This window comes from Bombina bombina, chromosome 5 (assembly GCF_027579735.1).
Source record: "Bombina bombina isolate aBomBom1 chromosome 5, aBomBom1.pri, whole genome shotgun sequence".
In the NCBI taxonomy this organism is placed as follows: domain Eukaryota; kingdom Metazoa; phylum Chordata; class Amphibia; order Anura; family Bombinatoridae; genus Bombina; species Bombina bombina.
Window position 1 is genome coordinate 151,706,923 of NC_069503.1, and position 72,089 is coordinate 151,779,011.

At 40.0% G+C, this 72,089-nt stretch overlaps 2 protein-coding genes across 3 annotated transcripts in view; both read right to left on the minus strand.

The window, feature by feature from the left end:
• Positions 1-15,299: 15,299 nt before the first annotated feature.
• Positions 15,300-58,694, minus strand: C5H1orf35 (chromosome 5 C1orf35 homolog). Its single transcript, XM_053712936.1, has 9 exons — positions 58,569-58,694; positions 55,089-55,199; positions 52,662-52,812; positions 49,884-49,929; positions 45,091-45,173; positions 44,683-44,752; positions 34,305-34,384; positions 34,042-34,167; positions 15,300-15,956 (listed from the first exon to the last, which is right to left on the minus strand). The coding sequence occupies exons 2-9, from the start codon at positions 55,180-55,182 to the stop codon at positions 15,665-15,667; spliced, it is 942 nt and encodes a 313-aa protein (XP_053568911.1). The 5' UTR covers positions 55,183-55,199; positions 58,569-58,694; the 3' UTR covers positions 15,300-15,664.
• A 9,233-nt stretch (positions 58,695-67,927) lies between these two features.
• Positions 67,928-72,089, minus strand: part of MRPL55 (mitochondrial ribosomal protein L55) — an 8,540-nt gene continuing 4,378 nt past the window's right edge. For both annotated transcript variants that reach the window (XM_053713740.1, XM_053713741.1), the window contains exon 4: positions 67,928-68,186. In XM_053713740.1, coding sequence (XP_053569715.1) covers positions 68,031-68,186 — 156 coding nt within the window. In that variant the 3' untranslated portion in view covers positions 67,928-68,030. The remainder of the gene's footprint in view (positions 68,187-72,089) is intronic.

Here is a 72,089-nt window from a genome sequence, read left to right on the forward strand (position 1 = left end):
AATTTTGGTTTGGGCGGAATCCAGCTCCTGTCTAATCTCTGCGGTTCATATCCCAGGTATGGACAATTGGAAAGCGGATTATCTCAGTCGTCAAACGTTGCATCCGGGCGAATGGTCTCTTCACCCAGAGGTATTTCTTCAGATTGTTCAAATGTGGGAACTTCCAGAAATAGATCTGATGGCTTCTCATCTAAACAAGAAACTTCCCAGGTATCTGTCCAGATCCCGGGATCCTCAGGCGGAGGCAGTGGATGCATTATCACTTCCTTGGAAGTATCATCCTCCCTATATCTTTCCGCCTCTAGTTCTTCTTCCAAGAGTAACCTCCAAGATTCTGAAGGAATGCTCGTTTGTTCTGCTGGTAGCTCCGGCATGGCCTCACAGGTTTTGGTATGCGGATCTTGTCCGGATGGCCTCTTGCCAACCGTGGACTCTTCCGTTAAGACCAGACCTTTTTGTCTCAAGGTCCTTTTTTCCATCAGGATCTGAAATCCTTAAATTTAAAGGTATGGAGATTGAACGCTTGATTCTTGGTCAAAGAGGTTTCTCTGACTCTGTGATTAATACTATGTTACAGGCTCTTAAATCTGTATCCAGAGAGATATATTATAGAGTCTGGAAGACTTATATTTCTTGGTGTCTTTCTCATCATTTTTCTTGGCATTCTTTTAGAATACCGAGAATGTTACAGTTTCTTCAGGATGGTTTAGATAAGGGTTTGTCCGCAAGTTCCTTGAAAGGTCAAATCTCTGCTCTTTCTGTTCTTTTTCACAGAAAGATTGCTATTCTTCCTGATATTCATTGTTTTGTACAAGCTTTGGTTCGTATAAAGCCTGTCATTAAGTAAATTTCTCCTCCTTGGAGTTTGAATTTGGTTCTGGGGGCTCTTCAAGCTCCTCCATTTGAACCTATGCATTCATTGGATATTAAATTACTTTCTTGGAAAGTTTTTTGTTCCTTTTGACCATCTCTTCTGCCAGAAGAGTTTCTGAATTATCTGCTCTTTCTTGTGAGTCTCCTTTTCTGATTTTTCATCAGGATAAGGCGGTGTTGCGAACTTCTTTTGAATTTTTACCTAAAGTTGTGAATTCCAACAACATTAGTAGAGAAATTGTGGTTCCTTCATTATGTCCTAATCCTAAGAATTCTAAGGAGAAATCGTTGCATTCTTTGGATGTTGTTAGAGCTTTGAAATATTATGTTGAAGCTACGAAATCTTTTCGTAAGACTTCTAGTCTATTTGTTATCTTTTCCGGTTCTAGAAAAGGCCAGAAAGCTTCTGCCATTTCTTTGGCATCTTGGTTGAAATCTTTTATTCATCTTGCCTATGTTGAGTCGGGTAAAACTCCGCCTCAGAGAATTACAGCTCATTCTACTAGGTCAGTTTCTACTTCCTGGGCGTTTAGGAATGAAGCTTCGGTTGACCAGATCTGCAAAGCAGCGACTTGGTCCTCTTTGCATACTTTTACTAAATTCTACCATTTTTGATGTATTTTCTTCTTCTGAAGCAGTTTTTGGTAGAAAAGTACTTCAGGCAGCGGTTTCAGTTTGAATCTTCTGCTTATGTTTTTCGTTAAACTTTATTTTGGGTGTGGATTATTTTCAGCAGGAATTGGCTGTCTTTATTTTATCCCTCCCTCTCTAGTGACTCTTGTGTGGAAAGATCCACTTCTTGGGTAGTCATTATCCCATACGTCACTAGCTCATGGACTCTTGCTAATTACATGAAAGAAAACATAATTTATGTAAGAACTTACCTGATAAATTCATTTCTTTCATATTAGCAAGAGTCCATGAGGCCCGCCCTTTTTTTGTGGTGGTTATGATTTTGTATAAAGCACAATTATTCCAATTCCTTATTTTATATGCTTTCGCACTTTTTTCTTATCACCCCACTTCTTGGCTATTCGTTAAACTGAATTGTGGGTGTGGTGAGGGGTGTATTTATAGGCATTTTAAGGTTTGGGAAACTTTGCCCCTCCTGGTAGGAATGTATATCCCATACGTCACTAGCTCATGGACTCTTGCTAATATGAAAGAAATGAATTTATCAGGTAAGTTCTTACATAAATTATGTTTTTCTGGAATTTATTATAAAATGCAGATTTACTGAATGCAATGGCAGCGAATCTTTGGAAAGATTATCCTGACAAATACCACACATGTAGTTCTTTAATATTATGTTGTCAAATTACAATAGGTCAGCCTATTTGGGTATGTTTATGAGAGCAATGGGTTGTGGTTTTTAATGAACAAAAACTAGCTATTTAAAGAGACATGCACTCTTCGCACCACAACCCTTTGCAGGAGTAAAATACGACTGCTGAGCCACTTAGCAGTGGAAGTCATATGATGCAGCCATGCGACTGCCACAACTAATTGACTCACCATTTGTCTTCTCGAGACCAGCAGTTCTATGTGGCTCCTGAGAGGTAGTTTAATTATGTATTTAACACCTTTGCAGGAGTTAAACACAGGGGGCTTGATTACAAGTGGTGCGCTAAACTTTTTTCACTCTCACGCTATCTGTGCTCAAAGAAAAAAAAATATCACACCCACATAAGCACACATATTACAAGTTAAAAGTTAACATGAGAGTGAAAGACTGATGAGCGCCAACTTCAGGACTTCAGATATCACGAATGCGCTAACTTCTCATAGACTTCTATAGGGTGCGCTGAAAATAAAAACGGTTATCACTCACACACTAACTCAACACTACGCTAAACCCCAAGGTGCCAGGAAACCTTTACACTCCTATGTTCTTCACATAGAAGAAAGAGTTATTTTTATTTTTAAATATATATTTAAATATAAATATAATTGTATTTATTTTTTTGTAATATATATAATTATATTGTCCCCGGAAAGTCACAGAGAAAATTAAATAAAATAAGGAGTGATTCACAAGGGAGCAATACAAAACTGAAGGATAATCAATTTATAGAATCAAATATAGAACCTATTGGTAATATCTAAAAAATACTGGACATTAATTACTTCAACTCAAATGTACTTGAACACAAATATTAATGAATATTTAATAAGACAAATGAATATATAAAAATACAATCTATACAATTTAGTCAGGTGTATTTACCCTTAAAAAACTGGGACGTCTGCCAACTACTTAATTAAAACAAGAGATACTGAGCTTTTACGGATAACAATGTGTAATAAAGTGATAATGTGCTAGTTAAATAATTAGTTATAATTATTAATCAGTGTTTATATCAAATGTGTTATGTGCCATTATGTAGGCCGTGTTATATATAAGAGGCATAAAATTCTAAAGTCTAGTATGTTAAGTGTATAGTGATATCTAAACACGTATAAAAATCAGCTAAAACCGCAATTAAAACATAGTTCTAATAACGTATTCTATACATAATAAACATAGTGACCAAAAGAACGTATATAACAAAATCTTAACTGTTACAGAGTTGGTTGTAACCGATAAATCTCCAATATGTTGTGAAGTTGGTTGTGACCACTCTATTACAAAGAAAATTGTTACCAATCTAATCTAAAAGCCAATGCAACACTAGCTAATTTATACCTAGTAACAATGCTAAGGATCCTCTAAATGCGTGTATTGATAGAATATATATTAGTCAATAAAGTACTTATAGATTCATCCGTAATGTATAGTGTATGACGACATTTGAGCAAACAGTAAAAGTGGAAGCAATTAGTATCTCAGAGGCCCCTCGCAACCTTCACAGGTTTACCCGGGTGCTCTCTGTCTGCTGTTATACGTGTAAGCGGATATAGGAAAAATCACAGCTAGCAAATCAGGGATAAATTTGGATGTACTTGGTTACTCACGGATACGCCACCTCAGTTGCTTTATCTGTTATGCACAAATTTGCCATCACAGTTGCTCTTTGTTAGGCATCCTTACTTCGCCCTAATGCAGAGCTTTGCATGAGGGTGAAACGCGTTAATAACTATATTGAAGCAACATCACTCTACTGTCCCATCTAAGACGTTTGCTTTTGGAACGTGGGTACAGATATTCAGCAAAACACTTTAATTTGAACAGCCTTTCATCACCTGTAATCCCGCTGCAAACTGAGAGCGTGCTCTAAAGATTCACACAGAGGAGAACTCCAGACGTCAGAGACATATCCACAACGCTAACATAGCTGGAATTAGATCCAAAGGTTCAAGTAAGGACACCTAACAAAGAGCAACTGTGGTGGCGAATTTGTGCCCAACAGATAAAGCAACTGAGGTGGCGTGTCCGTGAGTAACCGAGTACATCCAAGTTTATCCCCGATTTGCTAGCTGTGATTTTTCCTATATCCGCTTACACGTGTAACAGCAGACAGAGAGCACCCGGGTAAAGCTGCGAAGGTAACGAGGGGCCTCTGAGATACTAATATTAAGATTGTGCTTCCACTTTTACTGTTTGCTCAGATGTCATCATGCACTTAAGGATGAAGCTATAAGTACTTTATTGACTAATATATATTCTATTAATACACGCATTTAGAGGATCCTTAGCATTGTTACTAGGTATAAATTAGCTAGTGTTGCATTGGCTTTTAGATTAGATTGGTAACAATTTTCTTTGTAATAGAGTGGTCACAACCGACTTCGCAACATATTGGAGATTTATCGGTTACAACCAACTCTGTAACAGAGTTAAGATTTTGTTATATATGTTCTTTTGGTCACTATGTTTATTATGTATAGAATACGTTATTAGAACTATGTTTTAATTGCGGTTTTAGCTGATTTTTACATGTGTTTAATAATCACTATACACTTAACATACTAGGCTTTAGAATTTTATGACTCCTATATATATCACGGCCTAAATAACGGCACATAACACATTTTATATAAACACTGATTTATATTATAATTATATCAACTAGCACATTGTTATTCGTAAAAGCTCAATATCTCTTGTTTTAATTTAGTAGTTAGGAGACGTCCCAGTTCTTTAAGGGTATATACACCTGATTAAATTGTATATATTGTATTTTTATATATTCATTTGTCTTATTAAATATTCATTAATATTTGTGTTGAGGTATTTTATATCCAGCATTTTTTAGATAGTTTTGTATTGCTCCCTTGTGAAGCGCTCCTTATTTTATTTAATCACTTAGGGATGGTGGGTTCTAAATAGAAGCTTGTACAAGACAAGTCTTAGCGCCCAAATTTTCGTTATTTTTCACCCGAATAGCCACAGCCCATTAATAGGCACAAAACTGCTGGCGTTATCTCTGCCGGTCACTACACACATCTATACAGTGCAACGGAGCCTGATACCGGCTTCTGCATTCAGCTACCTCTGGTAATAGCCGCTACTGCCGTATTTACAGTGTTCAGGCTTGCTACGTTACCAAGCATCTCACCACCAGACCAGCTTCCAAGTATAAAGACGCCAAGCTTGGTAAAATCAAAGCAGACTTAAAAGTCTCATTAAACTAAGTAATGTTTATCTTGTCTTTATATTAAATCATTATATGTAAAAACACTAAATAAGTCCATATTAACATATTTTTAAAGAACTGAATGGAGGTACAAATGTCATACAGCATATCCAAACTAGAGTGTGAACAAATTTGAGCATGGAATGCAAAAGGTTGTCCACCGCTGAATATATAATATTATAATATAAGAGATAGAGATTAGAGAGAGAATAACTTATTGTGTAGTTCATTAACAAATCTAGACAGGCCAGAAGGCTTGTTTTCCCCACAGAAAACCTCTGGAATACATTGTTTAGAATGCAGCAAAGGATTCTGGGTAAGATATGCAAATTAGGTTCACGACACACCTTTTTACTTAAAGTCTGCTTTAGCGCAGTTATCCATAACCATCCCAGGACTGTTTAATAGTTATTGCTACTCATCAGCTGGGAGAAGGTTTGAATCACTGCTGGGTAAAGTTGATTTCGGGCAAAATACAACAACATTTAAAATTAGGGAATCTGCTGAAAAGCAGACGAAGTAAAAAGGTGTGTCATTGTGAACCTAATTTGAATATCTTACCCAGAATCCTTTGCTGCATTGGAAACAATGTATTCCAGAGGTTTTCTGTGGGAAAAAACAGAATTTATGCTTACCTGATAAATTACTTTCTCTTACGGTGTATCCAGTCCACGGATTCATCCTTACTTGTGGGATATTCTCATTCCCTACAGGAAGTGGCAAAGAGGGCACACAGCAGAGCTGTCCATATAGCTCCCCCTCAGGCTCCGCCTCCCCAGTCATTCGACCGACGGTTAGGAGAAAAAGGAGAAACCATAGGGTGCAGTGGTGACTGTAGTTTTACAAAAATAAATTTGAACCTGACTTAAAGGGCCACTGTAAGTAAATATTTTCTATGCCTGTTACTAACTACCCCAAATACGCTTTTTATCAATAGCATTTCACTAACATATCTCTACCGTATATCAGAAATCTTGTCTGCAAATTTAATTGTTTTCCAAACCCACTCCGTGAGTATCCTTTGCTCTGTACCAATCCGTTTACAATACCTAGGTTTCAAAATGGCGCTTTAAACACAAAGTTATTGGTTTAAGTATTTTGAACACTCAGTGCTGAAAATAGTGGGCAGAATAACGTGACATCATCAGCGAATAAAAGATATAACTTTTAGAACGTTATGAAACTTCGTTTTGGAGAAAATATAGGTCAGTAGGTTTTAATTAATGTTTATTAACTTTAATATGTTAGTTGTTTAGCTTAAAAATTATAACAGAAAGTAATCCTTTAATTGCCAGGGTGGGCCGTGGACTGGATACACCGTAAGAGAAAGTAATTTATCAGGTAAGCATAAATTCTGTTTTCTCTTACATGGTGTATCGAGTCCACGGATTCATCCTTACTTGTGGGATACCAATACCAAAGCTTTAGGACACGGATGAAGGGAGGGAACAAGTCAGGTAACCTAAACGGAAGGCACCACTGCTTGCAAAACCTTTCCCCCAAAAATAGCCTCCGAAAAGCAAAAGTATCGAATTTGTAAAATTTGGCAAAAGTATGCAGTGAAGACCAAGTCGCTGCCTTACAAATCTGTTCAACAGAAGCCTCATTCTTGAAAGCCCATGTGGAAGCCACAGCTCTGGTGGAATGAGCGGTAATTCGTTCAGGAGGCTGCTGTCCAGCAGTCTCATATGCCAATCGGATGATGCTTTTCAGCCAGAAGGAAAGGGAGGTAGTAGTCACTTTTTGATGTTTGTCTGAAATCTTTAGTTGCTTTTAAATAGAATTTTAAAGCACGAACCACATCAAGATTGTGTAACAGTCGTTCCATCTTAGAAACTGGATTAGGGCACAGAGAAGGAACAATGATTTATTTCATGTAATTGGCAAGAGCTAGTGCTAGTGACATATGGGATATACAATCCTACCAGGAGGGGCAAAGTTTCCCAAACCTCAAAATGCCTATAAATACACCCCTCACCACACCCACAATTAAGTTTTACAAACTTTGCCTCCTATGGAGGTGGTGAAGTAAGTTTGTGCTAAGATTTATTATAGAGTTTGGAAGACTTACATTTCATGGTGTTCTTCTCATAAATTCTCCTGGCATTCTTTTAGAATTCCTAGAATTTTACAGTTTCTTCAGGATGGTTTGGATAAGGGTTTGTCTGCAAGTTCCTTGAAAGGACAAATCTCCGCTCTTTCTGTTTTATTTCACAGAAAGATTGCTATTCTTCCTGATATTCACTGTTTTGTACAGGCTTTAGTTCGTATTAAGCCTGTCATTAAATCAATTTCTCCTCCTTGGAGTGTTAATTTGGTTCTGAAGGCTTTACAAGCTCCTCCATTTGAGCCTATGCATTCTTTGGACATTAAACTACTTTCCTGGAAAGTGTTGTTCCTTTTGGCTATTTTTTCTGCTAGAAAAGTTTCTGAGCTATCTGCTCTTTCTTGTGAGTCTCCTTTTTTCATCAGGATAAGGCAGTTTTGCGGACTTCTTTTCAATTTTTACCTAAGGTTGTGAATTCTAACAACATTAATAGAGAAATTGTTGTTCCTTCCTTGTGTCCTAATCCTAAGAATTCTTTGGAGAGATCCTTACATTCTTTGGATGTGGTAAGAGCTTTGAAATATTATGTGGAAGCTACTAAAAATTTCAGGAAGACTTCCAGTCTATTTGTTTTATTTTCTGGTCCTAGGAAAGGTCAGAAAGCTTCTGCTATTTCCTTGGCTTCTTGGTTGAAACTTTTGATTCATCAAGCTTATTTGGAGTCGGGTCAAACCCCGCCTCAGAGAATTACAGCTCATTCTACTAGATCAGTCTCCACTTCGTGGGCTTTTAAGAATGAAGATTCAGTTGATCAGATTTGCAGAGCAGCAACTTGGTCCTCTTTGCATACATTTACTAAATTCTACCATTTTGATGTATTTGCTTCTTCGGAAGCAGTTTTTGGTAGAAAAGTTCTTCAGGCAGCTGTTTCAGTTTGATTCTTCTGCTTTTTGATTTAAGTTTTTTTCTTTCAAAAGTGAAAATAACTTATTTTTTGGATTGTGGATTATTTTTTCAGCGGAATATGGCTGTTTTTATTTTATTCCCTCCCTCTCTAGTGACTCTTGAGTGGAAGACTCCACATCTTGGGTATTGATATCCTATATGTCACTAGCTCATGGACTCTTGCCAATTACATGAAAGAAAACATAATTTATGTAAGAACTTACCTGATAAATTAATTTCTTTCATATTGGCAAGAGTCCATGAGGCCCAACCTTTTTATGGTGGTTATGATTTTTTGTATAAAGCACAATTATTTCCAAATTTCCTTTGTTGATGCTTTCTACTTCTTTCTTTATCACCCCACTGCTCGGCTATTCGTTAAACTGAATTGTGGGTGTGGTGAGGGGTGTATTTATAGGCATTTTGAGGTTTGGGAAACTTTGCCCCTCCTGGTAGGATTGTATATCCCATATGTCACTAGCTCATGGACTCTTGCCAATATGAAAGAAATGAATTTATCAGGTAAGTTCTTACATAAATTATGTTTTCCTGGTTAATATTCTTATTAGAAACCACTTTTGGAAGGAAACCAGGTTTGGTACGCAAAACAACCTTATCTGCATGGAACACCAGATAGGGTGAATTACACTGCAAAGCAGACAATTCTGAAACTCTTCGAGCAGAAGAAATAGCTACCAAAAACAAAACTTTCCAAGATAATAACTTAATATCTATGGAATGTAAAGGTTCAAACGGAACCCCTTGAAGAACTGAAAGAACTAAATTTAGACTCCATGGAGGAGCCACAGGTTTATAGACAGGCTTGATTCTAACTAGAGCCTGTGCAAACGCCTGAACGTCTGGTACTTCTGCCAGACGCTTGTGTAACAGGATAGACAGAGCAGATATCTGTCCCTTTAAGGAACTAGCTGACAATCCCTTCTCCAATCCTTCTTGGAGAAAAGACAATATCCTTGGAATCCTAGTCTTACTCCACGAGTAACCCTTGGATTCACACCAACAAAGATATTTCCGCCATATCTTATGGTAAATTTTCCTGGTGACAGGCTTTCTGGCCTGGATCAGAGTATCTATAACTGATTCAGAGAACCCACGCTTAGCTAGAATTAAGCGTTCAATTTCCAAGCAAGCAGTTGCAGAGAAACTAGATTTGGATGCTTGAATGGACCCTGTATTAGAAGATCCTGCCTCGATGGCAGCTTCCATGGTGGAACCGATGACATGTCCACTAGGTCTGCATACCAAGTCCTACGTGGCCAGGCAGGCGCTATCAGAATTACCGAAGCCTTCTCCTGTTTGATTCTGGCTACTAGCCGAGGGAGAAGAGGAAACGGAAAGACATAAGCTAGACTGAAGGACCAAGGCGCTACTAGAGCATCTATCAATGCCGCCTTGGGGTCCTTGGACCTGGATCCGTAAAGGGGAAGTTTGGTGTTCTGACGGGACGCCATCAGATCCAATTCTGGAATGCCCCATAGCTGGGTCAGCTGAGCAAAAACCTCCGGGTGGAGTTCGCACTCCCCCAGGTGAAAAGTCTGATGACTCAGAAAATCCGCCTCCCAGTTGTCTACTCCTGGGATGTGAATTGCAGATAGGTGGCAGGAGTGATCCTCCGCCCATTTGATTGCACAGTAAATTTCAAGTCAATTAACCCCTTACTGCCCAAACCGGAGCAAATTAAAGCTGGCAATCGGTTAGCAAACTAGAGCACCATGCCACAGCCTCTCTGAAGTCCTCAAGTAATCTTTGGACTCTTCACATGGAGCTGCATGAAGCTGTCTGTAAAATCAACTGTGCAACTGAGGCGTGAATTTCAGGCCCCCTCCCTCTTCACTCTGGAGTTGTGGGGCCTTCCCAAGCCAAAATAGGTGTCTAAATATATGCCAAGCTTTCTGGCCTGTCTAGATTTGTTAATGAACTACACAATGAGTTATTTTCTCTATATTTTGTGTGTAGTGGAGGATTTTAAACTCACATTTTACCTCCCCCTAATTTTAAATGTTGTATGTATATATATATATATATATATATATATATATATATATATATATATATATATATATATATATATATATATATATATATATATATATATATATATATATATAAAAAGGCAATAAGAGATATGAGCCGAGGACAAAGGTCCCCAATTCACCCTATGGCACACTATACAGAGATGGAACCGCCCTGAAGATACTACAGGATCCCTATATACTTCACACTAGCTGAGGGTACCTAGCAGCCTGGTCCCAGAGAAAAAGACTCTGATGAAGAAGGGAAATATATTTTTAACCCCTTTGAAAACGCGTAAGGTGTATATTTTAAGATAAACTGTATCCTCCTGTGTGTATACTGGATCGAGTGGTGATTCTAGTTCCCTGGATTGAACTGGATATACTTGGATTCAGTTGTCTAATTACATTGGACACTGTGGATTATTTTTACATGCTGTATTCATACCTCATGTGTTGAGGACTCTAAATGTGAGTGGAAACTTGTATGTTGTGCTTTTAAATACTATTATTAAACAGTATTACACTATGCTCTGTTTTTCTGGCTTTTTCCATCTATATGGTTACCGGAGTTGAAAGTCTCCTTCCTATAAAAGAGCACTGGACCCTGGAGTATCCATACGGAGTCTGGTTGTAATACCTGTGACAAGATTCTGCATATTTCCAGAAATCAACTACACACCTGATCCATACTACAGGAGGCGCCTAGCCCATTTGTGAATTCTGCTACATCCTTACCTCATCTGATTGAGGGTCTTAGAAGTAAGTGCACATCCATTAGGGGAGACGGCGACGAAGAGCTGCTGATTTCTTACTTCATTTATATATATATATATATATATATATATATATATATATATATATATATATACACACACATATATACGTTTATTTTGACTTTATATCCTCTGAAACTGTGACACTTACTTGTCATTTGATCTGTTTTACCTTCTTTTATATTGTACTATTATCCTTTTTATTGTAGTGCTTATAGTTATATTGTTGGGGTATATATATATATATATATATATATATATATATATATATATATATATATATATATATATATACACACACAACTTCCCTTTAAAGACAATTGTTACTAAATTGGGAAAATAACAGTTTTAGTCTCCACAACTCTCATTACATTAGCAAATCAGAAATTTATTATTTACCTTGTAATATAGGTTAGTGGTCAGCCCGTTATGTGCAGGCTGGGCCATATTGCACAGCATCTTTAAATTGTAATATAGGTTAGCGCACAGCTCGTTATGTGCAGGCTGTGCCATATTGCTCAGCATCTATACCTTGTAATATAGGTTAGCGGTCAGCCCGTTATGTGCAGGCTGTGCCATATTGCACAGCATCTTTACCTTATATATAGGTTAGCTGTCAGTTTGTTATGTGCAGGCTGTGCCATATTCTGCAGCATTTATACATTGTAATATAGGTTAGCTGTCAGTTTGTTATGTGCAGGTTGTGCCATATTGTGCAGCATCTATACCTTGTAATATAGGTTAGCAGTCAGCTCGTTATGTGCAGGCTGTGCAATATTGTGCAGCATCTATACCTTGTAATATAGGTTAGCAGTCAGCTCGTTATGTGCAGGCTGTGCCATATTGTGCAGCATCTATACCTTGTAATATAGGTTAGCAGTCAGCTCGTTATGTGCAGGCTGTGCCATATTGTGCAGCATCTATACCTTGTAATATAGGTTAGCTGTCAGTTTGTTATGTGCAGGCTGTGCAATTTTGCGCAGCATCTATACCTTGTAATATAGTTTAGCAGTCAGCCCGTTATGTGCAGGCTGTGCCATGTTGCTCAGCATCTATACCTTGTAATATAGGTTAGCAGTCAGCTTGTTATGTGCAGGCTGTGCCATATTGCGCAGCATCTATACCTTGTCATATAGGTTAGCAGTCAGCTTGTTATGTGCAGGCTGTGCCATATTGCGCAGCATCTATACCTTGTCATATAGGTTAGCAGTCAGCTCGTTATGTGCAGGCTGTGCCATATTGTGCAGCATCTATACCTTGTAATATAGGTTAGCTGTCAGTTTGTTATGTGCAGGCTGTGCAATTTTGCGCAGCATCTATACCTTGTAATATAGTTTAGCAGTCAGCCCGTTATGTGCAGGCTGTGCCATGTTGCTCAGCATCTATACCTTGTAATATAGGTTAGCAGTCAGCTTGTTATGTGCAGGCTGTGCCATATTGCGCAGCATCTATACCTTGTAATATAGGTTAGCAGTCAGCTTGTTATGTGCAGGCTGTGCCATATTGCGCAGCATCTATACCTTGTCATATAGGTTAGCAGTCAGCTCGTTATGTGCAGGCTGTGCCGTATTGTGCAGCATCTATACCTTGTCATATAGGTTAGCAGTCAGCTCGTTATGTGCAGGCTGTGCCATATTGCGCAGCATCTATACCTTGTAATATAGGTTAGCAGTCAGCCCGTTATGTGCAGGCTGTGCCCTATAGTGCAGCATATATACTTGTAATATAGGTTAGCAGTCAGCTCGTTATGTGCAGGCTGTGCCATATTGCGCAGCATCTATACCTTGTAATATAGGTTAGCGGTCAGCCCATTATGTGCAGGCTGTGCCCTATAGTGCAGCATCTATACCTTGTAATATAGGTTAGCGGTCAGCCCATTATGTGCAGGCTTTGCCATATTGTGCAGCATCTATACCTTATAATATAGGTTAGCGGTCAGCCCATTATGTGCAGGCTGTGCAGCATCTATACCTTGTAATATAGGTTAGCAGTCAGCTTGTTATGTGCAGGCTGTGCCATATTGTGCAGCATCTATACCTTGTAATATAGGTTAGCAGTCAGCTTGTTATGTGCAGGCTGTGCCATATTGTGCAGCATCTATACCTTGTAATATAGGTTAGCAGTCAGCTCGTTATGTGCAGGCTGTGCCATATTGTGCAGCATCTATACCTTGTAATATAGGTTAGCAGTCAGCTCGTTATGTGCAGGCTGTGCCATATTGTGCAGCATCTATACCTTGTAATATAGGTTAGCAGTCAGCTTGTTATGTGCCATATAGTGCAGCATCTACACCTTGTAATATAGGTTAGCAGTCAGCTCGTTATGTGCAGGCTGTGCCATATTGTGCAGCATCTATACCTTGTAATATAGGTTAGCAGTCAGCTTGTTATGTGCCATATAGTGCAGCATCTACACCTTGTAATATAGGTTAGCAGTCAGCTCGTTATGTGCAGGCTGTGCCATGTTGCTCAGCATCTATACCTTGTAATATAGGTTAGCAGTCAGCTCGTTATGTGCAGGCTGTGCCATATAGTGCAGCATCTATACCTTGTAATATAGGTTAGCAGTCAGCTCGTTATGTGCAGGCTGTGCCGTATTGTGCAGCATCTATACCTTGTAATATAGGTTAGCAGTCAGCTCGTTATGTGCAGGCTGTGCCATATTGTGCAGCATCTATACCTTGTAATATAGGTTAGCAGTCAGCTCGTTATGTGCAGGCTGTGCCGTATTGTGCAGCATCTATACCTTGTAATATAGGTTAGCAGTCAGCTCGTTATGTGCAGGCTGTGCCATATAGTGCAGCATCTATACCTTGTAATATAGGTTAGCAGTCAGCTCGTTATGTGCAGGCTGTGCCATATTGTGCAGCATCTATACCTTATAATATAGGTTAGCGGTCAGCCTATTATGTGCAGGCTGTGCAGCATCTATACCTTGTAATATAGGTTAGCAGTCAGCTTGTTATGTGCAGGCTGTGCCATATTGTGCAGCATCTATACCTTGTAATATAGGTTAGCAGTCAGCTCGTTATGTGCAGGCTGTGCAGCATCTATACCTTGTAATATAGGTTAGCAGTCAGCTCGTTATGTGCAGGCTGTGCCATATTGTGCAGCATCTATACCTTGTAATATAGGTTAGCAGTCAGCTCGTTATGTGCAGGATGTGCCATATTGCGCAACATCTTAAGCGATGGAACACAGGTTGGGATGAGTTTACTCTTTAATATATTCTCGGCTCTGACATAAATGTTGTGGCTAATAAATTATTATAGAGGTGATTTTGCTGCAATTAGAAATACTGCCTGTTACAGGTGAATTAGCAGTTTGCGGGACAGAATGTTAAAAAGTCTAATAAAAGAGACCTTAAAGTATTTTTTCTGCATACGCCATACGTTATTCACTGCATAAAAAAAAATATGTTAAAAATCATCCGAATCAGTTATTTTGCCAGCAAACAAGTCCATGAAAACAAACATTTAAAAGCATCTAGTCTGTTATTCATCTGGTCTCCTTTCCTGTGTCCAATTAGGGACAGATATAAATAAGTTCCTGCGCTAATCAAGCAATCACTGCGTAGCATGTAAGAAGGTCAGGGCTCTGAATTCCACACAATGCAATCCAGCCTCTCTGGGGAAATGGGAAGAACTTCAAAAATTCAAATTTAAATTTTAGGAAAAACAGCAAAATAAATTATTAAAGAGCATTGCAAAACATGTTCTCTACACACAATGCTTTTATGAAAAATTAAATCTTGAGTTTTAATCTTAGAAATTCTGCCTCAATATTCTTGCACCAGCATGTCACATGCGGAACGATCTCTGTCTTCAATAATGCAGCCTCAACAATGTGGTTAGCGGTTTTATAGCTGAAGTATTGTGCCCATACAAGATCAGTACCCACAACACACTGAACAGCAGAATCTTCTGTCTGTTACATTAATAGCACCAAGAATTATTCAAAGCGATACATTAGCACAGTTTGTGCACCAAAAATAAAGACAGTACCCCAAATATCACAAAATAACAGTACAACAAATGAATATACAAGAGTTTGCATACCAAAGAATGGACAAATGTATAGTTTACTGAGCTGAGACCCAAACTCTCGTTGGTGAGATTGTTACAAAAGTAATTCAAAAAAAGAAAAAGGCAATAAAAATACTTTAAAAAAATCCCTAAATCAATTTTCATATAACCTTGCTTGTGTAAAGTCTTGAGCACATCTGTTTATAATAGTAACAGTATGGCAAATCCTTTCATCGCAGGAAGACTGTAGATACAATATTTTGTGGTAGCCATTCAAGGGATTTTGCTGTCCCTATAATACATTACCCAGGTCACAGACCTACAGCAGAATGGGATAACCAGCCAGACCCCACTATCTCCCCCGACACCCTGCAGTGCGTCCGCCTCAATCAATCGCCTGAGTCCGTGTCGTGTCGTCGCTTGGCCCCACACGAAGGGCCTGACCTTCCACTTCTGTGAGGGGATGTGTGTCCCCTGTTACGGCTTCGGCTTCTTGCCCTGGCAGGGGGTCGTGCCAGCCGGCGAGGGGAGTCCTCACTGGAAGAATGAGAGTCATGGCGGTGTATGCTCCGAGTCCTCTGTGTGTCCCTCTCCTCTGATGAATAGCTGTCACGCCTGCGGGCTCCAATCTGCCGAGATGATGATGATGAATTACATCTGGGGGAGACGGCTTTTCTCCACCTTTCAATATAGGAACAAAAAGCACACACAAGAAGAGCACAGGTCAGACTGTCACTTTAAACAACAAGGCTTTTGTAATGCTCAGGAAGGAGAGAAAATAAACAAAAAAACATTACAAAAGCTTTTGAGATGAGAGGGTAAAAGTGCACAGTAAATATATAGTGATACTCTACCAGCCACAGGACAGACGTTACACACAGAAGTTGCATAGGTCTTTAAAGGGACAGTAAATATATAATGATACTCTACCAGCCACAGGACAGACGTTACAAACAGAACTTGCATAGGTCTTTAAAGGGACAGTAAATATATAGTGATACTCTACCAGTCAAAGGACAGACGTTACAAACAGAACTTGCATAGGTCTTTAAAGGGACAGTAAATATATAGTGATACTCTACCAGCCACAGGACAGACGTTACAAACAGAACTTGCATAGGTCTTTAAAGGGACAGTAAATATATAGTGATACTCTACCAGCCACAGGACAGACGTTACAAACAGAACTTGCATAGGTCTTTAAAGGGACAGTAAATATATAGTGATACTCTACCAGCCAAAGGACAGACGTTACACACAGAACTTGCATAGGTCTTTAAAGGGACAGTAAATATATAGTGATACTCTACCAGCCACAGGACAGACGTTACAAACAGAACTTGCATAGGTCTTTAAAGGGACAGTAAATATATAGTGATACTCTACCAGCCAAAGGACAGACGTTACAAACAGAAGTTGCATAGGTCTTTAAAGGGACAGTAAATATATAGTGATACTCTACCAGCCAAAGGACAGACGTTACAAACAGAACTTGCATAGGTCTTTAAAGGGACAGTAAACATATGAACTATTTTAGAATATGGAATAATAGGACTCATATTAAACTCTTCCCCATCACCATAACAAAAATGGTAAATGAAGTAATAAATTGTGATGCAGATGCAAAAAAAATACACAAACTTATTTTAAAGCAACAGTAAAGTCAAAATTACACTAAAATGGATTGGACAGACTCCGGATAACATGCCCAAAGAAATTCCAATTTACTCCTGTAATTAATTTTGCTTTGTTTCTTTGGTATCATTTGTTAATGAATAGCCCTAGGTGACCTCAGGAGCATACACATGTCCTTAGCTATTTGTAAAGTCTATGACATGCAGCTAGTTCACGGTAGTGCATTGCTTTTGAGCCTACCTATGTATGCTTTTCAATAATGGGTACCAAGAGAGCAAAGGAAATTAGATTAGAGAAGTAAATTGCAAAATTGCATGTCTTTCTGAATAATGAGTTTCATTTTACTGTCCCTTTAATGCCATTGCACCCCTGCAAATCTGTGCACACAGAATCAACCCTTTACTAAGTTTCAAGAAAATTGTTTGGAAAGGAATAGATCTGCACAAGGATCTAAGTATGAGGAGGGAGGGGCAAACATTAAAACATGATTTATAATGTAACTGTTTAGTTAAACTATTTAAATTGTTATTATTAAAAGGGACAGTAAAGTAAAAATAAAACTAATGATTCAGACAGAGCAGCAATCCTAAACAACTTTACAATTTACTTCGATTAACAAAATGTGCACAGTCTTTATATATTTACACTTTTTTGTGTCACCAGCTCCTACTGAGCATGTGCAAGAATTAACAGAATATACGTATATGCATTTGTGATTGGCTGATGGCTGTCACATGATAAAGTAGGAGGAAATAGACATAACTTTGAAATTTGTCAGAAAAAAACTACTACTACGCATTTGAAGTTCAGACTAAGTGCTATTGCATTGTATTTTTATCATGCATTTGTTTATTATTACAATCTACTGTATTTACTGGTCATTTAAGGTAATGTTTATTTGTCTTCAGTTAAATCAAACTTTAAATTGTTGTTATTAAAGTGATGGTAAATCCTAGCGTTTGTGAAAAAAAATGATTTACCATTGGAACAAAAAATACTAAAAGCTCCTTTATTTGCTTGTCTCTAGCGTTTGCCGTGCTAAGCGCCTTCACTTTAAGGTAATCATTTTTCTCCTTTAAATAAAGGACAGGTAAAATTGCTGATCAAATATGAATTCACCAACAAATAATTTAATGTATTTCAATGATCTATCTATGCATATATAATGATACATAACCAAATCAGCGATGGTCTAATTTAACTGGAAAAATAATAAAACCATGATTTAAATTATTACTGACTAGCGATTTAAAATTGTGATTTAAATCAAATCCACCCTGTGGAAAGATAAGAATTAACACCATCTATTTTATTAATCCTCAGGATAGCGCTCTGTGTATCTCAGGCGGGATTAATCCTCAGGATAGCGCTCTGTGTATCTCAGGTGGGATTAATCCTCAGGATAGCGCTCTGTATCTCAGACGGGATTAATCCTCAGGATAGCGCTCTGTGTATCTCAGGTGGGATTAATCCTCAGGATAGCGCTCTGTGTATCTCAGGTGGGATTAATCCTCAGGATAGCGCTCTGTGTATCTCAGGCGGGATTAATCCTCAGGATAGCGCTCTGTGTATCTCAGGCGGGATTAATCCTCAGGATAGCGCTCTGTGTATCTCAGGCGGGATTAATCCTCAGGATAGCGCTCTGTATCTCAGACGGGATTAATCCTCAGGATAGCGCTCTGTGTATCTCAGGTGGGATTAATCCTCAGGATAGCGCTCTGTGTATCTCAGGCGGGATTAATCCTCAGGATAGCGCTCTGTGTATCTCAGGCGGGATTAATCCTCAGGATAGCGCTCTGTGTATCTCAGGTGGGATTAATTCTCAGGATAGCGCTCTGTATCTCAGGCGGGATTAATCCTCAGGATAGCGCTCTGTATCTCAGACGGGATTAATCCTCAGGATAGCGCTCTGTGTATCTCAGGTGGGATTAATCCTCAGGATAGCGCTCTGTGTATCTCAGGTGGGATTAATCCTCAGGATAGCGCTCTGTGTATCTCAGGCGGGATTAATCCTCAGGATAGCGCTCTGTGTATCTCAGGCGGGATTAATCCTCAGGATAGCGCTCTGTGTATCTCAGGCGGGATTAATCCTTAGGATAGCGCTCTGTGTATCTCAGGCGGGATTAATCCTCAGGATAGCGCTCTGTATCTCAGGCGGGATTAATCCTCAGGATAGCGCTCTGTGTATCTCAGGCGGGATTAATCCTCAGGATAGCGCTCTGTGTATCTCAGGCGGGATTAATCCTCAGGATAGCGCTCTGTGTATCTCAGGCGGGATTAATCCTCAGGATAGCGCTCTGTGTATCTCAGGCGGGATTAATCCTCAGGATAGCGCTCTGTATCTCAGGCGGGATTAATCCTCAGGATAGCGCTCTGTGTATCTCAGGTGGGATTAATCCTCAGGATAGCGCTCTGTGTATCTCAGGTGGGATTAATCCTCAGGATAGCGCTCTGTGTATCTCAGGCGGGATTAATCCTCAGGATAGCGCTCTGTGTATCTCAGGCGGGATTAATCCTCAGGATAGCGCTCTGTGTATCTCAGGCGGGATTAATCCTCAGGATAGCGCTCTGTGTATCTCAGGCGGGATTAATCCTCAGGATAGCGCTCTGTGTATCTCAGGCGGGATTAATCCTCAGGATAGCGCTCTGTGTATCTCAGGCGGGATTAATCCTCAGGATAGCGCTCTGTGTATCTCAGGCGGGATTAATCCTTAGGATAGCGCTCTGTGTATCTCAGGCGGGATTAATCCTCAGGATAGCGCTCTGTATCTCAGGCGGGATTAATCCTCAGGATAGCGCTCTGTGTATCTCAGGCGGGATTAATCCTCAGGATAGCGCTCTGTGTATCTCAGGCGGGATTAATCCTCAGGATAGCGCTCTGTGTATCTCAGGCGGGATTAATCCTCAGGATAGCGCTCTGTATCTCAGGTGGGATTAATCCTCAGGATAGCGCTCTGTATCTCAAGTGGGATTAATCCTCAGGATAGCGCTCTGTATCTCAGGCGGGATTAATCCTCAGGATAGCGCTCTGTGTATCTCAGGCGGGATTAATTCTCAGGATAGCGCTCTGTGTATCTCAGGCGGGATTAATCCTCAGGATAGCGCTCTGCGTATCTCAGGCGGGATTAATCCTCAGGATAGCGCTCTGCGTATCTCAGGCGGGATTAATCCTCAGGATAGCGCTCTGCGTATCTCAGGCGGGATTAATTCTCAGGATAGCGCTCTGTGTATCTCAGACGGGATTAATCCTCAGGATAGCGCTCTGTATCTCAGGCGGGATTAATCCTCAGGATAGCGCTCTGTGTATCTCAGGCGGGATTAATCCTCAGGATAGCGCTCTGTGTATCTCAGGCGGGATTAATCCTCAGGATAGCGCTCTGTGTAACTCAGGCGGGATTAATCCTCAGGATATCGCTCTGTGTATCTCAGGCGGGAATAATCCTCAGGATAGCGCTCTGTATCTCAGACGGGATTAATCCTCAGGATAGCGCTCTGTGTATCTCAGGCGGGATTAATCCTCAGGATAGCGCTCTGTGTATCTCAGGCGGGATTAATCCTCAGGATAGCGCTCTGTGTATCTCAGGCGGGATTAATCCTCAGGATAGCGCTCTGTGTATCTCAGGTGGGATTAATCCTCAGGATAGCGCTCTGTGTATCTCAGGCGGGATTAATCCTCAGGATAGCGCTCTGTGTATCTCAGGCGGGATTAATCCTCAGGATAGCGCTCTGTGTATCTCAGGCGGGATTAATCCTCAGGATAGCGCTCTGTGTATCTCAGGCGGGATTAATCCTCAGGATAGCGCTCTGTGTATCTCAGGCGGGATTAATCCTCAGGATAGCGCTCTGTGTATCTCAGGTGGGATTAATCCTCAGGATAGCGCTCTGTATCTCAGGCAGGATTAATCCTCGGGATATTGCTCTGCGTATCTCAAGTGGTATTAATCCTCAGTATAGCGTTATGCTTCACACCACTGCCTTTTGTACAGCAACAGTCTCACATCCGCAACCTTAAAATCATAACTAAATTCCTCAATTGCTAAAGAGGGCTGCAGTGTTTTAATACAGAACACGTGCACACGTGCAGCATATTCATTATAATTTTATAAATCAGGAGAAATCACAAATGGTAATAATGGATAGCAAATTAAAGGGACAGTAAAATCAAAAGTAAACTTTCATGATTTAGATAGAACGTGTACATTTAAACAACTTTACAATTTACTTCTATTATCAAAATGTGCTTTGTTCTCTTAGTATCCTTTGTTGAAGTGTAAATGTAAGCAGGCTCAGAAGAGCTCAGAACTGCAACAGTGTTTGCAATTTTGAATAACATTGCTATAAACATTATTTCAATGCTGTCATAGAGTGTTATAGACACGTGCAGGTTCCTGAGCTCCTATGAGCCTGCTTTTTAGACTTCAACAAAGGATACTAAGAGAACAAAGCACATTTTTATATCAGAAGTAAATTGCAAAGTTGTATAAAATGACATGCTCTGTCTAGAACATACATTTCATTTTGACTCTACTGTCCCGTTAAGATCATAGAAAAGATAGTGTTTTTTTTGTATCAGGTGTAATAATGTTTCATCGCATTCTCCAGTGGTTTATACACATGAGCTCTAGGGAATCCTAAAGAACATAGTCTAGGCATGAATATAGCCCCAATGCCAGAGCCATTCTCCAGTGGTTTATACACATGAGCTCTAGGGAATCCTAAAGAACATAGTCTAGGCATGAATATAGCCCCAATGCCAGAGCCATTCTCCAGTGGTTTATATACATGAGCTCTAGGGAATCCTAAAGAACATAGTCTAGGCATGAATATAGCCCCAATGCCAGAGCCATTCTCCAGTGGTTTATACACATGAGCTCTAGGGAATCCTAAAGAACATAGTCTAGGCATGTATATAGCCCCAATGCCAGAGCCATTCTCCAGTGGTTTATACACATGAGCTCTAGGGAATCCTAAAGAACATAGTCTAGGCATGAATATAGCCCCAATGCCAGAGCCATTCTCCAGTGGTTTATACACATGAGCTCTAGGGAATCCTAAAGAACATAGTCTAGGCATGAATATAGCCCCAATGCCAGAGCCATTCTCCAGTGGTTTATATACATGAGCTCTAGGGAATCCTAAAGAACATAGTCTAGGCATGAATATAGCCCCAATGCCAGAGCCATTCTCCAGTGGTTTATACACATGAGCTCTAGGGAATCCTAAAGAACATAGTCTAGGCATGTATATAGCCCCAATGCCAGAGCCATTCTCCAGTGGTTTATACACATGAGCTCTAGGGAATCCTAAAGAACATAGTCTAGGCATGAATATAGCCCCAATGCCAGAGCCATTCTCCAGTGGTTTATACACATGAGCTCTAGGGAATCCTAAAGAACATAGTCTAGGCATGAATATAGCCCCAATGCCAGAGCCATTCTCCAGTGGTTTATACACATGAGCTCTAGGGAATCCTAAAGAACATAGTCTAGGCATGAATATAGCCCCAATGCCAGAGCCATTCTCCAGTGGTTTATATACATGAGCTCTAGGGAATCCTAAAGAACATAGTCTAGGCATGAATATAGCCCCAATGCCAGAGCCATTCTCCAGTGGTTTATACACATGAGCTCTAGGGAATCCTAAAGAACATAGTCTAGGTATGTATATAGCCCCAATGCCAGAGCCATTCTTCAGCTCCAAATCATTTTACTGCTCATTCTGGAGACCATAGTTCCAAAAAAATATAAACTGTCTTACAAGAACAAACCCATCACAACCTTAATATGTACAGATTAGATCAGAGAAGTGATATGATAGAAACCTTCAGGTGTAGTAATACCTGATAATAAAGATAATAAAGTTTGGGATGAAAAATGTTTTTGACAGAAGAGGAACAAAAGAAGATGAGGTTATGAACTCAGATTTGAAGAATAATTTGCAGAGGCTGCTTCTTTACAAAAAAGGGTGGATGATCCAAGCAATAGACATCCAATGTCGGTGATATACATAAGGGTAACAAGAAGAAATTAAACCCATACTTAAAGGGATACTAAACCCTCATTTCTTTCATGTAATTGGCAAGAGTCCATGAGCTAGTGACGTATGGGATATACAATCCTACCAGGAGGGGCATAGTTTCCCAAACCTCAAATGCCTATAAATACTCCCCTCACCACACCCACAATTCAGTTTTACAAACTTTGCCTCCTATGGAGGTGGTGAAGTAAGTTTGTGCTAAGATTTCTACGTTGATATGCGCTTCTCAGCATTTTGAAGCCCGATTCCTCTCAGAGTACAGTAAATGTCAGAGGGATGTGAAGGGAGTATCACCTATTGAATACAATGGTCTTCCTAACGGGGATCTATTTCATAGGTTCTCTGTTATCGGTCATAGAGATTCATCTCCTACCTCCCTTTACAGATCAACGATATACTCTCATATTCCATTACCTCTACTGATAACTGTTTCAGTACTGGTTTGGCTATCTGCTATATGTGGATGGGTGTCTTTTGGTAAGTATGTTTTTTATTACTTAAGACACCTCAGCTATGGTTTGGCACTTTATGCATTTATATAAAGTTCTAAATATATGTATTGTACTTATATTTGCCATGAGTCAGGTTCATGTATTTCCTTTTGCAGTCTGTCAGTTTCATATTTGGGGAAAATTAACATATTAAGAAATATTTTTTCTTACCTGGGGTTTAGTCTTTTTTCCAAATGGTCTACATTTTTCTTGCAAATTGCGGGCAGGATTAGGCCCGCGGGTGCGCCAAATGCTAGACTTTATTGCGTCATTCTTTTGCGCAAAAGTACGTCCGTTGACGCAAGTTAGTCATTTCCGGCGTCGTAGTTGACGCCAAGTTCCTTACACAGGGCTGCGTCATTAGTGACTCAAGTGTGTCATTTCCGGATGTTGTTGGCGCCAAAAAAATTTCAGTTACGTTGTGCGTCATACTTGGCGCCAAATTTTTTCATTAATTTAATAGCCCATTGCTATTTGCCTCTTGCCTTTTTCTATGTCAGAGGGCTATGCTATTTGCATTTTTTTTCCCATTCCTGAAACTGTCATATAAGGAAATTGACAAATTTTGCTTTATATGTTGTTTTTTATATTACATTTTGCAAGATATCTCAATCTGATCCTGCCTCATAAGTATCTGTTGGAACGCATCCCAGCAAATCCAGTTAAAGCTCAGGCTTTCCTGAAGTGTGTTTCAGACCTGGAGTTTCAGGGGTAGTCATGCCAGTTCCTTTTCAGGAACAAGGACTGGGGTTTTTATTCAAATCCATTCATTGTCCCAAAGAAGAAAATTTCATTCAGACAAATTCTGGATCTGAAAATTTTGAATCGTTATGTAAGAGTATCAACTTCAAATGGTGACTTTAACGACTGTTCTGCCTCTTGTTCAGCAAGGACTTTTTAGGTCCACAATGGACTTGCAGGATGTATACCTTCATATTCCGATTCATTCAGATCATTTTCAGTTCCTGAGATTCTCTTTTCTAGACAAGCATTACCAATTTGTTGCTCTTCCATTTGGACTAGAAACCGCTCAAATAATCTTTTTCAAAGGTTCTAGGTGCCCTGCTTTATGGAAACCAGAGAGCAGGGTATTGCAGTGTTTCCTTATTTGGACGATATCTTGGTACTAGCTCAGTCTTTACGTTCTGCAGAATCTCACACAAATCAATTAGTGCTGTTTCTTCGAAAACATGGTTGGAGGATCAATTTACCAAAAAGTTTGATTCCTCCGACAAGTGTCACCTTTTTTAGGTTTCCAAATAGATTCAGTGTCCATGACTCTGTCTCTAACAGACAAGAGACGTTTGAAAGTAATTGCAGCCTGTCGGCACCTTCTGTCGCAGTCATTCCCTTCAGTGGTTATGTGCATGGAAAATTTAGGTCTCATGACTGCAGCATCGGATGCGATTCCCTTTGCTCGTTTTCACATGAGGCCTCTCCAGCTTTGTTTGCTGAATCCATGGTGCAGGGATTATACAAAGATATCACAATTAATATCCTTAAATCCCAATGTTTGTCACTCTCTGACGTGGTGGTTAAATCACCAGCGTTTAGTTCAAGGGGCTTCTTTATTCGGCTAACTTGGACTATGATCACTACAGATGCACGTTTTTCAGGTTGGGGAGCTGTTTGGGGATCTTTGACAGCACAAGGGGTTTGGAAATCTCAAGATGCGAGATTACCAATTAATATTTTAGAACTTCGTGCAATTCTCAGAGCTCTTCAGTTTTGGCCTCTGTTGAAGAGAGAACCGTTCATTTATTTTCAAACAGACAATATCACAAACAGTGGCATTTGTCAATCAGCAGGGTGGGACTCACAGTCCACAAGCTATGAAAGAAGTATCTCGGATACTTGCTTGGGCGGAATCCAGCTCCTGTCTAATTTCTGCAGTGCATATCACAGGTATAGACATTGGGAGGCGGATTATCTCAGCCGTCAGACTTTACATCCGGGGGAGTGGTCCCTCCATCCAGATGTGTTTTCTCAGATTGTTCAGATATGGGGTCTTCTAGAGATAGATCTGATGGCCTCTCATCTAAACAGGAGACTTCCCAGATGCCTGTCCAGGTCCAGGGATTTTCAGGCGAAAGCAGTGGGTGCGCTGACAATTCCTTAGTGTTATCAACCTGCTTATATTTTCCCGCCTCTAGTTCTTCTTCCAAGAGTGATCTCCAAAATCATCATGGAACACTCGTTTGTGTTGCTGGTGGCTCCAGCATGGCCTCACAGGTTTTGGTATGCGGGTCTTGTTCGGATGTCCAGCTACCAACTTTAGCCACTTCCGTTAGGCCGGACCTACTGTCTCAAGGTCCGTTTTTTCCATCAGGTTCTCAAATCATTAAATTTGAAGGTATGGAAATTGATCGCTTAGTGCTAAGTCATAGAGGTTTCTCTGACTCAGTGATTAATACTATGTTACAAGCTCGTAAATCTGTCTCTAGAAAGATTTATTATCGAGTTTGGAAGATTTACATTTCATGGTGTTCTCATAAATTCTCTTGGTATTCTTTTTTTAGAGTTGCAAGAATTTTACAGTTTCTTCAGGATGGTTTGGATAAGGTTTTGTCTGCAAGTTCCTTGAAGGGACAAATCTCTGCTCGGTTTTATTCACAGAAAGATTGCTAAACTTCCTGATATTCACTGTTTTGTACAGGCTTTAGTTCGTATTAAGCCTGTCATTAAATCAATCTCTCCTCCTTGGAGTCTTAATTTGGTTTTGAGTGCTTTACAGGCAACTCCATTTTGAGCCTATGCATTCTTTGGACATTTATCTACTTTCTTGGAAAGTGTTGTTCCTTTTTTGGTCATTTCTTCTGCTAGAAGAGTTTCTGAGTTATCTGCTCTTTCTTGTGAATCTCCTTTTCAGATTTTTCATCAGGATAAGGCGGTTTTGCGGACTTCATTTAAATTTTTTCCTAAGGTTGTGAATTCTAACAACATTAGTAGAGAAATTGTTGTCCCTTCCTTGTGTCCCAATCCTAAAAATTCTTTGGAAAACTCCTTACATTCTTTGGATGTGGTGAGAGCTTTGAAATATTATACTGAAGCTACTAAAGATTTCAGGAAGACTTCTATTTGTTATATTTTCTGGTCCTAGGAAAGGTCAGAAGGCTTCTGCTATTTCCTTGGCTTCTTGGTTAAAGCTTTTGATTCTTCAAGCTTACAGCTCATTCTACTAGATCAGTCTCCACTTTGTGGGCTTTTAAGAATGAAGCTTCAGTTAATCAAATTTGCAAAGCGGCAACTTGGTCTTCTTTACATACATTTACTAAATTCTACCGTTTTGATGTATTTGCTTCTTCAGAAGCAGTTTTTGGTAGAAAAGTTCTTCAGGCAGTTGTTTCAGTTTGATTCTTCTGCTGATGTTTTAAGTTTTTCTTGTCATTTAAAGAATAAACTTATATTTTGGGTTGTGGATTATTTTTTCAGCTGAAAATGGCTGTTATTTATTTATTTGTATCCCTCCCTCTCTAGTGACTCTTGGGTATTGATATCCCATACGTCACTAGCTCATGGACTCTTGCCAATTACATTAAAGAAAACATAATTTATGTAAGAATTTACCTGATAAATTCATTTCTTTCATATTGGCAAGAGTCCATGAGGCCCACCCTTTTTATGGTGGTTATGATTTTTTTGTATAAAGCACAATTATTTCCAAATTCCTTTGTTGATGCTTTTTACTCATTTATCACCCCACTACTTGGCTATTCGTTAAACTGAATTGTGGGTGTGGTCAGGGGGTGTATTTATAAGCATTTGAGGTTTGGGAAACTTTGCCCCTCCTGGTAGGATTGTATATCCCATACGTCAATAGCTCATGGACTCTTGCCAATATGAAAGAAATTAATTTATCAGGTAAATTCTTACATAAATTATGTTTTTTTTCTTTCATGATTCAGAAGAACATACAATTTTAAACAACTTTCCAATTAACTTCTATTATCAAATTTGCTTCATTCTCTTGTTATCCTTTGCTGAAGGAACAGCATTCCACTACACATTTGAAAATAGAAGTGAATTTAAAAGTGTCTTTATAAAGGGACAGTCAAGTCCCAAAAAAACTTTCATGATTCACATAGAGCATGTCATTTTAAACAACTTTCCAATTTACTTATCCTTATCCTTATTATCCCCAATTTTGCTTTGTTCCCTTGGTATTCTTAGTTGAAAGCTAAACCCTGGAGGTTCATATGCTAATTTCTTAGATATTGAAGGCCGCCTCTAATCTAAATGCATTTTGATAGTTTTTCACCACTAGAGGGCATTAGTTCATGTGTTTTATATAGATAACATTGATCTCATGCATGTGAATTTACCATGGAGACAGCTCTGATTGGCTAAACTGCAAGTCTCTCAAATGAACAGAAATAAGGGTACAGTCTGCGGAGGCTTAGATAATTACAGAGATAAAACGTGTATTAGTATAACTGTGTTGGTTAAGCAAAACTGGGGAATTGGTAATTAAGGGATTATCTTTCTTCTAAAACAACAAAAATTCTGGTGTTGACTATTCCTTTAAATTACATGTTCTATCTAATTCTTGCAAGTTTTAATTTTGACTTTCCTATAAACTTTCTAATTTACTCCTATTATCAATTTTTCTTTGTTCTCTTGCTATCTTTATTTGAAAAGCAGGAATGTAATGTTTAGGAGCTGGCCCATTTTAGGTTCAGCAGCCTGGATAGCACTTACGTATCGGTGGCTATATTTAGCCACCAATAAGCAAGCGCAACCCAGGTGCTGAACCAAAAATGTGCTGGCTCCTAAGCATTACATTCCTGCTTTTTAAAAAAAAAAAAAAAACAGCAAGCCAACAAAGAAAAATTGATAATAGGAGTAAATTATTAATTTCTTAAAATTGATGCTCTATCTGAATGATTAAAGAAAAAAAAATATTGTTTTAGTGTCCTTTTAAAAAAAAGTGACTTGAAGCCCAAAAAAATTATTTTGTGGTTCAGACAGAGCATAAAATTTAAAAAAAAGTTTCCATTTTACTTCTATGATCATTCCCCTGATATTCTGTATACAATAATATCTGGAGGGTTTCTTGCCATTTCATTTTCTATTTTTATGTGTACAAATGTATCGGTGTGTCTATGTGATGCAGCTTCTGTGAGGTGTACAGTGTCGGTGTAGTCCGATTTCTGCTTATACACGCACGCCCACACGTTACAGGATCTGCCGTCTACAGCACCGAATAAATCAATATCTGGGACTACAACTCACACAAGCATCGGATGACACATTGCAACTGAGCATGTGTTCACAGCAGTGGCATATTTAGGTTTTGTACTGCCCTAGGCACTCCAAATTCTAAAGCCAGATTGCTGATTATTACAGAGAGTGACACTATCTGTGTCACTCTCTGTAATGATCTTCCGTTAGTGCAGCGTGGGAGGAAGGGGTGGAGTTCCCTACACTACAGAAAAAGGTTAGGCAGGGGAGTGGGCAGGATAGGGCCCTACACTAAAGAAAAGGATTGTTGCAAGAGGGATGTGGAACCCTATACTACAGAAAAATAAATACAATTAATAATAATAATATTAAAAATAAATAAATCATAATTTGTTACTGGCAGACTGGCTTCCAGTAACAAACATGGCTGTGGATAGCAGGAGGGGTGAGAGTAAGAGAGATGTTAGGGGGGGGGGTAAGGGAGTATGATGGGGGGAGGGGGGAAAGAAAAGAAAAAAATGCCAAACTTCATACTTGCAGACTCTCTACCAGTACCTAAGATGGTGGTGACCAGTGAGGGGGGGGGGGGGCGGCTGCTTGGGAGCTATCATGTAAGGATCAGGAGGTGGGGGTTGTCAGGTGGGAGGGTAATTTCTACACTACAGCAAAACAAAGTTAATGTCAAGTTTGATGAATCAGTGCCCAGTTTTTAAAGAACCCTACTAAAAACAGGGGCACTTTCATTCATCAAACTTTACATTTCACTTGTTTTGTTAAAATACTTACCCTTTAATCTTGAAAGCCGCTCCAGCGCTTCCCCCGCCCGTCACAAGCCTCTTCATATGTCAAAAATGACGAATCCGGCTTCCTCCAATCACGGCGTTGCCTCAAGAAATGATTCCCCTGGGGGGAAGCCGTTATTGGAGGATGCCGTATTCATCATTGTTGATGTATGAAGTGACGAGCGAGAGGAGGGGGAAATCGCTGGAGCGGCTTTTAAGATTAAAAAAAAGGTATAACAAAACGAGTCAAATGCAAAGTTTGATGAATGAAAGTGCCCCTGTTTTTAATAGGGTTTTTAAAAACCGGGCACTGATTCATCAAACTTCACATTCACTTTACCCTTTCAAGCTAAGCCCCTTCACTGCGAGGACTTTCAAAAGTTTAGTGCTCAGCTGTCATTACCCCCTCCTAATTTCCAAAAACCAAGAGCAAAGTCATGCATTGTCTGCTGTTTCTGAATAAAGGGAATCCCAGAGAAGCTTTTACAACCATTTGCCTTATGACTGTAGTAGTAAAGTGCAAATAATTTCAGTGAGAAACCCAAAGTTTGAGAAAAAGTTAATTTTATATGATTGTATTTGGCGGCCAAATAGTAGCATCAAATATACCATTGTATTGTAGATCAATACCTTGGATTGTCTACTATAAAAATATAGTTTTATAGGTAAATAAAAAAACAACAAAAAAACAAAAAGGCTCTATTTCTGTTTAAACAGAGTGGTAGCAAAAATGCTCTGTTACTTTGGGCTAGTTTTTCTCTGAAATACCGGGATAGCGAAAGGGGTTAATATTGCAACATCTGGTGAGCTTTAAAGGGACAGTATACACTCATCTTCATATAACTGCATGTAATAGACACTACTATAAAGAATAAGATGCACAGATACGGATATAAAAATCCAGTATAAAATGGTTTAAAAACGTACTTAGCAGCTTTCAGTTTAGCTCTACTGAAAAGGCAGTTGGAAAGCCCACTGCAAGTGGCAAATAAGACCCTCCCCCTTCTTTTGCATATGAAAAGACCCTTTACACAAACAGGAGCAAGCTGGAGAAGGCAGCTGACGGTATTCACATAAAACTTTCGGGATTGGTTAGGAGTCTGAAAATCAGAGCAATGTTATTTAAAAATAAGCAAAATTATACTTTTTTTTTTTTTTAAAGAAAACAAACCTTTATGGGCTATATAAATAGATAATCTAAAACACGCACATACGTTTATCTGACCTGTTTACTAGTTATTTGTTCTCACCACTAGGTTTTGGCTGAAGTGTGTATTGCTATGTCTGACTTATGAAGTGCCTGGACCCAACGTCTATCTATTCAGTGACCTGTACTATTGCTCCATCTAGTGTAATAAATTAGGAACTACACCCAAGTGAAAGGAAACAAGTGGATAATTAAATATAGTGAGGTGCATAATCAACAAAAAGCATAAAAAAAGATAATGCAAAAGCACTTCATCTGAACTTCTAATGAGATTGTTTTCTAACAAATTTTAAAATTAGTTACATTTTCCTTTCCCCTCCATCACATGACAACCATATGCCAATCACTAAACACATATACTTATATATTGTAAATTCTTGCACATGCTCAGGAGGAGCTTGTGCCTCAGAAAGACCAGGAGGGAGCAAAAAAAAAAGTATGTAAAAAAGACAGGCAAATACAGAAAGTAGAACAGGGAGGGACAGAGGGGAGAATTGAGAGAAAAAGGGTGAGACAAAATGAGGTTGCAAGGGAGAGCGAAGGGCCCAATCTTAAACCAATCAGCAGTGTATGAAATATTATGCTGACCCTTGCATGGGCAGACCTCATGGAATCATCTAAACGCTGAACCAGGAATCCCATGCTTGCTGCTTATCACTATAAAAAGTAATGACGCTGACTAGAACCCAGAATCTCTCATAGGAAAGTGAATAAGGGAGCGCTTAGCACTGATGGCAGCTTTTGAAGCAAATACAAATCAAATTACATAGCTTAATTTACCTTGTATTCACTTCTACTTTAACAAAAATACAAGTGTATCACTGCCATAAACTTCTCTATACAGAATGCCACTAATATATAGAGAGGTTCACTGATCAGAACCTGTCTTTGATTAAAAAACATCCACAGTTTTCCCCTATTACTTAAATGGACACTAAAGTCAAATTAAAGGGACATTCTAATACAGAATACGTATTGTTTAAAACGATAGAAAATCCCTTTATTACCATTCCCCAGCTTTGCATAACCAACACTGTTATACAGGGGCGTATTTTGGCCTAGCCAAACAAGGCACTTGCCTAGGGCAGCACATTTTTTTGTGGCTATATTTATAAGAAGCTTAAAGGGAGAGTCAAGTCCAAAAAAAAACTTTCATGATTCAGATAGGGCATGTAATTTTAAACAACTTTCCAATTTACTTTTATCACCAATTTTGCTTTGTTCTCTTGGTATTCTTAGTTGAAAGCTAAACCTAGGAGGTTCATATGCTAATTTCTTAGACCTTGAAAGCCGCCTCTAATCTGAAAGCATTTTGATAGTTTTTCACCACTAGAGGGCATTAGTTCATGTGTTTCACATAGATAACATTGAGCTCCCGCACGTGAATTTACCGAGGAGTGAGCACTGATTGGCTAAAATGCAAGTCTGTCAAAAGAACTGAAATAAGGGGGCAGTCTGCAGAGGCTTAGATACAAGGTAATTACAGAGGTAAAACGTGTATTATTATAACTGAGTTGGTTATGCAAAACTGGGCAATGGGTAATAAAGGGATTATCTTTTAAAACAACTAAACTTCTGGTGTTGACTGTCCCTAAGTTATTTTAGAAGTATTATACAGGTATATAATGGGAGATTTTGCCCAAGGAACACATTCTAGGTGGGGTATAGTAAGAGCATGCCCAAGGAGCTTACAGTTTAGGTAGCTGTGAACCTCTTTTATTCAGCTAACTATTGCCTTTAGTTCTGTTGGCTTTCAGAACATAGTATTGTGTTTGGGGCAGTATTGTTTCAAGAAATATTGCAACAATAGATCAATGTGTGTGTCTGTGTGCTCATGTGACCGTGTGTATGTGTATAACTCTGTGTGTGTGTATGTGTCTATGTGTCTATGTGTATATGTGTATGCAAGTGTTTTTTAAGCCCTGGTTAACAATTACTTTGGAAATGCCATGGGGGAAAAAAAAAAATCACATTACTCTCTGAGCAAAAAATATTATAGCCAATAAAAGGCCTAAACCCTTGGGGGGGGGCAGCAGACTTTTGAGTGCCTAGGGCAGCACAAAAACTAAATACGCCACTTTTGTTATATTAATACACTTTTTACCTCTGCAGACGGCCCCTTATTTCAGTTCTTTCGACAGACTTGCATTTTAGCCAATCAGTGCTGACTCCAAGGTACCTCCATGAGAGTGAGCACAAACAATGTTATCTATATGGCACACATGAACTAGCGCTGTCAAGCTGTGAAAAACTGTCAAAACGCACTGAGATAAGAAGCAGCCTTCAATGACTTAGAAATTAGCATGTGAGCCTACCTAGGGTTAGCTTTCAACAATCAATACCAAGATAACAAAGCAAATTTGATGATAAAAAATTGGAAAGTTGATTAAAATTGCACATCCTATCTAAATCATGAAAGTTTAATTTTGACTTGACTGTCCCTTTAAATTGTCATGATTCAAATAGAGAGAATGCAATTTTCAGTTTTTTGAGTACTTTCCAATTTACTTTTATTATCAAATTGTACACAGTCTTTTTATATGCTCACGTTCTACTGAGCATGTGCAAGAGTTCACAGTATATAAATATATTAGTCCGTGATTGGCTGATTGCTGCCACCTGATACAAGGGCCCGGAAGATTGAAATATTTTTTAAAAAATTTGCCAGAAACAGATCTGCTGCTCATATAAAAATCAGAGAAATTGTTATTGCAATGTTTTTTTATTATGCAATGGTTGATTTTGCAATTCTATTGAATTAAAGGGGATATAAATACCAAACATTTTCTTTAGTGATTCAGACAGAGCATACAATTTTAAAAAAAAGTTTCCAATTTACTTCTATTATCAAAAGTTGCTTTGTTGAAGAGATACCTAGGTAGGCATCTGGAGCACTATATAGCAGGAAACAGTGCTGCCATCTAGTGCTCTTGCAAATGCATAACATTATTCTAAAACTGCTGCCATATAGTGCTCCAGACACGTGCACGCTCCTAAGCTTATATGATTTACCTGATTTTTAACAAGACACCAAAACTACAAAGAACATTTGAAAGTTGTATAAAAAAGTTGTATAAAAAATTGCTCTTGCAAATGGACAATATTGTTGTAAAACTGCTGCCATATAGTGCTCTAGACACACGTGCATGCTCTTCAGCTTAAGTCCCTGCTTTTCAACAAAAGATAACAAGAAAACCAAGAAAATGTGATAATTGAAGTATATTAGAAAGCTGTATAAAATTGCATTATTTATCTGAAGCATGAAAGTTAAAATGTTGCTTATTATTATTCTCGGTTATTTGTAGAGCGCCAACAGATTCCGCAGTGCATATCCCTTTAATAGACCTTTAAACGTTCAGGAACACGTAGAAGACTATTTACCCCCTGCAGACACCAGTACTGACTCTGTATTTACACAAACCCACTGCACTTACCGTTCGCCCTCATCCGATGAGGAATCGCTCCTTCTGTGTTTTTCTTTTTCCCTCTTCTTCTGCTTTTTCTTTTCCTTCTTTTTCTTCTTCTTTTTCTCCTTCTTCTGCTTCTTTATGCTGTCAGACCTGTGGGACCGAGACACAAAGTTACTGCGGGACCACAGAATCCCTTTGCCCTCTCTCCCAGGGTGAAAGGGCACACGAACCTGAATGAATCAGGTAATTAACTGTGAACATGGATTTTATTCGCTGTTCTATTTTACCCAGTTTTTGTGTCGCTCTCGTCTTCATTTTGTTTGCGTTTTTCTGCAGCTAAAACTTGCGCGTTTCCTGTTTTTTGGTGCTGAAAATGTAAAATTTGAAAACATCATATTTTTTAGAAAGCAAAGTGTACGTGCAAAAAATATTTTTAAATCTACTCTAAAGACAGTCAGGGCAACAAGTTTTAAACATTGCAGATAAACAAATCATTATTTATTCCAAGTATTTAAAGGGACATGAAACCCATATTTCTTTCATGTAATTAGCAAGAGTCCATGAGCTAGTGACGTATGGGATATACATTCCTACCAGGAGGGGCAAAGTTTCCCAAACCTCAAAATGCCTATAATTACACCCCTCACCACACCCACAATTCAGTTTTACAAACTTTGCCTCCTATGGAGGTGGTGAAGTAAGTTTGTGCTAGATTCTACGTTGATATGCGCTCCGCAGCAAGTTGGAGCCCGGTTTTCCTCTCAGCGTGCAGTGAATGTCAGAGGGATGTGAGGAGAGTATTACCTATTTGAATACAGTGATCTCCTTCTACGGGGTCTATTTCATAGGTTCTCCGTTATCGGTCGTAGAGATTCATCTCTTACCTCCCTTTTCAGATCGACGATATACTCTTATATATACCATTACCTCTGCTGATTCTCGTTTCAGTACTGGTTTGGCTTTCTACAAACATGTAGATGAGTGTCCTGGGGTAAGTAAATCTTATTTTCTGTGACACTCTAAGCTATGGTTGGGCACTTTGTTTATAAAGTTCTAAATATATGTATTCAAACATTTATTTGCCTTGACTCAGAATGTTCAACTTTCCTTATTTTCAGACAGTCAGTTTCATATTTGGGATAATGCATTTGATTTAATCATTTTTTCTTACCTTCAAAAATTTGACTTTTCCCTGTGGGCTGTTAGGCTCGCGGGGGCTGAAAATGCTTCATTTTATTGCGTCATTCTTGGCGCGGACTTTTTTGGTGCAAAAAATTAGTTTCCGTTTCCGGCGTCATACGTGTCGCCGGAAGTTGCGTCATTTTTTGACGTTATTTTGCGCCAAAAATGTCGGCGTTCCGGATGTGGCGTCATTTTGGCGCCAAAAAGCATTTAGGCGCCAAATAATGTGGGCGTCTTATTGGCGCGAAAAATATGGGCGTCGCTTTTGTCTCCACATTATTTTAGTCTCATTTTTCATTGCTTCTGGTTGCTAGAAGCTTGTTCTTTGGCATTTTTTCCCATTCCTGAAACTGTCATTTAAGGAATTTGATCAATTTTGCTTTATATATATGTTGTTTTTTCTCTTACATATTGCAAGATGTCTCACGTTGCATCTGAGTCAGAAGATACTACAGGAAAATCGCTGTCTAGTGCTGGATCTACCAAAGCTAAGTGTATCTGCTGTAAACTTTTGGTAGATATTCCTCCAGCTGTTGTTTGTATTGATTGTCATGACAAACTTGTTAAAGCAGATAATATTTCCTTTAGTAAAGTACCATTGCCTGTTGCAGTTCCTTCAACATCTAAGGTGCAGAATGTTCCTGATAATATAAGAGATTTTGTTTCTGAATCCATAAAGAAGGCTATGTCTGTTATTTCTCCTTCTAGTAAACGTAAAAAATCTTTTAAAACTTCTCTCCCTACAGATGAAATTTTAAATGAACATCATCATTCTGATTCTGATGACTCTTCTGGTTCAGAGGATTCTGTCTCAGAGGTTGATGCTGATAAATCTTCATATTTATTTAAAATGGAATTTATTCGTTCTTTACTTAAAGTACTAATTGCTTTAGAAATAGAGGATTCTGGTCCTCTTGATACTAATTCTAAACGTTTGGATAAGGTATTTAAAGCTCCTGTGGTTATTCCAGAAGTTTTTCCTATTCCTAATGCTATTTCTGCAGTAATTTCCAAAGAATGGGATAAATTGGGTAATTCATTTACTCCTTCTAAACGTTTTAAGCGATTATATCCTGTGCCGTCTGACAGATTAGAATTTTGGGACAAAATCCCTAAAGTTGATGGGGCTATTTCTACCCTTGCTAAACGTACTACTATTCCTACGTCAGATGGTACTTCGTTTAAGGATCCTTTAGATAGGAAAATTGAATCCTTTCTAAGAAAAGCTTATCTGTGTTCAGGTAATCTTCTTAGACCTGCTATATCTTTGGCTGATGTTGCTGCAGCTTCAACTTTCTGGTTGGAAACTTTAGCGCAACAAGTAACACATCATGATTCTCATGATATTATTATTCTTCTACAGCATGCTAATAATTTTATCTGTGATGCCATTTTTGATATTATCAGAGTTTATGGCTTAAAACTTGGAATGCTGATATGGCTTCTAAATCAACTTTACTTTCCATTTCTTTCAGGGTAACAAATTATTTGGTTCTCAGTTGGATTCCATTATTTCAACTGTTACTGGTGGGAAAGGAACTTTTTTACCACAGGATAAAAAATCTAAAGGTAAAAGCAGGGCTAATAATAGTTTTCGTTCCTTTCGTTTCAACAAAGAACAAAAGCCTGATCCTTCATCCTCAGGAGCAGTTTCAGTTTGGAAACCATCTCCAGTCTGGAATAAATCCAAGCCAGCTAGAAAGGCAAAGCCTGCTTCTAAGTCCACATGAAGGTGCGGCCCTCATTCCAGCTCAGCTGGTAGGGGGCAGGTTACGTTTTTTCAAGGAAATTTGGATCAATTCTGTTCACAATCTTTGGATTCAGAGCATTGTTTCAGAAGGGTACAGAATTGGTTTCAAGATGAGACCTCCTGCAAAGAGATTTTTTCTTTCCCGTGTCCCAGTAAATCCAGTAAAAGCTCAAGCATTTCTGAAATGTGTTTCAGATCTAGAGTTGACTGGAGTAATTATGCCAGTTCCAGTTTCGGAACAGGGGATGGGGTTTTATTCAAATCTCTTCATTGTACCAAAGAAGGAGAATTCCTTCAGACCAGTTCTGGATCTAAAAATATTGAATCGTTATGTAAGAATACCAACGTTCAAGATGGTAACTGTAAGGACTATCTTGCCTTTTGTTCAGCAAGGGAATTATATGTCCACAATAGATTTACAGGATGCATATCTGCATATTCCGATTCATCCAGATCATTATCAGTTCCTGAGATTCTCTTTTCTGGACAAGCATTACCAGTTTGTGGCTCTGCCGTTTGGCCTAGCTACAGCCCCAAGAATTTTTACAAAGGTTCTCGGTGCCCTTCTGTCTGTAATCAGAGAACAGGGTATTGTGGTATTTCCTTATTTGGACGATATCTTGGTACTTGCTCAGTCTTTACATTTAGCAGAATCTCATACGAATCGACTTGTGTTGTTTCTTCAAGATCATGGTTGGAGGATCAATTTACCAAAAAGTTCTTTGATTCCTCAGACAAGGGTAACCTTTCTGGGTTTCCAGATGGATTCAGTGTCCATGACTCTGTCTTTAACAGACAAGAGACGTCTAAAATTGATTGCAGCTTGTCGAAACCTTCAGTCACAATCATTCCCTTCGGTAGCCTTATGCATGGAAATTCTAGGTCTTATGACTGCTGCATCGGACGCGATCCCCTTTGCTCGTTTTCACATGCGACCTCTTCAGCTCTGTATGCTGAACCAGTGGTGCAAGGATTACACGAAGATATCTCAATTAATATCTTTAAAACCGATTGTTCGACACTCTCTAACATGGTGGACAGATCACCATCGTTTAATTCAGGGGGCTTCTTTTGTGCTTCCGACCTGGACTGTAATTTCAACAGATGCAAGTCTCACAGGTTGGGGAGCTGTGTGGGGATCTCTGACGGCACAAGGAGTTTGGGAATCTCAGGAGGTGAGATTACCGATCAATATTTTGGAACTCCGTGCAATTTTCAGAGCTCTTCAGTTTTGGCCTCTTCTGAAGAGAGAATCGTTCATTTGTTTTCAGACAGACAATGTCACAACTGTGGCATACATCAATCATCAAGGAGGGACTCACAGTCCTCTGGCTATGAAAGAAGTATCTCGAATTTTGGTTTGGGCGGAATCCAGCTCCTGTCTAATCTCTGCGGTTCATATCCCAGGTATAGACAATTGGGAAGCGGATTATCTCAGTCGCCAAACGTTGCATCCGGGCGAATGGTCTCTTCACCCAGAGGTATTTCTTCAGATTGTTAAAATGTGGGAACTTCCAGAAATAGATCTGATGGCGTCCCATCTAAACAAGAAACTTCCCAGGTATCTGTCCAGATCCCGGGATCCTCAGGCGGAGGCAGTGGATGCATTATCACTTCCTTGGAAGTATCATCCTGCCTATATCTTTCAGCCTCTAGTTCTTCTTCCAAGAGTAATCTCCAAGATTCTGAAGGAATGCTCGTTTGTTCTGCTGGTAGCTCCGGCATGGCCTCACAGGTTTTGGTATGCGGATCTTGTCCGGATGGCCTCTTGCCAACCGTGGACTCTTCCGTTAAGACCAGACCTTCTGTCACAAGGTCCTTTTTTCCATCAGGATCTGAAATCCTTAAATTTAAAGGTATGGAGATTGAACGCTTGATTCTTGGTCAAAGAGGTTTCTCTGACTCTGTGATTAATACTATGTTACAGGCTCGTAAATCTGTATCTCGAGAGATATATTATAGAGTCTGGAAGACTTATATTTCTTGGTGTCTTTCTCATCATTTTTCTTGGCATTCTTTTAGAATACCGAGAATTTTACAGTTTCTTCAGGATGGTTTAGATAAGGGTTTGTCCGCAAGTTCTTTGAAAGGACAAATCTCTGCTCTTTCTGTTCTTTTTCACAGAAAGATTGCTATTCTTCCTGATATTCATTGTTTTGTACAAGCTTTGGTTCGTATAAAACCTGTTATTAAGTCAATTTCTCCTCCTTGGAGTTTGAATTTGGTTCTGGGAGCTCTTCAAGCTCCTCCGTTTGAACCTATGCATTCATTGGACATTAAATTACTTTCTTGGAAAGTTTTGTTCCTTTTGGCCATCTCTTCTGCCAGAAGAGTTTCTGAATTATCTGCTCTTTCTTGTGAGTCTCCTTTTCTGATTTTTCATCAGGATAAGGCGGTGTTGCGAACTTCTTTTGAATTTTTACCTAAAGTTGTGAATTCCAACAACATTAGTAGAGAAATTGTGGTTCCTTCATTATGTCCTAATCGTTGCATTCTTTGGATGTTGTTAGAGCTTTGAAATATTATGTTGAAGCTACGAAATCTTTCCGTAAGACTTCTAGTTTATTTGTTATCTTTTCCGGTTCTAGAAAAGGCCAGAAAGCTTCTGCCATTTCTTTGGCATCTTGGTTGAAATCTTTAATTCATCTTGCCTATGTTGAGTCGGGTAAAACTCCGCCTCAAAGAATTACAGCTCATTCTACTAGGTCAGTTTCTACTTCCTGGGCGTTTAGGAATGAAGCTTCGGTTGACCAGATTTGCAAAGCAGCAACTTGGTCCTCTTTGCATACTTTTACTAAATTCTACCATTTTGATGTATTTTCTTCTTCTGAAGCAGTTTTTGGTAGAAAAGTACTTCAGGCAGCGGTTTCAGTTTGAATCTTCTGCTTATGTTTTTCGTTAAACTTTATTTTTGGGTGTGGATTATTTTCAGCAGGAATTGGCTGTCTTTATTTTATCCCTCCCTCTCTAGTGACTCTTGTGTGGAAAGATCCACATCTTGGGTAGTCATTATCCCATACGTCACTAGCTCATGGACTCTTGCTAATTACATGAAAGAAAACATAATTTATGTAAGAACTTACCTGATAAATTCATTTCTTTCATATTAGCAAGAGTCCATGAGGCCCGCCCTTTTTTTGTGGTGGTTATGATTTTTGTATAAAGCACAATTATTCCAATTCCTTATTTTATATGCTTTCGCACTTTTTTATCACCCCACATCTTGGCTATTCGTTAAACTGAATTGTGGGTGTGGTGAGGGGTGTATTTATAGGCATTTTGAGGTTTGGGAAACTTTGCCCCTCCTGGTAGGAATGTATATCCCATACGTCACTAGCTCATGGACTTTTGCTAATATGAAAGAAATGAATTTATCAGGTAAGTTCTTACATAAATTATGTTTTTTCTCTTTCATGATTTAGAAAGAGCATACCATTTTAAACAACTTCTAATTTACTTCTATTATCTAATTTGCTTAATTCTCTTGATATTCATTGCTGAAAAGCATATCTAGATAGGCTCAGTAGCTGCTGATTGGTTGCTGCACATAGATGCCTCGTGTGATTGGCTCACCCATATGTAGTTATTTCTTCAACAAAGCATATCTAAAGAATGAAGCAAATTAGAAAATAGAAGTAAATTGGAATGCTGTTTAAAATTGTATTCTCTATCTGAATCATGAAAGAAAAATTTTGGATTTAGTGTCCCTTTAATAGACATACACTAAAGGAGAGGCTTCCTTAAAGGGATAGTCTAGTCAAAATTAAACTTTCATAATTCAGGTAGAGCAGCAATTTTAAGCAACTTTAAAATGTACTACTGTTATCAATTTGTCTTCGTTCTCTTGGTATTTTTATTTAAAAAAGCAGGAATGTAAGCATAGGAGCCGGCCCATTTTTGGTTCAGCACCTGAGTAGCACTTTTTGATTGGTGTCTAAATGCAGCCATACAATCAGCTACCCAGGTGCTGAACCAAAAATGGGACGGCTCTTAAGCTTACATTCAAATAAAGACACAAAGAGAATGAAGAAAAATTGATAATAGGAATAAATTAGAAAGTTGCTTAAAATTGTTGTTCTATCTGAAAGTTTAATTTTGACTTAACTATTCCTTTAACTACATTATTCTAGTTCCTCTTGACAACAGTGTGCTTTCAAGAACATGTGAAGATGTCATTTTTTGTTTTCTTCGGTCTAAAATAGGGCATTTCAAAATGTACACAACTGATACTGCAGTGAGTTTCCATTTAAATATAAAAAGCTTTAAAAAGGGACATGAAAGTCAAAATGAAACTTTCATGATTCTAACAGAACATGTCATTTTAAAGGCCTTTTCAATATACTTCTATTATCAAAATGTAACATAGTAACATAGTAACATAGTAGATAAGGTTGAAAAAAGACTGAAGTCCATCGAGTTCAACCTATACAAATCTAAAATACTTACAAAAAGCTCCAGTTAAGCTTAAATAACCCCATTAAAATGTGACCCATTTAATACTAGCAATCATATCCATGAATTTTGTTTATATACAGAAAATTATCCAGACTATTTTTAAATGTATCTATGGTATTGGCATTCACTACCTCCTTTGGTAATGAGTTCCACAATTTTATTGCTCTTACAGTGAAAAAACGTTTCCGTTGCAGGAGATTAAATCTCCTTTCCTCCAACCTTAAATTATGACCTCTTGTCAGAACCAATTTTCTTGGAATAAAAAGAGCTTCTGCCATCTCTGTATATGGGCCTTGAATATATTTATATAAAGTAATCATGTCACCTCTCAAGCGCCTTTTTTCTAAAGAGAACAGACCCAGTTTGGCTAGCCTCTCCTCATAGGTTAATTTCTCCAATCCCCTTATTAGCTTTGTGGCCCTTCTCTGAACTTTTTCTAGTTCTGCAATATCTTTTTTAGCAATCGGTCCCCAGAACTGCACTCCAAACTCAAGGTGAGGTCTTACCAGGGCTTTATATAATGACAGAATTATGCTTTCCTCCCTTGAATCAATGCCTCTTTTAATACATGCTAGTATCTTATTAGCCTTTGAAGCCGCTGCTCTGCATTGTGCACTCATCTTTAGCTTGTTATCTATTACTACTCCCAAATCCCTTTCCTCCTGTGTTTGGCTAAGTCTTGTCCCATTTAAAAAATACATAGCCTGCTTATTTTTACTTCCAAAATGTAGAACCTTACATTTTTCCGTATTAAATCTCATTTTCCATTCACTTGCCCATAGTTCTAATTTTAGCAAATCCCTTTGCAAAGAGAGTTCATCCTGCTCTGACCTAATGACCTTACTTAACTTAGTATCATCTGCAAAAATAGAGATGTCGCTATTTAATCCTTGCTCCAAGTCATTTATAAAAATATTAAAAAGAACAGGGCCCAGTACTGATCCCTGGGGGACGCCACTGATTACCTTTGTCCAATCTGAGTATGATCCATTTACTGCTACTCGTTGCTCCCTATCTTTTATCCAGTTATTTATCCATGAGCTAACATTTTCAGCTATTCCCAGTCCCTTAATTTTGTGCATTAATCTCTCATGAGGCACTGTATCAAATGCCTTTGCAAAATCTAAGTATATCACATCAACTGATTCCCCTTTATCTATATTTTTACTTACTTCCTCGTAGAATCTAATTAGATTAGTTTGACATGATCTATTTCTCCTAAAGCCATGCTGATTAGAACTCATAATCTTGTTTACACGAATATGCTCATCAATATAATCCCTTATAATCCCTTCAAATATCTTCCCCACTATTGATGTCAGACTAACTGGTCTATAGCTTCCTGGATCATCCCTGCTTCCCTTTTTGAAGAGTGGCACCACATCAGCTTTACGCCAATCCTGGGGTACCATGCCTGAGGATAATGAGTCTTGAAAAATTAAGAGTAAAGGTTTGTCTATAACAGTGCTAAGTTCACTTAACACCCTTGGGTGTATTCCATCTGGGCCTGGAGTTTTATTTACCTTAATATTTTTTAGTTTTTTCCTGATATCCTCTAAACAAAACCCAGTTAGTGGTATGGACTGGCATGTTCTATTCTGTTCCAAAGTATCATTCAATGGTTCCTCTCTTGTGTATACTGAAGAAAAAAACTGGTTTAGTACCTCAGCCTTTTCCCTGTCATTATTTATCATGCTACCCTCCACACATTTTAATGTACCTATATTATCCTTCTTAGATTTTTTGCTATTTATGTACTTAAAGAACCTTTTAGGGTTAGACTTAGAATCCTTGGCAATTAATTTTTCATTTTCAATTTTGGCTAATTTGATTGCTTTTTTGCAAGCTCTGTTACATTCCTTAAAAATATTGTATGCTGAGTCTGTACTATTTTCTTTTAATAATTTAAATGCCCTACGTTTTTTCCTAATTTCTTTTAACACATTTTTATTTAGCCATAACGGCTTATTTTTTTTATTTTTATTTTTATAACCATATGGTATATATTGATATGTATATTTATTTAACAAATTTTTAAATATTATCCATTTATCCTCTGTATTTTTATTAGAAAATACATTGTCCCAATTTATATTATTTAATGATTTCCTTAAATCGTTGAATTTTGCTTTCTTGAAATTAAAAGTCTTAGTTAAGCCTTTAAAACACTGCATATGAAAAGAGATTTCAAATGTGACCATGTTATGATCACTGTTACCCAAATGTTCTTTAACTTCTATGTTTGATATTATATCTGTATTGTTTGATAGCACTAAATCCAATATAGCTTTACTCCTAGTTGGCTCCTCTATTAATTGTGACAAGAAGTTATCCCTGAGAACATTTAAAAATCTATCCCCCTTAGCTGAATTACTAGTTTCATTTGCCCGCTTTATATCAGGGTAGTTAAAATCTCCCATAATTACAGCACTGTTATTAGCAGCCTTACCTATTTGGATAAGTAGTTGAGTTTCCTCCGGGTCACTAATGTTGGGAGGCTTGTAGCATGTTCCTAGTAATATTTTTTTAGGATTTTTCCCCCCACTCTTTATTTCTTTATGTATTTTGGTTTCTTAGAACACTTTGTTGAAAAGCATACCTAGGTAGTTTCATGAGAAGCAATGCACTACTAGGAGCTAGCTGCAGATTGGTGGTTATGCACATATGCTACTTGTCATTGGCTCTCCAGATGTGTTCAGTTAGCCCACAGTAGTGCATTGCTGCTCTGGAACTGACTTTATCTATGTGTTTAACTTCTGCAAAGGGTCAAGCACGTTTATACCCCTTTAACATAAAGTTTCTTACACGTAATCATCAATATGTAACAACAAAGAAATAAAAAGTTACATCAACAACTTCCTATTTCTTGTTAATGAAAGAACATTGTGTTTTTTAGTTTATTACAAACATAAAGAAAAAAATATACATCAAACTTCCCACCTATGTTTATGGTCCTTCCAATTTTTACAGTTAGTTCAGCATTTATTTATTTTTAGTAAGAGCTCTTGTTCAAAATAGTTTTTTGACAACATGTAAACTAAGCATTAAAAATTACGTCCAAAGAGTAATAACAGTTTCATATTTTACTGAAACATTTTGCAAATTATTTTATTCACTGTTTGTTCTTGAAATATTAGAGAAACAAGGCCAGGGCAGCCTTTATTGTCTCAGTTATGTATGTAAGTAGCCAAAATAAAATTCTATATCAAAGTGTGATAATTAGCTAAATACGTTATTTCAAGTAATCAGTTTGTGATGTGTACTGAAGAATGACTTACAGTAAATATAGAGAAGCCCTTTTTTGTTGCTTCTTTATCTTCTTTGGAAAGCATCAACTTAGAAAGACCACTAAAGAACAAAACAAAAAAGATAATTCAGTAAAATGGTACAGAGAAAATATATAAATCCAGGTTACTGCAGGTTCAGTATCTTGTGTACAGTAAAAAATATAAATGTGAACCATAACCAAAGTTTGTATGTCTATACTGTAGCATAGTCAAGCTATCCAATTCCTTTGTAGCTGCTCAGATAAGAATTCTATGCCCCTGTGTAGAATTATTGTTTTATGTTGTACTATACAATAAACAACATGGAGAAATGCAACATGAATAATACAATGCACTTATATCAGTTATCATAATGTTTTAGTTCTAGTTATTTCAAACAATATCTCAGCTAACATGTACCTTGAGTTTCCCAAGCCCATGACACGATCCACATCTTTTTCATCTCTCTCTGACCCTTCCCGCTTACAGACCTCAGCAAACTCCTATAAGAGAAATGACATGTTATAACAGTAAAGATTAAGTGGAACTATTTTATACATTTGTGTGTATTTGGGGTTTACTTAAAAATTTCCATGCTCCATTGTGAAACAATATCAGATACTTTAAATAAAATAATTCACATAAAACGGCATCTAGATGCAAGTCAGGCACCAACCGCAGCCAGGCACCAGCCGGCCTCCGGCCCCGTAACCGCAGCCAGGCACCAGCCGGCCTCCGGCCCCGTAACCGCAGCCAGGCACCAGCCGGCCTCCGGCCCCGTAACCGCAGCCAGGCACCAGCCGGCCTCCGGCCCCGTAACCGCAGCCAGGCACCAGCCGGCCTCCGGCCCCGTAACCGCAGCCAGGCACCAGCCGGCCTCCGGCCCCGTAACCGCAGCCAGGCACCAGCCGGCCTCCGGCCCCGTAACCGCAGCCAGGCACCAGCCGGCCTCCGGCCCCGTAACCGCAGCCAGGCACCAGCCGGCCTCCGGCCCCGTAACCGCAGCCAGGCACCAGCCGGCCTCCGGCCCCGTAACCGCAGCCAGGCACCAGCCGGCCTCCGGCCCCGTAACCGCAGCCAGGCACCAGCCGGCCTCCGGCCCCGTAACCGCAGCCAGGCACCAGCCGGCCTCCGGCCCCGTAACCGCAGCCAGGCACCAGCCGGCCTCCGGCCCCGTAACCGCAGCCAGGCACCAGCCGGCCTCCGGCCCCGTAACCGCAGCCAGGCACCAGCCGGCCTCCGGCCCCGTAACCGCAGCCAGGCACCAGCCGGCCTCCGGCCCCGTAACCGCAGCCAGGCACCAGCCGGCCTCCGGCCCCGTAACCGCAGCCAGGCACCAGCATGCCTCCGGCCCCGTAACCGCAGCCAGGCACCAGCCGGCCTCCGGCCCCGTAACCGCAGCCAGGCACCAGCCGGCCTCCGGCCCCGTAACCGCAGCCAGGCACCAGCCGGCCTCCGGCCCCGTAACCGCAGCCAGGCACCAGCCGGCCTCCGGCCCCGTAACCGCAGCCAGGCACCAGCCGGCCTCCGGCCCCGTAACCGCAGCCAGGCACCAGCCGGCCTCCGGCCCCGTAACCGCAGCCAGGCACCAGCCGGCCTCCGGCCCCGTAACCGCAGCCAGGCACCAGCCGGCCTCCGGCCCCGTAACCGCAGCCAGGCACCAGCCGGCCTCCGGCCCCGTAACCGCAGCCAGGCACCAGCCGGCCTCCGGCCCCGTAACCGCAGCCAGGCACCAGCCGGCCTCCGGCCCCGTAACCGCAGCCAGGCACCAGCCGGCCTCCGGCCCCGTAGCCGCAGCCAGGCACCAGCCGGCCTCCGGCCCCGTAGCCGCAGCCAGGCACCAGCCGGCCTCCGGCCCCGTAGCCGCAGCCAGGCACCAGCATGCCTCCGGCCCCGTAGCCGCAGCCAGGCACCAGCATGCCTCCGGCCCCGTAGCCGCAGCCAGGCACCAGCATGCCTCCGGCCCCGTAGCCGCAGCCAGGCACCAGCATGCCTCCGGCCCCGTAGCCGCAGCCAGGCACCAGCATGCCTCCGGCCCCGTAGCCGCAGCCAGGCACCAGCATGCCTCCGGCCCCGTAGCCGCAGCCAGGCACCAGCATGCCTCCGGCCCCGTAGCCGCAGCCAGGCACCAGCATGCCTCCGGCCCCGTAGCCGCAGCCAGGCACCAGCATGCCTCCGGCCCCGTAGCCGCAGCCAGGCACCAGCATGCCTCCGGCCCCGTAGCCGCAGCCAGGCACCAGCATGCCTCCGGCCCCGTAGCCGCAGCCAGGCACCAGCATGCCTCCGGCCCCGTAGCCGCAGCCAGGCACCAGCATGCCTCCGGCCCCGTAGCCGCAGCCAGGCACCAGCATGCCTCCGGCCCCGTAGCCGCAGCCAGGCACCAGCATGCCTCCGGCCCCGTAGCCGCAGCCAGGCACCAGCATGCCTCCGGCCCCGTAGCCGCAGCCAGGCACCAGCATGCCTCCGGCCCCGTAGCCGCAGCCAGGCACCAGCATGCCTCCGGCCCCGTAGCCGCAGCCAGGCACCAGCATGCCTCCGGCCCCGTAGCCAGGCACCAGCATGCCTCCGGCACTGTAGCCGCAACCAGGTACCAGTCGGCCTTTGGCACAATAACTGCAGGTACATACCAATCGGCCTCCGGCACTGTAACAATACCTGCATATAAGCACATTTACACTAAATTATTGAGTTCCGGTGTTTCAGCCACACTCACCGGTGCATAACATCCAGCACATAGTCATGAAATCTCCATAAAGAATATTGTCAGTAAAACAAGTCGTACTAAAGAGCTCAGTAATTGTAGATGCAGCACTATCATAAAATACCTGGCCCTGAAGTGGAAGCATCTAGGAGTAACAACAGCACAGCCACAAAAGTGCATCTGTTGCATCACTCACTACAGAGTTCTAAACTGCCTCTGGAAGGACATCAGCAGAAGAATTGTGCGTCAGGAACTTCATAAAGTGAGTTATTATGGCAGAGCAGCTGTACACAAGTCTCACATCAACATGCGCAATGGCAAGCGTCGGCTAGAGTGGTGTAAAGCACACCGACACTAGAGCAGTGGAAACATGTTCTTGGAGCAATGAATCAAGCTTAACTATCTGATTAAGGCGAGTTAGAATGGCTTTTTTTTTTTTTACTCCAAATGGGAAGGAGGTTGGGGGAGGAGGGAATTAATGGAAGAGGAGAATTTTTTTTTCCTCTCCCTCTCTTGTTCTTTTGTTTTATTAAAGAGTGGAGAGAATAATTCATAGCCAAGTGAATAAGAATAGGGTTCTGGGTAGAAGTAATTGGGAGAAGAGATGGTAGATATATCTCCTAAGGTAAATGCACATATTTAATATACAGAAATCTAAATTGTATTCTTTATCTTATCCGTCTCTTTCTCCCAGTCTAAGGCAAGGGGGGGGGGTATATGTATTGGTTTGTTATTTATATACAATCTAGTTATATTATAATGAGGATATGAGCTTTTTTTTGTACTGCATAATGGAGATGAAACTTCTAGTTTGAGATTAACACACTAATTAAGAGATGTATCTGGAAAATGTTTGGAATTTACAATGCATTATCTATTTGACATAGTAAGGAAAGGATAGAACATGTAAATGACTCTTTGAATGGTGCACTATATTTATGTATAAATTGGAAATGTTATGGAGTGCTTACTCATATTTTGATTTGCATATATGTATTGTTTAAAACTTAAAAAAAAAAAAAAAGGCTTACCTATCTGGAAGTCTAATGGAAGAATTTGGGTATAGCAGATGCCAGAAGAACACTACCTAACAGAATGCAAAGTGTCTACTGTAAAGTGATAGAGAAGGGATCAACAGTCTGGGGCTGTTTTTTAAAATATTGTGAAAAGCCTTCTTAGAAGAGTTGCAGCTGTTATGCAAAATGGGAGGGGGGCAAACTCCTTATCAATGGCCATGGTTTTGGAATGTGATGTCCAACAAGCTTAAATAGGTGTAATGGTCAGGTATCAATATACTTTTGGCCATATAGTGTAGACAGATAGGATACAACTGCACCTGCTTCCTAAAGTTTCATTAAAGGGACATAATACTCATACTGCATCAGTTTCAAGTGATTTAGCATATAACTGTAAAAAGCTGATAGGAAAATATCACCTGAGCATCTCTATGTAAAAAAGGAAGATATTTTACTTCACAATTTCCTCAGCTCAGCAGAGTAAGTTCTGTGTAAAAAGTTATACTCAGCTGCAGGTAAAAAAAAAAAAAAAAAAATTAAAAATGAAGAAATGAACAGCAGCAAATCAGCATCAGTAGTGCTAAGGTCATGAACTCTTTTACTGTGATCTCATGAGATTTGACGTAACTCTCATAAGATTTCATAGTAAACTTCCTAAAACTGAATAGGGAAATAACATGAGTGTGCACGTAAGCTCACTCCCTTAGCTGTCCCGGGACAGACATACAGATTTGCTGCTTAGAAGTCCTTTACAATGGGATGTGGCTACTGAGGAATTTTTGAGGTAAAATATATCTTTCTTTTTTACACAGAGATGTTCAGGTGATATTTTCTAGTCAGCTTTTTACAGCTATGCTGCATCTCTTTCAAGTGTTTCAACATTCAAGTATTATGGCCCTTTAAATTACTTTACCTGTAGGCTCATTTGTTGATATCTATCTACCTCCAGCTATCAAATCCTTATTGTAGATTGTGATACATTTTAATTTACCAACAAAATCAATGTATTTTTTTATTCCATAGGCTTTTAAGACCTCACAGGTCTCGTCTTCAGATGAGGTCTTGAAAGTTTATGGAATAAAAAAAAAAACCTTAATTTTGTTTGTCCTTTAAAACGTATCACAAACTACTAACGAAACATTCTCTGTGGGACCAATACGGCAACACCCAATCCTCATAGCAAGAAGAGTAACCAGTGTAATTAATTAGTCATATCACTTGGCAAGTGTAGCATTAGAGAGTCGGAAATCACAAGAGATTGTTAAAGGTTATTCCTTATTGGCCTTGTCCTGATTTAACCTTGTCTATTACGTTATTACACAAGTAAACCAATCGTAATTGTACAGCATCTAATCTATCACACCGATTCCAAGAGCCCAATAAGACCCGCTATTTATTTTAAAAGTCTGACATGCCTTTTTTTCCGTTTTCGTTTCTGAGGCCACACCCAGATTATAAGCACCACCCCCATAAGTTGGTGACCTGGTGGTACTTACCTCCTTACTGAGTCCTTTGGGCTGATGCTTCACAGTCTTATAACCTCTATAAGAAAACAGAGCAATTATTCGGGAAGTAATCTTACATGATCATTCATCAATGCCTCCACCTATATCTATAATGTGGCCAATAAGAATCCTCTGCACTGGGAACATCAGCCGGCTTCACTTTCTACTCATTTCTAATACTTCAGGCATTTTAGTAAAATTCACTGTTCCTGAGACACATTGCAGCAGCCTCTACCTTCTAGCAATCAGGGATCTTGCACATAGACGGAATAAAACACTTTAGGCTAGATTGCAAGTGGAGAGCTAATTTAACGGATGCACGTTAAATAACCAGCCATTACAAGTGGCTTGTTAAAGCTACCACAAGCTTGCGGGTAGCACTTTGCGCTTGATTCATTAACCAGAGATCAGATCTCTGGTTAATCAAAAATATGTCCCCCAATTGCCCGCAAAATAAAGTGTATAGTGCCTTTACAAAAATAATAAATATGAGCATCTTTATTTTTAAGGGGTTAAAGTGTGCAGATGTTGGGTGTTAGAAAGAAAAAAAAAAGGCACTGAAAAGTGCCTTTACACTGCGATCTATGGGGACTGTGTTATTACTCTAAATATATATGTATATGCTTATATATTTATGTGTTAATTTGTGTATATACACACACAAATAAACACATAAATATATATGTATATAGTCATATACATATATATTTAAACTTTGTTGCACTAGGTTCTCTGCCGTGACTATCGGCATGAGAACGAGCTCCCATTAGAGCCTATGGAAGCGCGCTCTTGTAAACGCAAAGCTTCTATGCAATGCGAACACGAAGTTGCGTTCGCATTGCACTCAACTAGTAATACCAGCACACATTTGCGTGCGCTGGTATTACGAGTGGAGCGCAAATATCACACTCACGAAAGCGGAATTTTGCACTCCACTCGTAATCTAGGCTTTATCAGATAATCTAATTTGTTTTGACCTGTTCTTAACACTGAACAAAAACATCTATTTTTTTTTTATTTTATTTTTTTTAACAATGTTCCACAGCTCTCTTCTTTATAAGGACATTAAAAGAATGTTATAGAATGAACAGCATGCTAATGCATTGTACTGTGTGTAAAGTATATTTATTTATTTTTATTTTTTTAAATGCATGCGGTTTCATGCATAAGCATGACTGGCATTAACAAGTATGTTTAGACTCAAAGATTTTTTAAGTAGACAACCCAAAGTATTCATCTAGGCCAATTTTGGTAAATTTTGTGTCACCATTTCACTGCCAAATGCGATCATATAAAATAAATTAACTTTTTCACTGAAAATATTTACATTACGCTTGTGCACTCATGAAAAATTATTGTAAAAGCTTCTCTGGGATCCTTCTCCAACACCTCCCTGATCCCTCCCAAACAGCTCTCTTCCCCTCACGCACACTCATCCCCACCATCTTATGTACTGACAGACAGTCTGCCAGCATGAAGCTTAGGGCTTTTTTTTATTATTATATTTATTTTTTATTTTTCTGCAGTGCAGTGATCCCTTCTCAGCCCTCCCACCTCCCTGATCCCTCTCGAACAGCTCTCTAACCATTAACCCTCCCACTAGTGGCAGCCATCTTTAGTACTGGCAGCTGTTTGACAGTACCTAATTTATATATATTTTTAAATTTTGTTTTTAATTTTTCTGTACTGTAGTGGTCACCCCAACTTCCCCCCCTCCCGGCAATCGTTATATAATGCACCCCCCACCGTCCACCCTTTTTCTGTAGTGCAGCACCCCCCCCCCCCCGGCAATTGTTATATAGGGCACCCCCACAATCCACCCCTTTTCTGTAGTGCAGCACCCAATCCCTCCCTCTTCTTATTTTCTGTAGCTTTGGGCCCCAACCACTCCCACCCTAGAGTGTGCAGCCAATGAATGTGGAGAATATCAGTGCTCTGCACTTCCATTTCTAACAGGAACTGAAAAGCTCACAATTTCAGAATGGAATTACAGGAGAAGGGGACAAAATAAATAAAAGTATATTGCAGAGATTTATCATTGCATACTTCCATGTTTAGTGTCCCTTTAATAAACTGTCATACCTCTTTACAGTTACTGAAGAAATAAATTACTATAAGAAAAAAAAATCTTGGAGCTACTGCACAATGTGGAGATAACATTGTACAGTACCGTAAAGTCTGCCGTAAAGAATTTAAGACAAAAATATGAGGCTTTATGATTGATTTATTTTTTTATATTAATGAATTTTTTTTATATTATCTTATATTCTGAGGAAAAAAAACAGTATTTTTTTTTTATTTAAAAAAGTAATGTTTGTAAAATAAATACATTTTATCAACGGATTATGGTGTCCCGTTTTATTAAAAAAAAATTACAATTTAAAAATATACATTTTAGTGTTTTGGGCATTTCCGTAAACACAATTAAAACTAGTAAGATAATTTGCTTATTTTTAATAATAAATGAAGCATATTTACTAATTCGACAGGACAAATTTATCATATCGCCTGAGCTCGTCTATGGAAAAGCGCAAAGAAAAATACTACCATTTTCTTGATAAATTTGGGCGCACAGATGCGCTTCTCTAAAGGCGCTCTGAGGCGAACACTTAAGAGAATTGATAAATCTTGCGCTATATGCTCGCTCACTTATATTCTCTCTTCCTATCGGCCAATACTTCAAAAATGCCCAAACAAGACTGGTGTTGTTTTTAACCTATTGGTTACATGAAATGTCAATAAATGCACCTCTAACCCTAGGCTACTTACAGAGCTGCCATCATGGCTTCTTCTTCTGCCTGTTTCACCGCAGCCAGCTCTTCTTCTCTGGTCATCTTCTGCCCTTTGTTTTGCTGCTTTGCGTACCATGTCAGATCTTTGCCCTTCTGCCAACGCCCTACCGGGGCCATTAGAGAATTCCCTGTGCAAACACACCAGCAGCACGGTTGGATGCAGCCAAAGGGGTTAAACACACAGTAGAAGGGCACTGCTGGTTCAGAGCGGAACCCGTAGTGCTCTGCGGTTCTGGAGTGTTACTTCTACTGTGCGTAACCCCTCGGCACACAAACACACAGTAGAGCAGGGTCGATTGTCGTCAAACATAAATAATGAAAGTATATTGAAAAAAAAAAATTAAACTACACATAATTAAACAATTTTTATTACAATATCATACTGTTTTATATCCCTTTAAAAGGGACACTGAACCCAAATTTTTTCTTTCATGATTCGGATAGAGCATGCATTTTTAAGCAACTTTCTAATTTACTCCTTTTATCAATGTTTCTTCGTTCTCTTGCTATCTTTATTTGAAAAAGCAGTATTGTAAGCTTACGAGCCGGCCCATCTTTGGTTCAGCACCTGGGTAGTGCCTGATGATTGGTGCCTAAATGTAGCCACCAATCAGCAAGCGCTATCCAGGGTGCTAAACCAAAAATGGGCCAGCTTGTAAGCTTACAATACTGCTTTTTCAAATAAAGATATCAAGAGAACAAAGACAATTTGATAATAGGAGTAAATTAGAAAGATGCTGCTCTATCTGAATCATGAAAGAAAAAAAAATGGGTTCAGTTTCCCTTTAATTCTGCATATAATACTTAAAACTTACAAACTATGGTGCACATGATTTTATTTTAACTAATAATGAGAGACACATAAAACCAAACCGTGCCAGGCCTGATGTGACCCAAAGGCCATAGTTGGGGTGACCCTGATTTAGAGTGTGGTCAATAAAAAATGTGCATGTAAAAGTGTTCCCCATATTATAATGTAAGGTATATCTATGGGCAAATCTCTTTCAAATAAAAGAATCTGTATTTATTCCCAAAAGGTTCTTAAATTAATGTTACTAGCCAATGCCACAAACAAAATACTGAAACTATAAATAGACTATAGCGTATTACATAGAATCCATGGTGGAAGAAATAATACAAGGATCTCTTAAAAGTGCAAACTTCATATGCTTTAAAGTAGTCTGGTTTTGAACATATAACTAGGTAGTTAAAACCTGCAAATGAGTTAAAGTGATTGTCAATCCCAGCGTTCGTGAAACGCTAGGATTTACAATTGGAACAAATAAAGGGGACTTTCATTCATTAAGTATAAAATACTTCATGCTGAAAGCTCCTTTATTTGTTTGAAGTGTTCGCCGCACTGAGCACCTCAGGCAGCCCACGGCAGAACGTTATTTTGCTGAGAGATGACGTTTCCACCTCTTAGCCAATAGCCGTACGGGCTATCCGGCTTGGCACCAGTTGAAAAGCATGGCTATTGACTAAGAGGTGGAAACATTACCTCAGAGAAAATAGCGTTCTGCCGTGGGCTCTCTGAGCAGCTCAGTGCGGCAAACGTTTCCAACAAAAAAAAAAGGAGCTCTCAGCATGAAGTACTTTATACCTCATGACTAAAAGTCCCCTTAATTTGTTCCAATAGTAAATCCTAGCGTTTCACAAACGCTAGGATATACCATCACTTTAAACACAGAGATAAAGTCAGCTCTGGTGGAGCAATGCCCTACTAGCACCTAGCTGAGCACATTTGGTGAGCCAATGATAAGAAGCATATGTCCATCACTCGCTAGCTCACAGTATTGAAATGCTGCTCTAGAACTGATTGTATCTGTGTTTAACCCATTTGCAGCGTTTAAACAATTTGCAAGCAACAGAGCAATAATAAACTGCTCTAACACAATAGAGTATTTCCTTTTTTGCACTGTTATTTGCCTTTAAGTAATGAAGACCAAGTTCCACACCCCCATAATCTCACTAATAAACAGAAAAAGCAGACGCCATAAAATACAGGCTGAACCAACATATACCCTTGAGAGCTGGTAATCTTAAGAATTTAAAGGAGCAATAATTAAAAATGGATGTTTTGTATATCAGACTAACTTCTCTGCTGCCCTGTAGCCATAGTGCCAGAGATGCTGCCCAAGACAAACCTTGTAGAAGTAATGCAGCAGACACCGCACAGTGAGCCTTGCATCCAGCCCAGGCAGAAGTGACCTGCCGCTGTGAAGTGGGCAAATGCGGCTGCCAGTCCTGCAACTCTCTCCTTCTTGAGGGACAATTCCAAGGCACTTACTCAGGTGCCAGGGCCCATTTAGATGCTCCTGGTCCGTGGAATTTTAATATATTTATACACATACATATAGCGGTACATATGCAAAGAATAAACACATAGGTTATATACAGTTACCTAGGTAGTTTTCCCTTTGTTTGTCCGTCTTCACATCTTCCCAGTTAAACTGGTCTTGTCCCCCTCGAACACCCCCTCTTGATGAACCAAACATTTTCACAGCTCACAACTCTTAAAAAAAGAAAAAATTACTAAGTTAAAAAGAGATCAGTGGAATTATGAAAAATACGATCAACAAACTCGACACTCAAAACTGAAAATAATTTGGTTTTATATTTGTTTGTACTATTAAATGCACTAATACATATAAGACTATTAACCCTTTCACTAAATAGTAAAGGTGTATTGTGACCCAAACCAACTGTGATAGAGCAGCGCATTTTGAGGGATACTTCTATTACAAGATGCTTTCTGTCTCCTATGCTCTCTAAATGGTTTATTTATTTTATTACAAACTACTGCCCCCTGCTTGTCTAACAGGGGGTACTTGATCCTTCCGTGTCCCTGGGCTGTAGTTGTAAAAAATATGAGACACATATGAGCTAAAATTGTTGCTATGCATAACCAGAAGCAACCAATCAACCAGCAGGATACAGTTTATGTATGGGGGGAAACTATTGATGCAAGGAGCAGTCTCTGTGTAACAAGAAAAAGACAACTTACCCACAGGGTGCAGCATCAGGGTAACCAGAAAAAGACAATTTACACACAGGGTGTAGCGTCAGTGTAAGCAGAAAAAGACAACCTACCCGCAGAGTGCAGCGTCAGTGTAAGCGGCAAAAGACAACCTACCCACAGGGTGCAGCGTCAGTGTAAGCTGCAAAAGACAACCTACCCACAGGGTGCAGCATCAGTGTAACCAGAAAAAGACAACCTACCCACAGGGTGCAGCGTCAGTGTAAGCGGCAAAAGACAACCTACCCACAGGGTGCAGCGTCAGTGTAAGCTGCAAAAGACAACCTACCCACAGGGTGCAGCGTCAGTGTAAGCGGCAAAAGACAACCTACCCACAGGGTGCAGCGTCAGTGTAAGCTGCAAAAGACAACCTACCCACAGGGTGCAGCATCAGTGTAACCAGAAAAAGACAACCTACCCACAGGGTGCAGCGTCAGTGTAAGCGGCAAAAGACAACCTACCCACAGGGTGCAGCGTCAGTGTAAGCTGCAAAAGACAACCTACCCACAGGGTGCAGCATCAGTGTAACCAGAAAAAAACAACCTACCCACAGGGTGCAGCGTCAGTGTAACCAGAAAAAGACAACCTACCAGGGTGCAGCGTCAGGGTAACCAGAAAAAGACAACCTACCCACAGGGTGCAGCATCAGTGTAACCAGAAAAAGACAACCTACCCACAGGGTGCAGCATCAGTGTAACCAGAAAAAGACAACCTACCCACAGGGTGCAGCATCAGGGTAACCAGAAAAAGACAACCTACCCACAGGGTGCAGCGTCAGTGTAAGCGGCAAAAGACAACCTACCCACAGGGTGCAGCATCAAGGTAACCAGAAAAAGACAACCTACACACAGGGTGCAGCGTCAGTGTAACCAGAAAAAGACAACCTACCCACAGGGTGCAGCGTCAGTGTAAGCGGCAAAAGACAACCTACCCACAGGGTGCAGCGTCAGTGTAAGCGGCAAAAGACAACCTACCCACAGGGTGCAGCATCAAGGTAACCAGAAAAAGACAACCTACCCACAGGGTGCAGCGTCAGTGTAACCAGAAAAAGACAACCTACCCACAGGGTGCAGCGTCAGTGTAAGCGGCAAAAGACAACCTACCCACAGGGTGCAGCGTCAGTGTAAGCGGCAAAAGACAACCTACCCACAGGGTGCAGCGTCAGTGTAACCAGAAAAAGACAACCTACCCACAGGGTGCAGCATCAGTGTAACCAGAAAAAGACAACCTACCCGCAGGGTGCAGCGTCAGTGTAACCAGAAAAAGACAACCTACCCATAGGGTGCAGCGTCAGGGTAACCAGAAAAAGACAACCTACCCACAGGGTGCAGCATCAGGATAACCAGAAAAAGACAACCTACCCACAGGGTGCAGCATCAAGGTAACCAGAAAAAGACAACCTACCCACAGGGTGCAGCATCAGGGTAACCAGAAAAAGACAACCTACCCACAGGGTGCAGCATCAGGGTAACCAGAAAAAGACAACCTACCCACAGGGTGCAGCATCAGGGTAACCAGAAAAAGACAACCTACCCACAGGGTGCAACATCAGTGTAACCAGAAAAAGACAACCTACACACAGGGTGCAGCATCAGTGTAACCAGAAAAAGACAACCTACCCACAGGGTGCAACATCAGTGTAACCAGAAAAAGACAACCTACACACAGGGTGCAGCATCAGTGTAACCAGAAAAAGACAACCTACCCACAGGGTGCAACGTCAGTGTAACCAGAAAAAGACAACCTACCCACAGGGTGCAGCGTCAGTGTAAGCAGAAAAAGACAACCTACCCACAGGGTGCAGCGTCAGTGTAAGCAGAAAAAGACAACCTACCCACAGGGTGCAGCGTCAGTGTAAGCAGAAAAAGACAACCTACCCACAGGGTGCAGCGTCAGTGTAAGCAGAAAAAGACAACCTACCCACAGGGTGCAGCGTCAGTGTAAGCAGAAAAAGACAACTTACACACAGGGTGCAGCATCAGGGTAACCAGAAAAAGACAACCTACACACAGGGTGCAGCGTCAGTGTAACCAGAAAAAGACAACCTACACACAGGGTGCAGCGTCAGTGTAACCAGAAACAGACAACTTACACACAGGGTGCAGCATCAGGGTAACCAGAAAAAGACAACCTACCCACAGAGTGCAGCGTCAGTGTAACCAGAAAAAGACAACCTACCCACAGGGTGCAGCGTCAGTGTAACCAGAAAAAGACAACCTACCCACAGGGTGCAGCGTCAGTGTAACCAGAAAAAGACAACCTACCCACAGGGTGCAGCGTCAGTGTAACCAGAAAAAGACAACCTACCCACAGGGTGCAGCGTCAGTGTAACCAGAAAAAGACAACCTACCCACAGGGTGCAGCGTCAGTGTAACCAGAAAAAGACAACCTACCCACAGGGTGCAGCGTCAGTGTAACCAGAAAAAGACAACCTACCCACAGGGTGCAGCGTCAGTGTAACCAGAAAAAGACAACCTACCCACAGGGTGCAGCGTCAGTGTAACCAGAAAAAGACAACCTACCCACAGGGTGCAGCGTCAGGGTAACCAGAAAAAGACAACCTACCCACAGGGTGCAGCGTCAGTGTAACCAGAAAAAGACAACCTACCCACAGGGTGCAGCGTCAGTGTAACCAGAAAAAGACAACCTACCCACAGGGTGCAGCGTCAGTGTAACCAGAAAAAGACAACCTACCCACAGGGTGCAGCATCAGGGTAACAAGAAAAGTGCAGATGTATAACCTACCAGCTTCTATATAAACAGAAGGAAAGTCTTCACATGAGGTGACCTATTTTCTATGTAAATATACGGCAATATTGCCATTGGTTATAGCTTCTACGTAATGATTTCAGCTTGGATACTCACCACTGCACCTGCACAGTACTATTTAGGTGCAACAGCTCAAATCAAATCTTCTACTTCCGACATCATGGAAGCTTTAGGAAGATCATGTGACCGTACATCGCAGCCATATTTGTTGTTGGCAAGCAGGGCACGTTTTTTAGTGAGTTTAGTGGAAGAGTCTGTTAGGTTACTGAAGCTAGCCTGATTTCAGCGCAAATAAAAAATATATACTTATTTCTTACAGATGTTACAGCGTGAACGAGCAACAATTGCTACTGTAGATTTGTTTAGCTTTCAGACCCAACGTAAATTTGCAATCCAAGACGGTGTAAGGCGCAGACTGGAATAATTTCTATGAGGGTTCGGATACTCTGGCTGGTCCAGGGGGTTGGAGCGTGGGGCCAGTGAATCACAGAGAACAGGGTCTGGTGGTCCACGGCTGGGGCCAAGTGATTAGGGGGCAAAGACTGGTGGTCCACGGCTGGGATTAGAGGGTAAACTAAAGACTAGTGGTCCAAGTGATCAGAGGGCAGAGTATTGTGGTCCAGGGCTAAGATCAAGTGATTAGAGGGCAAAGACTGGTGGTCCAGGGCTTGGGTCAAGTGATTAGAGGGCAAGGGCTGGTGGTCTAAGTGATCAGAGGGCAGAGTCTTGTGGTCCAGGGCTAAGATCAAGTGATTAAAGGGCAAAGACTGGTTGTCCAGGGCTGGGGTCAAGTGATTAGAGGGCAAAGACTGGTGGTCCAAGTGATCAGAGGGCAGAGTCTTGTGGTCCAGGGGTACAATCAAGTGATTAGAGGGCAAAGACTGGTTGTCCAGGGCTGGGGTCAAGTGATTAGAGAGCAAAGACTGGTGGTCCAAGTGATCAGAGGGCAGAGTCTTGTGGTCCAGGGCTAAGATCAAGTGATTAAAGGGCAAAGACTGGTTGTCCATGGCTGGGGTCAAGTGATTAGAGGGCAAAGACTGGTGGTCCAAGTGATCAGAGGGCAGAGTTGTGTGGTCCAGGGGTACGATCAAGTGATTAAATGGCAAAGACATGTGGTCCAGGGCTGGGGTCAAGTGATTAGAGGGCAAAGACTGATGGTCCAAGTGATCAGAGGGCAGAGTCTTGTGGTCCAGGGCAAAGACTGGTGGTCCTGGGCTGGGGTCAAGTGATTAGAAGGCAAAGACTGGTGGTCCAAGAGATCAGAGGGCAGAATCTTGAGGTTCAAAACTGGAGTCAAATGAATAGAGGGCAGAGTCTGGGTTCTTGTACAATAGGGTTCTCTTGCATCACCCAAGAGTCAGTAAATATGCAGGGTTTTTTTTATTAAACCTTTAGCTTTATGGACATTTGTGTGACTGACCATTTAAAACTGCCATTGTTCTATATACAGAAAAGTTGAAAACAAACAACAGCTTGGGTATATAGAGATGTATTAAGCACCTCTTGGGAATGGGATACATATTTGTGGAGAGAAATCACAAAATAAAAGGCCGGCTAAATAAAAAATGTACGTGTTTTTTATTTTATTATTTTAATCATATACCGGACAGTTTGCTTCTCAGTAAACGTTTGATGGGGTTAAAAGGACAGTCTAGTCAAAAACATTCATGATTCGGATAGGGCATGCAATTTTTAACAATTTACTTTTATCATAAAATTTGCTTTGTTCTATTGGTAATCTTTGTTGAAAGCTAAACTAGCAGACTCGGCTCCAGAACGAATGAAATGGGGGGTGCATTTTTTACAAAGCATGTATGAGAGTCAAAATAAGAGCAGAGTGAAGGGACATACCTTACAAGAGAAATAAAATAATGCTACACTGACAGTGCAATTACCACTCAGAGTGACATCAGCGTTTCTACTCAAATACACTCGCAACAGATGCATCTGACAAAAGCACTTTTAATCCATTCTGCACTGAGACTATAGTAGATATACTATGCAAATGCATATAGAGAGTAAACTACTGGTTAATGTAACCAGCTGGTAATGTTAGTAAACGGCATAAAATATGCATGACGTGAAGATGTATTAGCATCAGGAAACCACACGCTTTGTCTGTATAAGGTCGTAAATGACCTGCTATGCCAGTCACAGGCTCAGAGCGAATGCTGCCCGCCTGCCCGGTGGGTATATAATGCGAGCACAGAGCAGGGTCAAAGCTCGGTTAACACTGTATAATATGGTAAATAGAAAAGCTTGGGACTTACTGTGATACAGCAACCGGTGTGCGCCTCTGAGGGCCGCCATGTTTATGTAAAGTGGAAGCATTCCCTTAGTTAGTGTGCTGCTGCTGTCGGATGAGAAGGGCTCCTTCCCCTACTGCTTGTTTTGCTGGCCCAGTGCAGGCATTGGACTGTAACTTGAGCACAACACGCATATGGACTGGCATTGTATAAGGAACCACCCACTGTGTGTGACCGGTATAGACACGTTATGCTGGGAAAACCTACTGCGTGTGACTGCTATATACACACTATAATGGGAACACCCACAGCATGATTGATATGTACACAATTTGCTGACTGGTTGCTGGTATAATTTGTGAACTGTTCCCATTGAGTGACTGGTTTATAAAGTTTTTTGAGAACGTTTACAGTTCGGGGCTGGTGTTATAGCTACCCTAGGTGAAGGCGCATTGCGTGTAAGAGATTTATTCTATACAGTCTCCCTGTGAGAGTCTGGTTTGCACACATTGTGCTGGGAACAGTTTCTGTGTGTTGCTTGTAAAAGTTCAGCATCAGTCCACTGAGAAAGTGACACACACACAATATGCTGTGTAAATACCCACTTGGTGTGACTGGTATCATAACTAGGGTTACCAGAATTATGACACACTTATTTATACAATAACAAAATTATTTTTTGCGGGGGCACAGCATTTCATTTGGGCAAGCATTGCCCATCAATGCCCCCCTTGGAGCCGACCCTAAAACCTAGGTAAGCTCATAAGCTAATTTCTAAGCCCTTGAAGACCGCCTCTTATCCTAGTGCATTTTTACAGTTTTTCACTACCCACTTTGTATGCTCACTGCTATTTCAAAGAATACTTTTCCTATCATGATTGCTGATGCAAAATTGATAATCCACCTTAATGAGTACAGAGAATATGAGGTAGGAGGGGGTAAACAAAACCTCACAGGTAAATTAGCTAAAAGTAATGACACCAAGCTTCCCTAGGAGAAAGTGTAACAAGTACAATTTTCAGATGTATTTTAGAGCAAAATGAAACAAAATAAATAATGAACATATATTGCAAAAAATTATTTTCACTAATAAAACATTTTATGCTTTGTTGAAATTCCAAGTTTAAAATAGTTTATTATGAAATTGCATGATATTATGTTAATATACCACACAATTTCAGTAAAGCAAAGTGTGAACTCAGCATTGATTATACTGATTGGCCGTTGTGTGTTTTTGCACGCTACCTACCTAGGTATCTCTTCAACAAAGAATACAATGAGAATGAAGCAAATTTCATAATCAAAGTAGATTGGAAACTTTTAAAATTGTTTGCTCTGAGTCACAAAAGACAAATATTGTGTTTCATGTCCCTTTAAGAAAGTGAACAAACTATAAAGGTAGGAGTCCTCCACCTTTCTGCCTGGAATCTGGGCCTTGATCCGATATGCAGCGTCGCCCGCAAAAGCCGGCAACGACAAATTTTGCGCTGGTTTGGTATCACATATACGGCGTAACCTAGAAGTTACGCTCGTATATTTCTGCCTTCGGCCGTAGATTTTTGGCCCATTGACAGGTATACCAAACCAGCCGCAGTTTGGTATCCAATATACAGCATAAGGACTTACGTGGCGAAAATGGAGAAATCTTACTCCATTTTCACCTCGCCACAAATTGCAGGCGTAGTAAGCCTTACGCTGTGTATTGGAGCCCCGTAACTCCCTAAACTACCTGCAAAATAAAACCTAACGCATGCGCAATGTCTATCTACCTGTCAACCGCAAACTGTTAAATAAAACCTAACACCTAACGCATGCGCAATGTCTACCTGTCAACCGCGATCCCCCGCCGCAATCCCTAATAAAGTTGTTAACCCCTAAACCGCCGTTCCCTGACCCCGCCGCCACCTACATTAACTACCCCCTAATATGAGCCCCTTACACCGCCGCCACCTACATTAACTACACCCTAATGTGAGCCCCTTACACCGCCGCCACCTACATTAACTACCCCCTAATGTGAGCCCCTTACACCGCCGCCACCTACATTAACTACCCCCGAATGTGAGCCCCTTACACCGCCGCCACCTACATTAACTACCCCCTAATGTGAGCACCTTACACACAATTATTTTGAAAGATCAATGTAATAAATTCAAACTGTGATACTCTTTACAAATCCACAATGTTAGTATAAATGGGGTGTCTGCAATTTATCGTTATTATATATACTCTCTTTCTGATTTCAGTCATTGAACAATTTAACTTGTTTTTTTAATTAAGTGACTTGTCATATTTTATTTTGTTGGGATTAGCACAGCAAAACACTGTATGTACTAAAACGATTTACAATGATTCACATATTTATTTCCCAATCACTGGGAATAATTTTAAAATGACCCAATACTCACTTATAATTAGAAAATATTTAAATCCTCAAAAGAGATCTGACGATAAAGGTGCTGACTATAATCACCCATATTACTAGCGTAAGGAAGTTTAAGTTTGAATATATATATGACCATGTTTGAAACAACCTCAATATTAGTTGGTCTTCTTACATCGTGGGGTGAGAAGATGACAGTGAAAATGCTTAGATAAGTACATGCGTAAATGTAAGAAGCACAACTTTCCAAAGTGCAATAATACAATGCTCTTTCAAAAGCATATAAGATCATAAGCTTGGGTTCAACACAAGGTAGTATTTACAAATGCCACTACGTCAATATATATATATATATAGGTATATCAGCAATACTTTCATTTACATAGAATTACTCTCTACCCTAATATCTATGGCTAGTCTGTCTCATTAGTAAGTTATTCTACATTACCATTCAGCTGATCGGAACAGCCAATAGAATGCAAGCTCAATCTGATTGGCTGATTGGATCAGCCAATCGGATTGAACTTGAATCTGATTGGCTGATTGAATCAGCAAATCAGATTTTCTTACCTTAATTCCGATTGGCTGATAGAATCCTATCAGCCAATCGCAATTCGAGGGACCCCATCTTGGATGACGTAATTTAAAGGAAACTTCATTCGTCTTTCAGTCATCGGGCCAGCTGGATGTTCTGCGTCGGAGGTCGGAAGAAAGAAAATTGAAGATGCCGCTTGGATAAAGACATCGCCGGGATGGAAGACCTCTTCTTTGCCACTTGGATGAAGACATCGCCGGGATGGAAGACCTCTTCTTTGCCGCTTGGATGAAGACATCGCCGGGATGGAGGACCACATCTGGATGAAGAGTTCGGCCCGGCTGGGTGAAGACGACTCAAGGTAGGGAGATCTTCTGTGGGTTAGTGTTAGGTTTTTTTAAGGGGGGTTTGGGTGGGTTTAGAGTAGGGGTATGTGGGTGGTGGGTTGTAATGTTGGGGGGTGGTATTGTGTTTTTTTTACAGGCAAAAGAGCTGATTACTTTGGGGCATGCCCCGCAAAAAAGCCCTTTTAAGTGCTGGTAAAAGATCTGGTTACTTTTTAATTTAGAATAGGGTAGGGCATTTTTTTATTTTGGGGGGCTTTATTATTTTATTAGGGGGCTTAGAATAGGTGTAATTAGCTTAAAATTCTTGTAATCTTTTTTTATTTTTTTGTAATTTAGTTTAGTGTATTTAATTGTATTTTAGTTTAGATATTTGTAGTTTATTTAATTTATTGATAGTGTAGGTGTATTTGTAACTTAGGTTAGGATTTATTTTACAGGTAAATTGGTAATTATTTTAACAAGGTAGCTATTAAATAGTTGTTAACTATTTAATAGCTATTGTACCTAGTTAAAATAAATACCAAGTTACCTGTAAAATAAATATAAACCCTAAAATAGCTACAATGTAATTATTAATTACATTGTAGCTATCTTAGGGTTTATTTTATAGGTAAGTATTTAGATTTAAATAGGAATATTTTAATTAATAATATTAATATTAATTAGATTTATTTTGATAAGAATTTAGTTAGGGGTGTTAGTTAGGGTTATTATACTTAATATATATATAATATAATAACTATATAATATAATTAGGGTTAATATAGGTGGCGGCGGTGTAGGGGGATTAGATTAGGGGGTAATTAATTTAATATAGGTGGCGGCGGTGTAGGGAGATTAGATTAGGGGTTAATACATTTATTATAGGTGGTGGCGGTGTAGGGGGATTTAGATTAGAGGCAAAAGAGCCGATTACTTTGTGACAATGCCCCGCAAAAAGCCCTTTTAAGGGCTGGTAAAAGAGCTGGTTACAGAGCTGGTTACTTAGGGCAATGGCCGCAAAAAGCCCTTTTAAGGGCTGGCAATAGAGCTGTTTACTTTGGGGCAATGCCATGCAAAAAAGCCCATTTCAGGGCTATTTGTAGGGTTAGACTTAGGTTTAGTGGTAGGGATATTTTAGTATTTTAGGGGTTAATTAATTTAATATAGCTGGCGGCAGTGTAGGGGGATTAGATTAGGGGTTAATAATTTAATATAGGTGGCGGCGGTATAGGGGGATTAAATTAGGGGTTAATAATTTTAATATAGCTGGCAGCGGGGTAGGGGGATTAGATTAGGGGTTAATAATTTTAATATAGCTGGCGGCGGGGTAGGGGGATTAGATTAGGGGTTAATAATTTAATATAGCTGGCGGCGGGGTAGGAGCTCACATTAGGGGGTAGGTAATGTAGGTGGCGGCGGTGTAAGGGGCTCACATTAGGGGGTAGGTAATGTAGGTGGCGGCGGTGTAAGGGGCTCACATTAGGGGGTAGGTAATGTACGTGGCGGCGGTTTAGGGGTTAATAACTTTATTATGTGCGGCGGGGTCCAAGAGCGGCGGACGTGGTTTAGGGGTTAATATATTTATTATTAGGAGAGTGAAGGGGGATAGCAGATAGAGGGGTATACGTGTCAGGCTATGTTTGGGAGGCGTGTTAGACAGTTATGGGTGATTTAATACTTTAGTCAGTTTTTGTAGGCACCGGCAGTTTCTAAAGTGCCATAAGTCACTGGCGACTCCAGAAATTTGTACTTACGCAGATTTCTGGACATCGCTAGTTTGTCAGACGTACGGCACTGACGGCGCCGTATATGGGAAAGCTCGAGTTGCGATATGAAACTACGGCCGGCGCAGGTTTCCACGCTTGCGCCAAAACCTGCGCCGTATATCGGATCGCGCTCCTGATAACTTCTCTTTACTTAGGTTATCTTCCTAGTTAATTTATTGTTTTTTTTGTTTTCTAATGATTGTTCCCAATAGCTACAGTGGGTAACTGAACCCAAAAAGAAGCAGCTACCAGTAAGGTGGCACTAGATAGACATTAAAGGGCCACTGTAAGTAAATATTTTCGATGCCTGTTACTAACTACCCCAAATACGCTTTTTATCAATAGCATTTCATTAACATATCTCTACCGTATATCAGAAATCTTGTCTGCAAATTTAAATGTTTTCCAAACCCACTCCATGGATATCCTTTGCTCTGTACCAATCCGTTTACAATACCTAGGTTTCAAAATGGCGCTTTAAACACAAAGTTATTGGTTTAAGTATTTTGAACACTCAGTGCTGAAAATAGTGGGCAGGATAACGTGACATCATCGGCGAATAAAAGATATAACTTTTAGAACGTTATGAAACTTTGTTTTGGAGAAAATATAGGTCAGTAGGTTTTAATTAATGTTTATTAACTTTAATATGTTAGTTGTTTAGCTTAAAAATTATAACAGAAAGTAATCCTTTAATGTATTTTCAATGCCTTGTAACAGCTGCAGAGTCTAAAATGCATGATAAATTGCATTTCAGGTTTATTTGTGTATATGAATTAGTTGGTTTTGTGCTTTTAAAACACAACCTATTGAAATGGCTTGAGTCAGCAGGTAGTATCAGAGTTCATTGTGTTATCAGTTTGTGTACACACACTTGCTTCCTTATATTTGTTTGGAAAACCAAAGCTCAATACTTAGAGTGGACAATGGGAAATTAACGTTTTATTACTTAACTATCCTGCACCCCACCGGGAGTGTAATTTTCTGCTGCTGGCTGTTTACAATGCTTGTCAATAGCCTGGACATAAAAGACCAGTAAACTTTCAGACTGTATAGGTTGGGATACCACAGGCTAAATAAGCATAAATAGGGGGGGAAAGGAGCTACTTGTAAACAATTTACTACTACACAGTAAACTTGAAAGCTAAGCAGAAAGTGGAACACCCAAATCAGAGAAAGAAAAACAAAAAAAAAGGCTATAAGAGAACTAAAATTGGTTGAGAAACTCAGAGCAGAAGCAATGGAATCACAGGTCAGGAAGTATCATGTTTCAAATAGACAGAGAACTCCTATGGATAAGATGCTAGAGCAAAAAAATAGTATATGAAATAGGATCAGAGAATTAGACAAGATGAATAAGACACTGGGGCATATAGCATGGAAATAAGAAGAAAATAACAAGGACAATTAATAAAATTACTGAACATAGAAGAATCCTGCCTTGTCAATATAGTTGGCGGCGGTGTAGGGGGATTAAAGGGACAAGAAACCCAACATTTTTCCTTCATGATTCAGACAGAGCATACAATTTTAAACAACTTTCCAATTTACGTCAATTATCTAATTTGCTTAATTTTCTTAGTATCGTTTGTTGAAGGAGCAATAATGCACTACTAGGAACTAACTTAGTGACAGTCAGTGACAAGACGCATATACATACAGCCACCATTTAGCAGGTTCTGAACCTACCTAGGTATACTTTTCAACAAAGGATAAAAATAGATTGAAACAAAATTTGATAATAGAAATAAATGGGAAAGTTGTTAAAGTTAAGCTCTATCTGAACCATGAAAGAAAATAATTGGGTTTCATATCCCTCCAGCAAGGACTTCTATTATTGAAACCAGTAGTTTTGGGACTCAAGAATGTTAACTGACACATTAGCTGGGTTAACAGAACCCATTATAATACTCTGATTTTTTTTTATTGTATCATGTACCTGATGAAGTAGCCATTATTACTGCAGACCCAGAAACATTCTGTATTTTTAATTGCTTTTTTTGTTTAAGATATTGCAGTTTTCTTGGATTGGATATATCTACGTATACTATTTGTTTGACTCAATGAAGTCAGATATTCTTATTCTATGCAAAAGTCATTTTTATTTTTTTTAAAAAAGTAATCGATTTAAAACAGTCATGGAAACAGGTGTATTTGAAGGTAAAATGTACAGTATATAAACAATGAAACCGGATGGAACCGCCAAACGTATTTATTAATAATGAAATAGTTTATTTGCCCCTTTACCCTTATGTACAGTGTTTTGCTTTGTTTTGTTTTTTTGTTTAAGTACAGAGAATCATTTTTTCTTCCAAAATTTTTTATAGTCGTCTACATTAAATTCATCAACATATTCTTCCTCAGCTCGTTTAGCTTTGACCTTCTTGCTCTGGTCTCGCTTGCGCAGCCTGGCTCTCCTATCTTCTTCAGATAGCGTGGTGATATCAATTGGCATCTGGGGAGACAAAAAATATAAATTTACTTTTATACCACATTCACTGGTGAAATTAGTCCAATTTTACTGCTCTATTAATTTACATTCCAACACCCTTTTTTTAAATGCAAACTTTACATTTTCATAAAATAAAATGGTCTTCGTTTTATAGCAACTGAAAATTCATGCTAAAATACAAATTTTATCAAAAAAGTAGAAGATTTGACTGATTAAAATGGAATAGCTTCACAGTATTGGAGGCATTCTGTAAGTTTCAATAGATAATTGCTACAGCAGTTGGATAGGTACCATGTGTACAGCAAATTTAAAAATCAATAAGTTAAAGCTGAAAGTAACAAAGTAAAAAGGTCATTGGCATTCTCATAGACCAAATAATACATACAGAAAGAACAGCATAAATAAAAAGAGAGAAGCGCTCAACCTGGGAACGAACAATAGCATAATAGCTTGTTCTATGGCTAGTTACCACCCAAGAAGCTGCCTCTTTTTGCTCAATATGTGCCTTTCACAGAGAAGAACTTTCCTGAAGCATATCAGTCTGATCCTGACTTCACAGTACAGTCAAGCCCAGAAATACCAGGCAATCCCTCTCTGAACAAGAGAAACAGCAAAACCCCAGACGTACATTTCAGCCTATTGTGGGCTTCGTCAGTGAGGTGCAGCCATAACCCTCTAGGCACACTGAGCAACGGGTCCACGTCTGGATTCCCGCATCACACTTAGGGAGACTTCCCTAAGTGTCATAATTTGCATAAATAAAAAGAAGCGCTCAACCTGAGAACGAACAATAGCATAATAGCTTGCTCTATGGCTAATTACCACCCAAGAAGCAGCCTCTTTTGCTCAACATGTGCCTTTCACAGTGAAGAACTTTCCGGAAGCAGCCGAGTGGCTTGTTCTATGGCCTGGTTACCACCTGGGAGCAGCTTCTTTCAGCCCAATTGTGCTTTTCAGAGAGGAAAACTTTCCTAAACGATATCAATCTGATCCTAACAAGGTCAGTCCAACTGGAAATACCAGGCAATACTGCTCTGAATAAGGGAAATGGCAGCCCCAGACGATTGTTTCAGCCTTCTTTGGGCTTTATTAGTGAGGTGCAACCGTAACTCTCTAGGCACATAGAGCAAGGAGATCACATCTGGTTTCCCCCCATCACCCTTAGGGAGACTTTCTGCTAAAAAAACTGCTTAAGTTTCTGCTAAAAGGTGCATAAAATCCAGCACATAGCCATGAATTCTCCAACACAATACAATGGGTCATACTGAAGAGCTCAGTGAACATGACACCTTTGCCACAAGTCAGTTCAGGAAATTCCTGCCCTACTAGACCTCCTACAGTCACCTGTAAGTACTATTGTGAAGTAGAAGCAGTAACAGCTCAGCCATGAACTAGTACACCATGAAAACTTATGCACATCCCTATCAAACACTTCTTGCTTTTATGTAAACAATTGTGTTTGCCCGACACTCCCTAGAGAGGCACAAAAGCAAACAATCTAACCCAAACTACTTAAACAAGCTATTTGCAGCAAAACTGATGGTTGAGTGCGGGTCAGTAACCATGGTATTACTGATCAGCTGATTACTTCACCTGTACATTGGTTCAGCTATAACATTGATGGCGAACTTTGGCATGCCAGATTTTTCAGAACTACATTTCCCATGATGTTTGACAGGACTTCAGAGTGCTCAAGTATTATGGGAAATCTAGTTCTGAAACATTTGAAGTGCCAAGGTTCACCATCATTAAGCTATAATAAAAACCTGGCCTGTTGGGGGTATTTGAGGACCACAGTTGAGAAACACTGCTTTAGGACGCACATTTATTCCAAACCAGACACTGCAACATGCTAGACAACGACTGTGTGCTATGTGCAAGCATTCATACCTATATCCAACAGGCAACATCAAACAGGTTTAACAATACATACAAAGTTGTTCTAGCGGCATGTGCCTACAAGGCAAAATAATGCACATTTTACTCACAAATCTAGTTTAAATTCTTTGAAAAAAAAAAAAAAAAAAAAAATTTGGATGCAGATCGTATGCACACATGTTAAAGGGACACTAAACCCAATTTTTTTTTCTTTCATGATTCAGATAGAGCAATTTTAACCCCTTAGTGACCACATCACTTTTCCATTTTCTGTCCGTTTGGGACGAAGGCTATTTTTACATTTCTGCAGTGTCTGTGTTTAGCTGTAATTTTCCTCTTACTCATTTACTGTACCCACACATTGTATATCGTTTTTATTTTATAAAATATGAGGGGGGAAAAAAAAACACACTTTTTCTAACTTTGACCCCCAAAATCTGTTACTCATCTACAACCACCAAAAAACAACCATGCTAAATAGTTTCGAAATTTTGTCCTGAGTTTAGAAATACCCAATGTTTACACGTTCTTTGCAAGTTATAAGGCAATAAATACAAGTAGCACTTTGCTATTTCAAAACTACTTTTTTCCCCAAAATTAGCGCTGGTTACATTGGAACACTGATATCTTTCAGGAATCCCTGAATATCCCTTGACATGTATAAATTTATTTTAGAAGACATCCCAAAGTATTGATCTAGGCCCATTTTGGTATATTTCATGCCACCATTTCACCGCCAAATGCGATCTAATAAACAAACGTTCACTTTTTCACAAACTTTAGGTTTCTCACTGAAATTATTTACAGACAGCTTGTGCAATTATGGCACAAATGGTTGTAAAGGCTTCTCTGTGATCCCCTTTGTTAAGAAATAGCAGACATAAATGGCTTTGGCGTTGCTTTTTGGTAATTAGAAGGCCGCTAAATGCCGCTGTACACCACACGTGTATTATGCCCAGCAGTAAAGGGGTTAATTAGGGAGCTTGTAGGGTTATTTTTAGCGTTAGTGTAATGTAGTAGACAACCCAAAGTATTGATCTAGGCCCATTTTGGTATATTTCATGCCACCATTTCATTGCCAAATGTGATCAAATAAAAAAAATCGTTCACTTTTTCACAAACTTTAGGTTTCTCACTGAAATTATTTACAAACAGCTTGTGTAATTATGGCACAACTGGTTGTAAAGGCTTCTCTGGGATCCCCTTTGTTCAGAAATAGCAGACATATATGGCTTTGACGTTGCTTTTTGGTAATTAGAAGGCCGCTAAATGCTGTTGTGCACCACACGTGTATTATGCCCAGGAGTGAAGGGGTTAATTATTTAGCTTGTAGGGAGCTTGCAGGGTTAATTTTAGCTTTAGTGTAGAGATCAGCCTCCCACATCACACCCCCTGATCCCTCCCAAACAGCTCTCTTCTCTCCCCCATCCCACAATTGTCCCCGCCATCTTAAGTACTGGCAGAAAGTCTGCTAGTACTAAAAAAAAAAAAAGTTTGTTTTTAACCTCTTAAGGACATGTGACGGAATTTTTCCGTCATAAAACAATTGAGCAAACTGAAAGCTGTGTCCTTAAAGGGTTAAAATAAAACTAAAACAAAAACAAAAACCTTATTCTGCTGTGTAGGATCCCGCCCAAACAGCTTTCTAACCCCCACCTCTGCTTTATTGTGGCTATATTGGGTACTGGCAGCTGTACCTACCACTGTACACGCTCCCGTACGCACATACCCGCACACGATCCTGCCCCCCTCCTCCACCGATGGCTGACCACCGGCCTACCTGGATAAGCTCCCACCCGCCAACAAATACGGCCACAGAGTGGCTCTCTCTGCATCGGACTGCTAAAAACTTATTGCAGGATGCCTCAATATCGAGGCATCACTGCAATAACATGAAAGCGGCTGGAATCTATCAGGATCGATTCCACCGCTTTCAAACACCAACGACGTCCTTGGTCGTTAACTGCATTTTTTTGCAGGACGTACCCCATACGTTGTTGGTCATTAAGGGGTTAAGCAACTTTCTAA

Excerpts from the sequence above, each read along its gene's own strand:
- C5H1orf35 (XM_053712936.1), bottom strand. The coding sequence starts at position 55,182 with ATGTTTGGTTCATCAAGAGGGGGTGTTCGAGGGGGACAAGACCAGTTT. Across the intron at positions 52,813-55,088 it reads ACAAAGGGAAAACTACCTAG|GGAATTCTCTAATGGCCCCG; the intron begins GTAACTGTATAT and ends GTGTTTGCACAG. Across the intron at positions 34,168-34,304 it reads GAGAGCGACACAAAAACTGG|GTCTGACAGCATAAAGAAGC; the intron begins GTAAAATAGAAC and ends TCGGTCCCACAG.